General features: G+C 44.7%; 1 protein-coding gene across 3 annotated transcripts; it reads right to left on the bottom strand.

Annotated features, from left to right (window-relative positions):
* Window positions 1-10,572: 10,572 nt before the first annotated feature.
* LOC135897523 (zinc finger protein 277) lies at window positions 10,573-63,423 on the bottom strand. 3 transcript variants are annotated; one of them, XM_070539325.1, is made up of 13 exons: window positions 63,400-63,423; window positions 55,845-56,031; window positions 55,395-55,489; window positions 55,238-55,320; window positions 55,078-55,169; window positions 54,947-55,011; window positions 54,832-54,877; window positions 54,606-54,738; window positions 32,325-32,446; window positions 30,462-30,558; window positions 30,302-30,388; window positions 29,550-29,674; window positions 10,573-12,132 (listed from the first exon to the last, which is right to left on the bottom strand). In XM_070539325.1, exons 2-13 carry the CDS (start codon window positions 56,021-56,023, stop codon window positions 11,982-11,984), a joined length of 1,275 nt encoding a protein of 424 aa, XP_070395426.1. In that variant the 5' UTR covers window positions 56,024-56,031; window positions 63,400-63,423; the 3' UTR covers window positions 10,573-11,981. The 3 variants fall into 3 exon arrangements, with proteins under 3 accessions (XP_070395426.1, XP_065282232.1, XP_065282234.1); XM_065426160.2 differs by lacking the exon at window positions 63,400-63,423 and adding an exon at window positions 55,568-55,754; XM_065426162.2 differs by lacking the exon at window positions 63,400-63,423 and adding an exon at window positions 55,568-55,754 and having other exon boundaries at window positions 32,325-32,395.
* Window positions 63,424-71,034: the final 7,611 nt, after the last annotated feature.

Below are 71,034 nucleotides of genomic sequence, written 5' to 3'. Positions count from 1 at the left end.
ACGGCTCGAACGGCCACGGTCTCAAGGGCCGTTTGGAGCCTCAAATGCTGACACGCTACACTTCTATCAGCAATGATGGCTACACCGCCAGATGATGCGGCAGCACCCTCGCGGTCTTTCCGGAAAGTCATGTATTCTCGGAGGAAGTTAGTGTGCTTGGAAGTTAGGTGGGTTTCTTGCACACACAGCACTTTAGGTTTAAACTTACAGAGAATTTCTTGGACGTCTTGTAGGTTTCTTAATAATCCCCTAATATTCCACTGTATGATGTCATCCATGTTGAAAAAAAAAGTTGTGCTGTGTGTCTCAAGAGAGAGGACAAGGACATTACTTTACAGGGCCTTTGTTAGGCCCTGTAATTGGTGTTTTGTCTTTTTTGGAGCGGTCAAGAGAACCTCGCCGCTCCTTCGACGCTACTTGCGCCGTTTGGCTTGGACTGGTGTCCATAGCCTCTTGCGAGGCACTGGACACCCGCTCCAGAGAGCGATGTGTTCGTCGCGTAGACTTCGTCTCAAGCGACGGAGTCTTCGTCCCCACGGGGCCGGAGGTCGACAGGACCCCTGTGGCCTCTGCGGTGCCCTGGCTGCTCCCGGAGCCTGAAGAGGCCACTGGTGTGGACACTTTGAGAGATGGCAGGGCAGCGTTGGCTGCTCCTACCGTAGGGGCGGGTGGCGTTAGCCTCGGCACGCTAGGCGTGGTCCGGGCTGCCGCCAGAGGCCGTTGTGGTGCCACCCCCCGATGCACCACTTCAGCGAAAGATGTTTTCAGTGAAAATAACGAGGAAACCCTTTGTCGTGCTTCACGGAATGTTATCTTCTCCTTAAATTTAATAGTAATTATTTCCTTTTCTTTCTTCCAGGCTGGACAAGCTCTGGAGTATGCAGGGTGACTGCCGTCGCAGTTCGAACAATGTACCTCATTATTGCAGTCGTCAGCAGAGTGACCGGTTGTGGCACACTTTGCGCACATAATTTGTCCTCGGCAGCTCTGAGATGCGTGACGAAATCTCTGACATTTGAAGCAACGTCGCGGGTTCGGAATGTAGGGTCGAACATGAAATTTTACATAGCCGGTTTCAAGAGTCTCGGGTAGAGTAGTTGAGCTAAAAGTGAGTATTAAATGCTTTGTTGGAATTTCATTGTCATATCGTCTGATTTTAATGCGCTGCACATGGATTACGCCTCGGTCCTTTCATCTATCCAGGAGTTTTTCTTCATTCAATGTCATTAGGTCGCCTTTTACTGTGTTCATGGTTCGATGTGCGCTCACAGAAACAGGGATGTTACCAAAGGCTACGAGGTGTGCGAGTTTGTTGTACTGTTCCTTGTCTTTTAGCTCGAGGAGCAAATCCCCACTTGCCCTCTTTGTTACCTTATAGCCAGCTCCAATGGTCTCTTTTAGGCACTTGGCCACAAGAAATGGTGAAATTGTTCTAGCTTTTGTGGATAATTGTTCGCAGTGAAGGATGTGGAATTTCGGGAAAGTTTCTTTGTTCTTTGGAATGAATAGAGAGGTTGCGTCGGTGCGTACCCTTATCGAGGCACGATCGGGTGAAAACGGGTTCGAGGATCCCATAGAAAAAGTTATTTGTTCGGCAACGGCGTCTGCCACCCACCACGGAGTCCAACAAGGGGACGTGGCAGAACGTGGGGACGTGGCTATGTATCCCAGTCTGCATGTAAATAAGTCTGCACAGCGCCAGCAGTATGCCGTTACTATAACCCAATATGGTATACCCAAGGTAGGACAGCCACACCAGGTTAACCCTTGCCGCCAGGAAAAGTTGAAGTGAATGGAAAAGATGAGAAGACAGGAACGATCAAAAGCGGAAGAGAAAGACGAAGATGAGGGTAGAGATGAGCCTTGGTGAATGTATCTCACAAGCCGTTTCTAGTCACTTATCTCATTTGATGCAAACTACCTGCCCAGCTCCTGTACCAACGCAAACAGTTGATCTTGAGCACCAAACTAACCATGAAAGTTCAGACGCCAATCCTTGCAATAATGACATTGGACTTTCAACTCCCTCTTCCGCGGGCCCTACGACTTGTAATCTGATTAATACAGATTTGGAGATGACAGAGGTAGAACAAAATGCTCGAGCATATAAAAGAACCATGTCTTCTATTAGTGAAGACTCCTCCCCCGGTCCTAGCTCACTCAAAAGCTAAGAAAAGTCAGTCCAGTGTTGTGCTAAAGGATAACATTCTACAGAAGGCAGTTTCGACTGCAGCACTTTCCAAAAAATAGGATCACTAAAAGTGCTTCAGTGGAACTGCCGCTATTTATATTCTGCATCAGTAGATTTAACTTGTCTAACTTCTCAACTTAATCCTGATTTAATTATGTTACAAGAAACGTGGCTAAATCCTGAGAAATCTTTTCAACTGAAATTCTACAGGTCATTTCGATTAGACCGTCCTACAAGAGGTGGCGGATTAATTACACTTATCTCATCTAAAATTTGCCATAAGGCTAAAATTTCAAGTTTCTACTCCAGAGTGTGAAATCCTAGCGATATAACTGGTTCTCCCGGGATGTTGTCCTTTTACCGTAGTTAATGCATATTTTCCATCTGGCGTACAGGACACTAGCACATTGGATAGTGTTATTAACTCTTGTGGACGTGACATTGTAATCATAGGTGATTTCAATTCTCACCATATCTCATAGGGTTTAAGAACAGATTTGTGCGGCACCCGATTGTGGAACTGGTCATTGGACAATCGACTCACGTGTGTAAACTCCGGATCTATTACGTTTGTTAGAGGTCGATCTTACTCTTCACTAGATCTTACATTCTCTGGCTCGAGTCTATCCGTAAATTCTTGGTCGACTATTGATTGTTCGACAAGCAGTGATCACCTTCCAATAGTATTTGACGTTGCACGTCCGGTAACATTTATAAGTGACCAGGTTCGAACTTTCATAAATTACAACATTTTAAAAAAATGCTTACGAAATGTTCTTTCATCTCTGTCTGATGCGCCTACAGAACAAAAAACCACGATTATCTGGTCCGCTTTGGAAAGTTCTAAAAAAAAAAGGCTCAATTTGAGATTAGATTGAATAAAAAATTTTTACAGTCCTTGGTGGAATGAAGAATGCACTCGAGGCTACAGAAAGAGAAAAGCTGGTTGGAAAAAATTATTGCATAACCAGAGTCCCCAAAATTGGAGTGATTATAAATTTTTTCGAGCTGTATTTAAACATACAGTTTCTAAAGCCAAAGATGAATTCGACTGTAAGCATTTTGATTTCTTGTCTAACAATAAAAATAAGCGTGCATTGTTCGGATTTCTCCGCGGTAGAAAAGTTCTTCCGCGTCAAATTAATATTGACTCTATAATCTTAAGTAGCGATGAAATGAAACAATCACTAGAAGAAATCGCGAAGGGATTAGAAATTAGATTTTCTTCTGTCTTGCCAAGTTGTTCTCGCTTACGAAGGGCATCAGATGATTTTACAGAAATCTCCATGTTAGAATTGGCTGAAATCGTGGAGCGACTTCCAGATTCAGCTCCCGGTGTGGATGGGGTAACATCTACTATGATCAGAATTTTATTTAAGGATGCTCCTGATGACCTTTTAGCTATTGTAAATTACTCAATTCGCTTCTCATGGATTCCGTCTGCGTGGAAAATTGCTAAAATCATCTCTATTATTAAATATCATGGGGAAGGATATACAACAGATAACATTAGGCCAATTGCGCTAACGTCAAATTTGGTTAAATTAATTGAAAGAATTATATATGCCCGTATGATTAAATTTATACAGAACAAGGACTTGCTTCATCATCATCATCATCATCATCATCAGCCTGGTTACGCCCACTGCAGGGCAAAGGCCTCTCCCATATTTCTCCAACAACCCCGGTCATGTACTAATTGTGGCCATGCCGTCCCTGCAAACTTCTTAATCTCATCCGCCCACCTAACTTTCTGACGTCCCCTGCTACGCTTCCCTTCCCTTGGAATCCAGTCCGTAACCCTTAATGACCATCGGTTATCTTCCCTCCTCATTACATGTCCTGCCCATGCCCATTTCTTTTTCTTGATTTCAACTAAGATGTCATTAACTCGCGTTTGTTCCCTGACCCAATCTGCTCTTTTCTTATCCCTTAACGTTACACCTATCATTCTTCTTTCCATAGCTCGTTGCGTCGTCCTCAATTTGAGTAGAACCCTTTTCGTAAGCCTCCAGGTTTCTGCCCCGTAGGTGAGTACTGGTAAGACACAGCTATTATACACTTTTCTCTTGAGGGATAATGGCAACCTGCTGTTCATGATCTGAGAATGCCTGCCAAACTTGCTTAGCCCCTGCCTAATTGGATTCCGACCATCATGTTCAATTTGGCATGCTCACGCGGACCTAGAAAGTAGAATAAAATTAGCACGGCGACAGAGGCGAATAGGTGCTCTTGTGACATTAGACATTTCCAAAGTCTACGACAGTGTAGAACACTTAATTTTATTAAATATATTGCGAAATCTAGATTCCAAATTATTTTTCAAACTGGAGTGGTGAATTTTTAAATGGAAGAACATTTTACTGCAGTCTGAGAGGCGTTTCCTCGAGTATATATAATCAATCACGAGGTGTTCCTCAAGAAGCTGTCACTTCATTATTACTATTTAATATTCTGATGTGTTCCATTCCTCTTCATCAAAATGTACAAACATACGTATACGCTGATGACATTCCTAAAGCGCTGACAAATCATTCTATTCGGCTGTCAACATTTTGATGCCGTTTACAGTGAGAGCTGTATGACTAACCTTACATAGTTTTTTTCGTCATCCGTCAACAGAAAAAATCGTCCTGTGGGCCGATCCTGGTTATAGTCCAAAAAAGGTCGAAGCTCAATGGCACATACCCCTGTGGGCTTGGGAACCTGGAACGACAAAAAGCTGAGCTAGTTGGTAAGGATTCATTATGCAAAAAAGAAGTGAGGCGTTTTTTTTTTTTTTAGAGTGAGGCACCTCACTTCTTTTTTGCATAATGAATCCTTACCAACTAGCTCAGCTTTCTGTCTTTCTAAGCTTCATTTCTAGTACTCCGAGCCCTTTTCCATGTTCCCCTACTTATCTGCACAATCCTGCTTCGTTAGCTTCCTTAATTGCGATATGCATGTTCCGCGCTAGAACCTTGTCGTGGTTTAGTCGTAATCGTGTCGTCCCATTGGAAGTTCAAATGATGTGCGGCTTCCTTCAACCATCAACTGGGCATGCCAGGAGGATTGGGGCTATTCTTTCCGCTGAATCATGGCGCCAAGTTAGGTTCTACCAGGAGTGTCTAAGGGTCCGTTGCGAGGCCCTGGGAGACGGTCGCCATTGGAATCGCCTCTACGCCAATTGGAATAAGTTAGCCGTGCAACACGCGGACTTCCTATGGAGGATGAAACTTCCGGAGCTTCAACAAAGAGGAAACACCTTTCTAATAATTCACCGTCAAATAACGTACTGGTTCTTGGGGACGCCATCGTAAGAGATAACCATAGAACCCTTGCTTTAGGTCTTAAGCACTGTTTTAAGCCTAACATAAAACCCGTTGACGTTTTAAGCATACCGCGCTGCATAACCAGGTTAGTCCCGGAAGAAGAACGCTCACGCTGTGTTTCGGATTGCATTGCTAGCATTAAACAATCAAATTCTCATTTGAAGACGTCTGACCCTGTCCGACCGTTAGTTGATTACCTTGTGGAGCATAAACTTAGACCAGTAATATCTGACAAGGAAGGTTATTTCGTAATTATGCCAGATGACATGTTTTCAGAAAAAGCGATTTCAGCCATAGAAAAGAATTTACAGCCAGTAAAACTCAAGCCTTCGGTAGTTAAGCATGCAACGTGCGGTTGACCTATTGTCAAGACATAACCTTGATAGGGTTGTCTGTAATGTCAAGAAAGCTAAATCCCTCACCTTAGAACTGTTTTCCTCGGCCAAGACCCCCAAACAAGAAATTCCGTTTCGCGCTATTAGTGTCAGAGAAAGGGACGTGGCAGGTCTGCGTCGCTAGTTGCCTACAGAACTGCTTAGCTTCACTAGTTTTTTTCAGACCCCTTTTGCTTACGTAATTCTCCGGCACTAGTTCAGTATTTGAGAGAGGAAAATCCTGGTGATTGTACAGCTTTTAGTATGGATATCGAAGACCTGCATTATTCCTTTCCGCATGACGGGTTGCTAAATTCCGTAAATGAGTGCGTTAAAGAACAACTGCAAGAGTCTGCTTTTATTGACAGATGCGGAGATTAACTCTTGTGTCCTGTCTGCACACCTCACTTCTTTTTTGCACATTGGGAACCTGTAACGCATCCTTCGAAATCTTCGGGATGGGCCCACGTATGGGGAGTGCTAAACGCCTGCTTCAACTCCGCCGCCAGTGGGCCCAGTATTGCACTACCGTTGGGCCTACTCTTCTAGTACACTGTAGTCGGGCCGACCCGCGGCGCAGGTGAAGCAGGCATTAAGCACTCCCCATACGTGGGCCGATCCCGAATATTGTGCAATACTGGGCCCACCCACTGCGGAGGTGAAGCTGGCGCTGAGTGCTCAGCATACGTGGGTCCATCCAAAGGTAGTGCAATGCCGGGCCTACCCACGGCGGAGGTGAACCAGGCGTTAAGCACTCCCCATAAGTGGGTTAAGCACTTTGCTTTTCGTTTGAGAGCTTTGACTGTCGTCAGCTCTCGCTGCCATTCCATCTTCACAGAGTCGAATGGTTGTAAATTTTTTCACTCCTTTGGATGGCGGTAGTTATCGGCATCTCCAGCGGCGTACGTGAAGGCCAGTTTTCTCATCGATTCGGTGCCCGCGCGATTAACTCGAGACGAGTTCAGTTGTCACCATCTATTCAACGATCACGCGCATCGCTGCTCCTTTTGTTAGTTCAACCTTCCTTGTTTAGACTGATCCAGGGACTAGGAAAGGGATTCGGTTCGTAGACAGCTGGTCTGTATGCTCGAGGAACGAGTTGCGGTCGGAGAAAACGCCAGCTGCGTTGAACGTTTCCTTTTGCTTCATTATTTCCTCGAATCACGGCTCGCCGCGACGCTGGCAGATCCTTGGAAGCATATACGCGCGATATGGATTAGATAAAGTGGAAAATAAAATAATTCCAAACAGCGTCCATCATCAGGCCCTGCAATAACTGGCAAAACTATAAACAATATGATTGTCACCCGTTGCCTCGTCTGGCATTTCCCTAATTGTATAGCACTTTTCATGCAAAATTGGCAACTATAGAAAGAAGTGTCGCAAAGAGTTGAGAAATTAAGCGATCTTCGAAGGGAAAGAGCCAAGGTAACAGCCAAATAGGAAGGAAAAGTGAAAATTAACAAATTTACCTGTTGTTTGTGAAAATATTATGGATCAATTTCGTTTTATTTAAAAAGGAAGTAGAGAAAAGGCCGCCGCAAGTGGAGAATAATTCCGTGTCTTTTGAATCACGCTCAGTGGCGTAGCTAGGTCGTCTGGCAACCGGGTCCCATAGGTCTTCTGTCACCCCCCCCCCCCCCCTGATGTAGTCGAGGAAGGCGAGGATATCGACAATTTCCGGGTTTCAGCACCGGTACAGCCGCCTTGGATACCGCGCACGCTCCCCGGGTCCCCCTCTCCTTCGCTTTCTTTCCCAGAGATCGCGAATGCAGCGAATATACACGCCGTTTTTCCTGCTCCAAATAACACAGCGTGCTACACCAATAACGTGTGATAAGCCTATGTGCACATCTGCCAGACTGTAAGGCTTGGCAGCCAATACAAATGCGGCATCGTGGAAAATATGACTCACGTACAGGTAACAAAAATATCTTTATAATAAAGTTTTAATTACCAATTTTAGCGACAATATTGCATTTGAAAAATTGAAGCTCGACATTCATATCTTGCCCAACAACAACTTCACAAAAATCGTCGTAGGTACTATGGCACGCAGCCCTGAACGAAAACGAAAATTAAATTGTCAGTGACGCTGACGTTCCCACCCTATTAGAAAACGCTACCTGCCTCCCCGCTGCGCGGGCGCCAATGCTATCTTCATTCTGATCAATAAAGCCTTTATTTTTCATTTGCTGCTATACGGACAAACGTGGTTATCCGAGCTGCGGCACCACCGGAAGATCGGGAACAGAATAGAGCACGCTTCGCGTCGATTCTTGGCGTCACCATAAAAAAAAAGAAAGAAAAGGCCGCGATGAAGCCCGTGCCAGCGAAAGTTTGCACTACTGTTGGTTTGCACTCGCAATTGAGAGGAATAAGGGAACGTCACTGGTCCACTATTTCCTGAATTCTTGAATGAAGTGCTTCCTCTATAAGTACTAATTACGGGATTATTAAGGATATGGTTATTACTTATCTGCCATATTTTTCGCGCTACCGAGTTCCTAGTAGTCACAAAAAGACAACTTCATAGAATCTCGATCGGGAAATATCCTTACAAAATTCACCTTTTCTTTAAATAAAATTCTGCGCAGCTGATACAGACACTGCACTTGTGACATGAAGTCACACAACAACAACTTTTCTGAAACTTTCGAAGAAGGAAAGCGTCAAACATAACGGCAGGCTTCGCAGCGGCTTCTCGGAGCGAGCGGGAGAGGGGAAAAGCGAGCCGGACATCGCGGCGGGCCCGCGACTACAGCCTATCGAGTCATACGCCGCCAAACTCTTCGGCCGAACCGAGTCTGAAGACGATCCAGAGAATCCCATTCGCGACTTTTGACGCAACGTCGCCCTCAACGAACGCTTCGCCGTAAACGCGAGCGCCGGGCGCGCTGGTTGAACGCCCTCTTGCCGCTGTCATTGTTCGTCTTCGCTGCGCGTTCTGAACGGAAGAGCGACCCAAGAGCCCCAACGACTTACAACGCCTCACTATGTTTAGCGACTCCTGCTCCCAGCATGAACGCACAGCACGAGCGCACCCCACATGAAACGTTCCGCTAAAGCGAGTACTCGCTTTAGCGGAACATCGTATGATGTTAATGTTGCTTTCACTGCTCCCAATAAGCTAGGTAAGATATGCGCTGCCGTACAGAATAACAAGGAGCGGGTTAAAGGCAAAAAACGAACAGATACTTGTCCAGTGAAGCACAATAAGAACAACAGTTTTACTGAATGTCGTATGGGTGTGGTTTATCAAATTCCCCTTAGCTGTGGCCAGTTCTACGTAGGGCAAACGGGACGGTGTATCAATCAGAGGCTAATGGAACATAAAAGGTCGTTAACCGGTGGATCGCCTTCTAATCTTTCGCTACATTGCCGAGATTGTAACTGCAAGCCAGAGTTAGATGAATGCGCGATACTGTACAGGCATAAGAATGAAGATACGCGTCTTATGGTAGAGGCATGGCATATCTATAATGGTGGAAGTGCGTGCGTGAGTCAGCCTTCGATTACTTTACATAAGGAAGAGATTAAGTGCCTTAACAGTTATCTCTCACGTAGACCAGCACGTGTACCCGATTGACACGTGGTGTTACCATTCCTGAGCATGCGCAGATGAGTTTTGTGTCTTCCTTCATTTTTCGCCTCAGTGCTCCCTTCAGTTGATAGTCGGCGTTCGTGTTGTCCACTTCTCTACTCTTGTGTCCTGTCTGCACGCCTCACTTCTTTTTTGCATTATGAATCCTTACCAACTAGCTCAGCTTTCCGTCGTTCTAAGCTTCATTCAAGCTGCGTTAACACACGAATACTTGCTATTTCCCTCAGCAACCTCTTACTAGAGCATCTTGCCTAATGGCAAGCTTACCCAACAGTGCTGTGTTGTAGTAACCTTTCGTTATCCAAGTTCAAACCATTCATTTGTGTTCAGGATGGCTTTTTTTTTTTCCACCTCTGTAGCCACTTCTGCAACAGCCTTTAGGCCTGCTGTATGTTTAATAAAAATTCAGCAGACATGCTTAAGACTGCTTACATGTGGGAATGCGAAAGCACGATACTGTTTGTAGACCTCGGAACATCATGAACGCACTCATTTTATATACTCATGACGTGGCACCACCACCTCCCCATTGGCAGCGCTGTCACGTGCCCAATGACGCCACGCATAAGGCCACAAGCAGCCAGATGGCTGCAATGTAAAGCGTGCAGTGATGCATGCACTAGGCACACCTTTAGATCAACCAGAACCATAGAGTAGCCATGGTGTTGGGGAAGCATGCTCTTCTCACACCTCAGAGGTTCGAATCCCATCCAGGCCAAAATGTATCAAATTTTCTTTTCAAAGCCATTAATTTTTTGTTTACAGGAACCTCCCCAAGAAATTTGACATCAATCTGAACATTTTTTGGTGTGTTTTTACTCGTTGTTTCGTCAGCCATTTTGGGTACCATCTTTTGGCCATGCTGACTATGACAAATTTTTGCGTAATGGGGCATATGATGCTTTTGCAATAATAAAACACTAGGTATATGCAACTGGGCATGTGCGATAGGGTATGTGAACATTCTTGACTAATACCCCAGGCTAGGTATGCACCACTGACTATGTGCAGGAAAAGACAGGCAGAACAAGAGGCAAGAAGTGAAGTCAGCTATAGAGATGTGAAGGAGTCAACAACAGAAGCAGCCATGTGTGGAGAATGAAAAAAAAAAATAATTTAATTTTGGTGTTTTACATGAGAAAACCACAACATGACTGAGAGGCACTGTGAAGAAAAAAGTGAACGGAACAAAATGAGACCCAAGCATGCATTAAGCAAGGTGTGTTGGGCTACAAAGAAATGAAGAAGTCGGTTACAGAGAAGTCGGCAACAGAAGCAGCGAGGCATGGGGAAGTTGAGTGAAAAATATAGGACCAGTGCATGCATTGAGCAAGCGTTGAGATACATAAAAGTGATGGAGTGAAGACGTTTCAGTAAACATCAAGGGAAGCTTCACTTGTCACCAATTAACACATATGCATGGAATCTGCCAAACTTTTCAAGTTGGTGGGTGGGTGCTTTCCAAGTATGCTGGACACGAAACAGCTGATTTTCTCATGTTTGAAGTTTGAATAGCGAGTTGTCGTATGGCGTCTATATTTTGAAAACTTTTAATATGTTCTGCAACATGTACACTTTTTCATAATTCTGAAGATGCAAGAAATGTGGTGAAACTAAATTTTCAATTAACGAAATTGATTAGTGCCTGACGCGCATACATCAGTGCTCTACAGGTCAACACAACTAAGACGTCGGCCAATGTGTACAGTGGCAGCTTTTCTTGTTAAATTAAAGGATTAAGTTATACAACATTCCTGGTCTAATTATTATTGTAAAGATCACGTTTCACAGGGTACATCTGACCTGGAGAGAAAGTGAAGATCAAAAGGAAAGCCGAAGTGAAAACATGGGCTTTTCAATATGAGAAGTCACAGTTCTAGCAACTCTGACATCATAGTTTATCTAGACTTGGTGCCACAGATAACTGGCTACAATTTTCCTGAAATTCCGGAAACCACATGTTGCACCATACTGCAACTAGGCCTTTGCAAAGCACTTCTAGAGCCTACTGCCTAGGCTTAGGTCAAGAAGACATGTAAATAGTTTCCAAATAATTTGTGACCACAATTCATACAGACCAGTCAGCTTGGATATTTCAGACACCACAGGCTGCCTACAATATGCAGAGTTAGTGGTGCAAGGCTTGGATATATTAAAAAAAAAAAGCTAATGATATTTTTTTCTTCGTTTCTTGTTCCTTTTCTCATTCAAGTGCGCACAAGATTACATTTGTAGTAGTGCTCATTAAACCATTAATTCACTTGGCCAAAATTTAGTTCGAATGAGAAAATGATACTATGTTTTTCAAGATGTCTGATTCAACAGTTTTTAAGCTTTTTCCCATGTGCCCTGGTGTACTCTCTGCAAACCCAACACGGGTTCGGTTCTTTTCTGTCTGCACACATGTTTGTGTGCATGTATCTGTGTGCACAGCAATGTCTGCCAAGAAACGAAACAGTGCCAACCAGGTGCTGTTCACAAAGAAAGATGTGTACAGAGCTTCACTCTTTGCTCTCGAGTGCCTCAAGTACACAACTATCAGGCGGCGCACAGTCCTCTGGCACAATCACTTCATCTGCAGAGTCTTCCAGCAGGTTTTCATCTTCCAAAGTGCACAGCAGTTGGTCATTTTCATAGGTTGGAAAATAGAACCTGCAACGATAAAGTGCTTAAACTTTACAATGACAGCCTCCATACAGAACTAAAAAAGTTGCCTGCTACCAATTTTGTGCTGCTCCCTTTCCTGCGAACTTTATGTGGGCACAAGCAACAATATGAGACAGCATCAGATATGGCCAAAAGTGAAGAAACTTATGTTTAGTTTCACACAGAACATGCCAGACTGGAATTGTTTTAGGCTTGTAGCGCAGCTCTGAAGAGCAAAAAAGGAATAAGGTAAAGGTAATCAAAGAGAACGGGAAACAGAGTGAGCGCTAACTTCCAACTGACAGTTTATTTCGTGACACAAGACTACTTATACACTCGGCAATCCATATGACATCAGGAGATAACAAAGAAATGAAGCAACAAAACCGATAGTAACCAAGTGGTAACATATTCAGACAGCCTGTGGCTGCAGTCGGAGATACGCCAATTCATTGTTTGATAATGATAATGAAGGTGAGCTTACACATGCATGGCCCAGACCAATGATAGCCTTTGCTTCGATGATTTCTCTTGTGAGCTGATTACGACTGCGACCAAGAATGACGCATTCCTCTAAGACAGGTTCGCAACCACACGTTTTGCAGTGCTGCGCCAGAAACCCCCCAGCTGTAATACAATTCTTGGCATTGTAACGATGTTCGCGCAGCCTGTCATTCAGACATCAGCCAGTCTGACCAACGTAAAGTTTTCCGCACTTGAGTGGAAAACAATAAACGACACAATGTGTGCAATTAAACTTATTTTTGTGGTTCTTGTCACAGGAAAGAGGAGCTACCTTATTGGGATTAGTGAGTTTGCAAATCCTCATTAGCTTGTTAGGGGCAGAAAACACTACACGAACATTCGCTCGCTGGAGCAGCACTGCAAAACGTGTGGTTGCGAACCTGTCTTAGAGGAATGCGTCATTCTTGGTCGCAGTCGTAATCAGCTCACAAGAGAAATCATCGAAGCAAAGGCTATCATTGGTCTGGGTCATGCATGTGTAAGCTCACCTTCATTATCATTATCAAACAATGAATTGGCGTATCTCCGACTGCAGCCACAGGCTGTCTGAATATGTTACCACTTGGTTACTATCGGTTTTGTTGCTTCATTTCTTTGTTATCTCCTGATGTCATATGGTTTGCCGAGTGTATAAGTAGTCTTGTGTCACGAAATAAACTGTCAGTTGGAAGTTAGCGCTCACTCTGTTTCCCGTTCCCTTTGATTACCCCTACCTTATTCCTTTTTTGCTCTTCCGAGCTGCGCTACAAGCCTAAAACAGTCATGACATACCAACTCGCCCAAACTGCCACGCAGACTAGAATTGCTTGTTTTTTTATCTGACATTACATGAACAGAAATTTAAGTCCTACAAATATTTTGCAGTCAGCAACAATGGTTTCTACTGTCTTTCTGTAAGCTAATGTTGAGTCGTGTTTGACTCCTGGTGACACCATAAATAACCGATCCCCTGTGAGACCTATAAAGAATGCTTAAAGTCAGGGTGTTTGCCTGTGGCCTGATTGATGCTATTAATCTATTTTGTGCACTGGCAGCTAAGTGCTTTTTTTTTTATTCAAAGCTAGAAAGCAATAATTTATTTGACATTCAATTAGCAGCCAACATTCTGGGTCAATCACATTCAAGAATAGTTGGTAGGCATCTATACTCTCTTGTATACTTAGCAGGCAATCACGTGGCTTTTCATGATAACTACATTTACAACCAAAAGATAATGGGACACATGTTAAAAAAATATGGTAATGTATAACAAACTGAAGCCAACAGACATGAATGCTAAGGACAGCACAATAGGAACTAAACTTATAGATACGCTGCCTACAAATTGGAGATGAGGGTTAATTTTCATGTTCTTGTTTATCATTATCATAATCTGATGTTCTTTATCAAGGGAAAATGAAAGTGGAAGAAAAAAAATTGCCATAGGTGATCATACCTGCAATGTTCTACCAATTGAGCTATAGTAATAGCGGCCGACTGTCTCTCCACTTTTTTTATATTTCTATACATGTTAGGCTTGAAAGCCTCCTTCGGGGCTCTCTCTTTATAATGGCCAGTGCCATTCACAGTCACCAGTATAACAACAGCCTCAAAGATGGCAGTCTTTATGAATCATATAGCTTGCCAAATGGCTACATTAAAGGGCCCCTCACCAGGTCTGGCCATTTTGAACTGACAAGCACAGAGCATACACTGCTTGATAATGGTTGTGTTTGCAAAGTATTACATTGCTACGTGCCACAGAAATATCTGAAATTTCAAACCGAATGCTGTTTTTCCTTCTACTCATGGCCGCCACGCTCCAAGCCGGAGGATGACGTACTCGTGTCCCTGTGCTCACGTACTCGAGTCTGCAGTGTGATGTCACTCGTGGTGACATGCGACTTCGAGAATTATTCAAGGCACCATCTGTTATTTGTGTGATCTGTTGCTTGAATTGACAAATTAAGTTTAGAGAAATAATAAAACACACAAACGGAATGTCTGCATGTTTCTTGCTTTACTTCACACTGAAGCAAGAGAGATGTACTTTTGCTTCGTCTGCTTGTTTCCACCGTCTTGCAGTCACGTGCGCAGGTACCGAAACTATGCCATTTTCCACCGTGTTCCAGCGTGTGATCGTGCTCTGCGATCCGCTTGTTCTGCCTCAGTATTCGTGTAGCACTGAATTATACCGCTAGTCATGTGTCTTTGTGCATAGCGTGCAAAATCGTGCGTCGCTTGAAACGATGCCAGCTTGCGGGCAACACCGCCAGCAGAAATGCGCATCGGCGGAAAAAAAAAAGAGAGAGAGAAAAAAAGAAGTGAAGGCGGGGCTCGTGACATGTGTCATGCGATCCTTGAGGTCCGGCATGGGAGAACGCAGGGAAGGAATTTCGCTTGCGTAGGCTAGACAGGGCGAGCGGAGAGGAAGTCTTGCTATGCAGTGGAGCCCACCTGCTGAAATTATATGTTCGCGGCACTGAAATATTTCTATCTTGACTATTAATGAGGAGACTTGAAAAATTCTTGCGGCAGATCGTTTCCTAAAGGACACGTAACTTCCAGCATATAACCAAAATCTGCTATGGGGCCTGGTGAGGGGCCCTTTAAGAAACAGAGTGTAAAATCTAGAAAACGTATCAGTTCAGTTCGGGTCCAATTAGCCAATATTTCATTGTTCCAGTTCTGGATCGAAGGAATAAAAAACTATAACGCTCTGCCAACTGGTTTGGTGCATTGCACTTTATCACCTTATGAGTAGTTCTTGACACACAGGCTAAAGGTATGTCCTCACTTGCAGAAATAAGCAGTGCTTAAGAACGCGCCGCGTGAAAGGTGCTTTCGCGGCAAGAATTCGATGCCACGCAAGGATGGGTTGCGAACCCATTTTTTCGTGGCACCGCATTTCTGCAAACCCAAGTGAACCAATCACAGGTGCTGAGGTCGTCACGTGGGCAGTGAGGTCAATGCTCTCGCCGAGTCCCAGCAGCCAGGGACGAACGACTGAAACGCACTTTTGAGGCATCTCGAGAGAGGGCGAGAACTCTCGCTTACCCGCTGCTCTCTGTGAATGCGCAGTGGTGTGACCTTTAGAACGTGGCGTGCGCTTATTTCCGCAAGTGAGGACGTACCTTAAGACAACTTGCCCACACGAGAAAGTTCTGTCAACAGAAGGCAGATATCCTGTGGAACTTGGGAGACAACAGTTGAAGTTTTAATGAGATTAGCATTGTTTGGGTACCTCACACGGTTTGCGTTATGTATCTAACTTCTTCCACAGGCGAGAGACCCAGCCAGGGACAGCTCCTTCCCACCACTGCAGCCTCTGTCCACGAAGGGGCAGCAGCAACACAAGGGACAACAACAGATTAAGAAGACCCAAGACAACGCTAAGGTGAGCTGGGGACCACCCAAAACACCACCTCCGCACTCGGGGAAATCTAATAATAATGGAGAGGAACTTAAACATCTTAGAAAGGAAAACGAAGCATATCGCAAACGCATAGAAGAGCTAGAAAGATGGTTGGAGGAGCTAATTAAAGCCTCGCAGGATCAAAGGACCGGTAGTCCCTCTAGACCGCAGACTCCACCACAACAACCACAGCTACCAGAATCTTTCGAAGACCAAATGAGAAAATTTATGATGGTTATACAAGAGAAAACAAATGCAATAGAAAACAAAATGGCAATAATGGATCAGGAGATCCGAAACCAACGCAAACAACAAATCTCACAACAAGCTAAAGACCAATTCAACCTAAGAAGACAGGGCCTCGAAAACTACAACGCGTCTAACACCGAGGACTAATCATGGCCTGACACGAAACAATTGAAATTTGGCTATGGAATTGCAGGGGCTATCGCAAAAAACAAGGGCAACTCCTAGAATACATGAACACACAACTCACACCACCAGATATCATAGCACTACAGGAGAAAGGGAAAACCACACCAACCCTACAAGGCTACATGTGCTATGAAAAAGAACGCACAGCAATACTAATCAGTTAATCCCTCACCGCCATAGCACACGACAGCATAGCTGACACAGACATAGACCACGGTATTGTTGAAATCATTCCAAAAAATTGGCTGAAGGCTTAGCTTGGTTAAGCATGGAAGATTGCGAAAGCAATACCCTTGGCTGCGCCTTGGTTCGGCTGATGGTGTGGACATGTAGACATCAGCGAGCGCCCTCTCTCGGTAGCGCCGCAGCAGCGGCGCGCAAGGCTTCGCCTCCACCATCGTTGCCACGAGCTGGGGCCCCGTCTCTCAGTCTGGTGTGACGTTACACGGTCACGTGACGCGCAGCTGTGTAAGGAGGCGCCACGACCACCGATGGGCCGAAAGTGCGAGCAGTATTGCTTTCGCAATAAAAGAAAAGAAAAGACAGCAGTGTCTTTGTCATAAATCTCTATAGTCCTCCGAGCCAAAAAGAGACTTTTTGCAGGAGCGAGCAAATTAGCCAAAACAAACCCCCTAGTGATTGTAGGAGATTTCAAAGCCAAAGATCTGACCTGGGGTTACAAAAAACCAGACAAGAAAGGCATACAAGTTAAGGAAGCAGCAGATATATATGACTGCACCCTCATAACAGACGACAGTACGCCAACCAGACTAGGTAAGAGCATAAGCTCCGACACATGCCCCGACCTGACATACATCCGGGGAACAGACAAGGCGGTATGAGAAAACCTGCTGGAGAATCTGGGCAGCGATCACTACATCCTAAAAACGCAATTGGCAAACGGAAGAATAAAACGCAAAATTGGCACCACCAAGGTGACAGATTGGAATGCCTTCAGGAAGGAATGCAAAACTATAGAGGGAAACATCGAGTCCCTAGAAGGCTGGGGAAACAAGCTCAGGGAGGTGCTCGACAAGTACGCCAAAGAAATAGAAAGAACAGAGGAAACACCTGAGGTGGACTCGCGACTACTCAAGCTATGGGAGGCAAGACACGGGCTCACTAAAAGATGGAAAAAAGAAAGGCTAAATAGGAAGCTCAAAAAGAAAATCGCAGAGATAACCAAGGAGGTGGAGGAGTATGCGGCTCAGCTGACTAGGCAAAACTGGCAACAGTTTAGCGAGTCCCTAAACGGAACCCTTAGCACGGCAAAAACATGGCACATACTCAAGGTGCTCCTGGGCCCAACAAAAACAAAATCTGAAAACAATAAGGCCATACATTGCCTGGTACACCAATTCGAGGAACCGGACTCTGCTGCTAGAGCACGTCAGAGTCTAATGTTTTGGACATGACAACCCGGCCGCCTACACACAACAATACAAAGGGAAAGAAAACGAGCTGCTGGACAGGCCAATCACAAAAGAAGAGATGTACGCGGCCATAAGAAGCGTAAAAAAGAATACAGCAGTGGGCGCGGACAAAATCAGAAATTCACTTATTCGAAACCTAGGGGACGAACTGGTGGAACAACTCACCACCTTCCTCGACCAACACTGGGCTGCAGAAACAGTACCAGAGGAATGGAAACACGCAGAGATTGTAATGATACCCAAACCAGGCAAAAAGATACAGGTAACAAACTTAAGACCAATCTCCGTCACATCGTACTTAGGCAAATTATATGAGAGGATAGTAACAAAAAGACTACAACATTACACGGAGGAAAACGAGCTATACCCCCTTATTATGTTCGGTTTACAATCCAAGCTTTCGACACAGGATGTCCTTCTCCAAATTAAACATGAGGTTCTCAGCAACATACCATACAACGGAGAACACGTTTTAATGGCACTAGACATAAAAGGAGCTTTTGACAATGTCAGCCACGCGGCAATCCTGGAAGGCCTTAACAGCGTAGACTGCGGGAAGAAAGTACACTGATACGTCAAAGCCTTCCTCTCCAATAGAACAGCCACAATAGGTTTGGGAGAGATCCGATCGCAAAAATTCCCCAGACCAAACAAGGGGACACCCCAAAGTTGTAATTTCCCTGATACTCTTTAACATCGCAATGACTGGCCTAGGGCATAAACTGAGCGAAATCGAAGGCATACAACACGCCATGTATGCAGATGACATCACCATCTGGGCCACTAAACGCTCGCTGTGCCAAAAAGAAAGCTATCTGCAAGAAGCAGCCAATTGCGTGGAAGAATACGTCGGGGAAAGAGGCCTTGAGTGCTCAACGGAGAAATCCCAGCTTCTGAGAATTACACGGGGCAAGAAAAGCAAAGAAAGCCTTAACATGCGGCTAAAGGGGCAGCTGATACCGGAAAGCCAACAAATCAGGATCCTTGGAATGTGGGTGCAATCCAACCAGCGCTGCACCCACACTCTGAAAACACTCAAGCAGTCAACAACCCAAATAGCACTCATGATCACGCGGGTGTCACATAAGAGATATGGGATGAAAGAAGGAGACACACTTAAGCTGGTTGGCAACCTGGTGGTCAGCAGGGTTGCATACTCACTCCTGTACTTCAACTGCACCAAACAGGAAATACAAGAAGCAGACACCATTTTACGCAAAGCGTACAAAACAGCACTTCACCTGCCGAACAATACATCAACAGAGAAACTAATGGCACTTGGTTTAAGCAACACCTTCGAAGAACTAGAGGAAGCCCAAAGTATCGCACAGCTCATGAGACTCCAGCAGACCAAAACGGGAAGGGAACTGCTAATAAGGCTAGGCTTCGTGGAACCAATCAAAGAAACCCAAAGAACGGAGGGGATTCCTGATGAATATCAGAAAACATACACTGTTAGCCCCCTACCCAAAAACATGGACCCAAACCTCCACACGGCGCGAAGGGACGCAAGGGCGAAATACGTCGAAAAGTACCTGGCCACAAAAAACAACAGTATACACAGATGCTGCAGTATATGGCAAGCAAAGAGGCACAAACATAGTAAAGACAGCTGTGATAGTAATAAGCCAGGACTACAAAGAGATCAGCAGCGCGTCAATGAAAGACTGCTCGGTAACAGAAGCTGAGGAAATAGCCGTAGCTCTAGTGGCAGCGGAGGGCTACCGATCCGAAAGGTTTTTAACAATACTTGCAAGCTACGTGTCGGAATTACATGAATGGCAGAATAGGATGCAGAGCGCTTCACATCCTCCACTCCTGCAGGGCTAACAACAAAGTCAGCCGTACAATTTTCTGGGTACCGGGACACGCTGGAATAGAAGGGAACCTAAGGGCGGACAAGGCAGCTCGAGAGCACACAAACCGAGCGGCCACAAGCACCGACCCTGAGGAACCCATACCAGTCAACCCAAGCGACTCAGACATTCTGAATTACTATAAGGGGGTCCGAATCAAATACCCTCCACCCCATAACAGCCTGAATCAGCATGAAGCAACCTCTAGGAGGAGGCTGCAAACAGGAACATACCCAAATCTAAACACACTAAGCAAGATGTTTCCCACCCAGTATAGACACATTTGCCCCTGATGTGGCGCCAAGCCCACCTTATATCACATTACATGGGGATGCGTTCAGAATCAGTTCCTTCAAGTAAAAGACCCGAGTGCGGAGCAGTGGGAGAGGGTGCTCTCCAGCAGCGACCCGATAGTACAGCATGGACTAGTAAGGCCCGCTCACCGAGTAGCCACCCCCAGTGGTGCCCTGGAATAGGGGCGTCGACCCTGCGCAGATGGGGAAGACCGTGAAGATGGCCGACCACATCTGCCACCGCTAATTTCTAACCAATTAGAGCAAATAGTTTTTCCTCCTCCTCCTCCACATTACTACTGGCCAAAATTGCCTACTAGCTTGGGCCACTAGGTATGTGCTGGCCCACTTCATATGTGCCCAAACAAACAACTTGCCACTAATTGATGTCTGGCCCAGTAGACAACTTAGGTCACTGGGTATGTTCCCTAAAGAATGTGCCAAGTTAACAAGGGGTTAGCGCCCCATACTCGTTTAGTGTGGTCGCTTGAGGGATAACCATTTGCAATGAAGTTGAAATGGCTATCCATCAATGGACAAGAGGCTGCTGCTTAACCTGACAATGCAATGCCTTCAACCAATGCTGGTGCAGGTGAGCCAATGGACACTTCATCCTAAAGTGTGTATACACACGTGTATGTAGAGAAAATGTATATAGAACAATTAAAGGGACAGTACGTCAAGCTCTTGAATAAACACTCCAAACTTGTACATACCAAAACTCTGCCTGTCTATTTAGTTCCATTATTGTAATCATCAAATAATTGTCCCAATAATCATCATAACATACAACACACATCAATCACACCCCGATCTGTGATGAAGTACAGTGCAAAATTCAAAGCAGAAATGATAAAATACGACGGAGAAGCTGACACCAAGAGGAAGACGAAACAGAAACGAAGGTCTCGCGCAGCACTAGAAAAAAATCACCCATGGCAATGCAAGTGAACGCCAGTTGGACAAGATTGTTCAAACGCCGCTGGACCAAGTGGGCGTGACCAGGCCCACAGGGACAGCTGAACCCACATCTACATATGATGTTCTTAAGATCAAGTTCCTGTGTACAGGATGGGGAGTGCTTCGGGACGTAACCAGAAGTGCGACATCGGAGCGGTATGAGTTTGCTGCCATTCTCTCTTCAAGTTTGCTGCCTGCTGCCATCATTCATTGATAATTGCTGTTGGCTTCTGTTCATCAGCGGCCATCCAAATTTCCTGCCCGTTCTGCCATTCCTTCCTCCTGCATTGGCCACTAGCTCACCGGAGACAGTTCTACCGCATCGGGCACCACTAGCACTGCACCCAGCAAACTTTTGAGACTGACTCGCCTTATTTTGGAACCCCTCGTGTTTGACTGAGCTTTTCATGTGTAATGTCTGCGTGCAGATTTATTATAGTTTTTTCGTGTCGTAACAAAATGCCTTGTCAAATTCACCTACCGACAGTCACACACCTTGAAAAGTGCTTATCCTAACCTTTACACCATCATGAGATAGATTGCTAATTACATAAATGTTGCCCCCAAGATATGGATGTGCCACTAATTTTTTTTACACTTCTTATGTAGGACTGCGTTGCTAGTTGCATGTGTTTTAGGAATACTCCTCGCAGTAAATAGAAGTTAAATGTACAAGATATTCATAGTGCTAGTAAACCTACAAAATATTTAAGGTTTAACTTTGACACTACCGCATCACAGCTGCCATGGTAGCTTAACTCTTTTCTTATCACGAACAAAACAGCCCGTTTTTGAAGGCTTTAGCAATAATTTTTTATTGAATACAACACGAGTTACAATAAAATGATATGCATCAATAGTGCTTAGACCACTTATATTGTAGCCGTTTGCAGTGCAGAACTGGCTACAATGTGGCCTTTTCCAATTACTGTTTACACTCCCATAGAAATCCATATATACGCATACCACTTACAGTGCAGTTGCGCGAGATGAAATACCTGTCATAATGCTGCTTCCACAGGAAAATCCCGCCAACAAGCACAGTAGCAAGCACGCTTCTCAACGAGGGGTGCTGGCTGACGGAAGGGGAGAGCAATGAGGGCGACGCGAAGAAGGAGGAGCACGAGATGAAGAGCAAGCGGTATGGAAAATAATAATAATAATAATAATAATAATAGTAAAGCCGCGGTAGCACGATGCGGTGCTCAGTGGTTGCCTAGGCGATCGAGAAGCCTCATGATGGAGAAGGTTCAGCGCTCTGCACTGAACGTGGCTTCGGTTTCTATGCACCCTTCGCAGTGTGCATCATCGTGATGTGCAGATATTGAGTGTGCGACCCAGACTGCTGTCCCTTTAGGCAGTGTTCTGCAAATTTATTTTAGAGCTATTAGGCTTTATGTGCACTCATGAGCATAGGCGCCACGTCTTCAATCTGCCGGGGGAAGAGGGGGCTGGGCCCCAATTCGCAGCCTCTTTTTTGTTATTCGTTTACCTCCCATTACCCGCCTGCCCATGCTCCTTAGCAAGAGATGTACACAGGTGGAAAGGCAATACTGTATATGTAAACATTAGTGTTGTATGTTTCTGATGTTGAGTGAATATGCTAAAGAGAATGACCGCATGGTTCTTAAGATAGTAAATAAATAAATGAATAAACAAACTAAAAAGCACGTACTGTGTTTACTCGATTCTAACACATACTTTTTCCCGATATCATCATTATAAGCCTGTTTTACGCCCACTGCAGGATGAAGGCCTCTCTCCCTGCAATCTCCATTTACCCGTCATGTGCCAACCAAAAAAAAAAAAAAAGAAGCTTGCTGTGGAGCTCTAATACGATTCTGCTATTCAAAGATGGGTCTTAATATCAAAAATTAAAAAGGTGATAACTAAATTTATGTAATTTATCAGATAGATGCCCATATAACTAGTGTCCGCCATGCTGATGGGGCAATAGATGTGTACGAAACCATCTTGACATTGATTAAATCTTACATTAGAAAATTTCCTTCCAATAATATCACACCGTATTTTAACTGTAATGTGTGCTGCTGTCGCAGACATCTAAAGTATGTCCATGGTTCACACATCGTATATGTACATTAGACATCCAGAATGCGATGCCAAAGAACGTCTTTTGAATGGCCACATAGCATGAAGAACAAATAGGACATTCCGTAGATGTTCATAAAACATTGTTTTTAATCTTAGACGTTGCGACCTTACCAGTACATATTATGGACAATCATGGTTTACTAGGTAGACAGTTCGTATAAAGGGCCGCCAGTTTTTCAAGTATTATGTCTCCTCCCTCTTTGATTAAATCAACTGTTATTCCATCTTCTCCTGCCACTTTTCCCCATTTCATGTCTTGCAAGGCCCTTCTAACTTCATCGCTAGTTATAGAAGAAGCCTCTGTAACATGTTCATTACTACTTCAAATGGAGGTATTGTAGCTGCTCTGGCTACTGTACCGGTCAGTATAGAATTCTTCCACTGCTTTTACTATATCTTCGAGATTGTCAACATTACCCTGCTTATCTTTAATTGCATACATTTTGGTTTGTCCTATGCCAAGTTTACTTCTCGCCAATTTCATGCTGCATCAAGTCCGTACTGAACATGTGCAAGGCACAACAAAACAAAAACACGGTAACACCTAATCTATACATGTCTACACTTATCAAGAAATATGAGCTCTTTCTTGGTAAGGAACACAGATGGTGCACTTACACACTTCTCGGGGCCAAGTTTATAGATGCGATAGGCTTCAATCAGCTCCCTTTCCTGCTGAGTTTTAGCCTTCGCCAAGATCGAAACGTCACTGAACATAGGATTACAACCGCACTCCTTACAATGCAGCGGAAGATTACCTCCTGTGCCTGTGAATATTAGATTCGCATGCTCACGCATGCGATCATTCACAGAGCGACCTGTTTGTCCTATGTAATCTCTACCACATTTCAAAGGGATACTGTACACTACACATGTGTCGTACGTGCGGTGCATCACGACATGCTTGGTATTGCACATACTTTTTCGCGAACTGTGCTGCGGGAGCCTCATGCAATGTTTTGCTAGCTTACAAGGCGCAGAACAAACTAAACTGACGTCGTTTCTTGCCACAACCTTTTTCAATCTATGTGAAATGCCATGTACATACGGCATAACCACCAACTTCTTTTTTATTTTGTCTCGCACTTTGCGATTCCCCATTTTTTCCTTTTCAAACGCTTGTACATAGATTTAGTCATTGCAGTGATCAAATTCTTTGGGTAGCCTGCCACTAACAGTCTCCTTTCTTGCTGGGCAGCACTGTCTTGCATTAGATGCGTACAACTCTTTTCCACCGCATTCGACAAGCACAAAGAGGCTATTCCACACTTGACCAGTTTCGAGTGAGCGGATTGGTACGGTGGCAACGTCTTTTTAGTTCTTGCATTATAAGCCCAGCAAATTTGACCTTGAGTATGAAAGGTTAGTGTCAAATCTAAAAACCTGATGGAATTTTCTTGGGGTGCCTCGTGGGTGAAACTAAGATGTCGAGAGCAATGCCGAAAAGCTGATAAGATACTGCAAATGATATCAGTGAGACAATCACTTCATCCAATATTTAAGAGAACAAGGAAATCATCAACATACCTAAACACACAAGCAACACAGTAATCGGTAATGGTGTCTGAAAGAGACCTGTTGAATTTCGCTAAGAAAATACCACACAGTATCGACGCAACATTTAACCCTATACATATACTATTCTTCTGCAAAAACCCCTAGACATCTAATTTAACAAAAGTTGCCGACAAGTAAAAAGGTAACAGCTTCATAAAACTCCCAATCGAGAGGCCACAACTAACTTGAAAAGAAGTCCCTCCTTGGCATTCAATAGCTTCCCGCACTGCCACAAAAAGTTCTTCATGCAGAATAGAATAATACAGTTCTTCAATGTCCACAGAAAAGGCCGTGTTTGCTGTTAGCACTCCCGATCTCAACGTGTCGCTCACTACATTTGAACTGTCAATGCCGAAAGGCTCCTTAGTAGCAAAGGCATTCAAGGAACGTTGCAAGAACCTTCCAACAGGCTTCTGCCATGAGCCTTCTTCTGTCACTATGGTTCTCATAGGGCAGTCAGGCTTGTGCATTTTTACAGTGAAAAATGAGGAAAGCACATTACCATTGCTCTTCTTAACAGTCTTTCCTAAGAACTCCAGGTTAAGCCTCTTTCGCAGCTCCAAAGCCCTTTTTTTTTCACTTTTTCTGGCTATACACACGCAGCCTTGAAGTTTTCGTTCAAAGCTTCTTTGGCTTTCTTACTGAACGAAGTATTCAGGAGGACAACAAACCCACCTTCCTTATCGGACTGAAGAATTCCAACGTCATTGTGAATGAGGAAACGCGCAACCGGCCGCATGAGCTTTCCCGAGGGACCACGAGAAGGTTCTGAATTCTGGAGTTGTTCAATACCCTCCGATAGGCACCTTTCCTTCTCCTCGGCAGGTGCTTTTCCTGAAATCTCCCAGACAGTAGCTAGAAGCTAGTGACCACGCAAGTTCGGTGCTAAGGCAAACTTGGGTCCCTTGACCAGCAGGTCATGCACTCCAGCTGGAACCGAAGCGTCGTCGAGATAGACCATGTGTTCAGTATCTGGGTTTACCTAGCTCCGCTTCGGAACATGACGAATCACGTCACGCACCATCCGTGTTCCTTACCAAGAAAGAGCTCTTATTTCTTGATAAGTGTGGACATGTATAGATAAGGTGTTGACCGTATTTTTGTTTTGTTGTGCCTTGCACAAGTTCAGTACGGACTTGGGGGACGTCGTTTTCATGAATGAAGTTCAGTTGTTAGTCCAGCCACCTTCCGGTCTCTTTGTCCATGTCTGCTTCTTGATTTTTTCTACTTTCAAGTTTGCTGGCATTCTCCTAGTATAACCATGTACCAACTAGCCCAACAAGCCACTTTCATGATCACATTGCTTGGCGAGAAAAAGCTCTAAGATACTTTTGAAAACAACAATGTGACAAAATACGTTAACTGTGTTTTCGGTCTGTGTCATCAACCCATATTTTGAATAAGCTCGATTACTCTGGCTTATTCATGGTTCCACCACAGGTATCATAAAGCCATTGTAAAACAGCAACCAATACTTCGTGTGTTGAACGATGGTTTATTAAAACGTTTAGACTCGATCTGTGCAAGTCGCATCGTGAACATCGTTGCTGCGAATGCAAGTTCGGAGGCTTGTGGTTTCGCTGAATGTTTAATTACGACCACGATTTCACGGCGTTCGCCCGTTAATCAACGCAGATGTACCAATAGGGCACTATATCGAGTGCTAAAATGTATAACAAAGCTGATGAGCTACACACTGAGCAGACTGCACAACCTTATTCATTCAGCACAGCTTTCCTTTCTGACCGCCCCATGAAATGAGCGCCAGTTCAAATCATCTTTAGCTTATCTGCATATACGCAAACGTGTAACATTTTTGTAATACACTCGAAACGCATTGTTTAGCACGAAACAGTTTCCATTTTCTCGTGACCTAGTTACAGTTATGCCACCGAACACATCCACACTTTAAAGATATCGACACTGAAACGGATTGCTTAGGCTTGGATTACAGGGCTAAGTGCTAGCCAATGCATGTCTATGGGCTGTGTGGTTGCCACTGAACAAGCACATCCTTCTAAATCTGGCAACCTTATTTTGAATTAGTGTTTTGGCACAGGTTGGACTAGCTTGATGGTTGGGCACAGGATGGCGCAGGCGCGGCACTTCCATCCCTGACCATGATCGCAAAGCGAATCCCAGTCTTGGGTTGCATACTGAAGCAAAAGGCGGAGGCTTTCGCAATTAAAATGAACATCGAGATTAGCGATGGGTGGCTCAGAAATTTCAATAATCGCAATGACTTCAACTTCAAGATGATATACAGTGAAAGTGGCGCTGTCGACGATTCAGCTGTTGCACAGTATCGGAATGGAAAGCTAGTCTTTGTTTCAGCAGTTTGCAACTGAGAACATTTTCAACTGCGATGAAACTGGACAAAATGCTTCCAGAGAAAACGCTTGCATCTGCTGATGACCCCTACCATGGCGGAAACACAGCAAAGAGCAGCTGACTGTCCTCGTCAGCAGCAACATGTTAGGCAGCAAGAAGCTTCTGATGCTCGTTATAGGGAAATCGAATCCAAGGCACTTTAAGGGGGCAACCCCACCTGTTCAGTACGAGGCCAACAAGAAGGCCTGGATAACACAGCACTAATTTGAATTGTACATTTGCAAGTTTATTGTACGTTGTACAATAAACTTGACTGTTCATTCGCAAGGACAGAAGGTTTGTACAGCAGAATCGAAAAGTTACGCTGTTTGTGGACAACTATGTTGTGCATGGCTACATCAAAGACCTAAAAGCTATACAGATGGAATTTCTGCTGCCGAACACAATAGAAGTGCTGCAGCTAATGTACTAAGGTGTGATCTGGAAGCTGAAGCTTGCGTATAGGTCAAGCAAGCTCAGCCACATGGTGCTGTGCTCAGACAGTGGCAAAAGTTACCCCATTGACCATAGGTCTGTTGGTGGCATGCTTGTGGACTCGCGGAAGGCGATTACCCAAGAGATGCTTTGCAACTGCTTTCGCCACGCGGGCTTCACACTCAGCACCGAGACAGCTGTTTTGCTCGGGAAGAAGGACAGCGTATATGATCGATCTCCTTCCACGGGTTTGTGTTCGACAAGCTGTGCGCACTGGCATTCAGATTCCAACCGGGATAACTTTTGAAGGATTTGCCAAAAAAGATCTCAAACTCTGTGTGGAGTTAACTGATGATGAAATCATCTGTCAAGTGACGGTGGAATCGAACGGCTCCGACGCCGAGATTGAAGAGCCAGTGTCTGCACAGCCGACGAGCTCAGAGTTGATGCAAGCATTGATGACGCTGTCATCAGTCTACAGCAATGATATGACCTTGGCTGAAATTGAAGCAAACATCATCGCATGCAAATGGAACACCATGCAAAAGAGGATGAACAATTTTTTTTCATGCTGCTAAGGCAGTAACAGGCAGCATTGATTCAGCTAAACCTAGCGCTGGCTACATTAACAGCACTGTGTGTCAGATTTGAAAAACTTTTTATTAACAGCTCTTTTCAGAGCGACAATGCGTTGGCAACAATGCATTGGCAGAGTTGCGGAAGTCTGATACTTCGTCCTTGACCCTCTCTATCCGTGAAATACCTGTAAAACGGTGCATTTTCTGCATGCATTCGTTTTTTGGGACGGTTTTGCGGTCCCTTGGGAGTCTGAAAAATCGGACACTGACCTTATTCAAAACATTTCTACGGCTTACCAACAGGCCTAAATTGCCATGATGGTGAACCATTATTATCACTTATGTCTAAACATATTGTGCCTATACATACTGCGTATTTGTGATAAATCTAGCAATGAAGCAGATGGAATCATCTTGCTTGTGCCTATGAAACCAACTGCTCACTCATGTATTGTATGTTGTCTACACAAATTGCTATCATGGCTGAAATAATGTGTCGATGCTTTCAGTTTATTCTTCCTCGTAGAGAACTGTATTGGTGCTTCTGTTGGCAAAAGGGCAATTTTATGGCAGTTAGTGCAGTGGAGACAGTGGGTTTCTCACCCGTACTCTTGGGACAAAGGAACGACAGCACAGTAGTGCAAACAATCTTAAGGGCATTTATTGCACATTTCATAGACTAATGCCTGCTAGCCGAGTTGCTATCCACAAAACATGCCGATGGGCACGCGACAAATTGCGGAAGTCCAACTCACCACGACCGGATAACGAGCAGATATCTTCGCCCCATGCTGGACACCAACGCCTGGTCATTCACGCGTACGGTCACGCGAACGGTGGCGCGTTCGAACGCTCATGTTCATCCATTACGGGGTAGGCTTCACGAGACGGTCTCGCAGAAGCATAGATTGGCACGTGCAGAACGTCCGCACCACTTTCCAACCCCGAGCCAAAGAGGAAGAGCAGTCTCCTTTACACAAGCAAGTAACCCTGCTGTTAGGTGGCGTTAGCAGAGCCACGTGCGCGCCATCTCTCGCAATGCGCTTCAACCACACCGACTGCTGCAGGCACCAAGCCAAGTGGTGAAGCCGGATTACAGGAGACGGGAGCTATGCGAGAAAACATGTCAGGGGACGCGTGAGTTGCGCATCCCCACAACACCTAATACATACAATGATGCTGGTGTGTTCTTGCTGTTTCAAAATGTAGATAACTTGTAAATATTTACTGTAAATATACTTTCATGCTTGCTTTTCTTTTCTTACAACAGTATGATTACAAGTGCTATGTACCTGGTCACATATTCTAAACCTAATTTAGTGACTTGTAAACCGACATGTGCCAGCAAGTTTTGCTTTCAAAGCCAGACCAGACTCGGCTTCTATGTGCCCCCACCCCGCGCTTACTATCTCAACCAACAAAATACTTCAGTCTGAGTATATGGTTTGTTCTGCTTATGGCATCACACTTACTGTGGTTGATCCCAGCATGACTTGTCGATGGCATTGTTGTCATGCACATTGCTGGATAAGTGAGACAACAGTTGATAATGACAGCTGAACTTTTCTGAGCACACAAAACATGCGTTCAAATAAACCTGTTGAACAAAAAGAGAAAGCTTATAGCAATGAAGAGCCTATAAATATATGCTAGAACTAAGGACAGGACAGCTGTTCTATATTTCTCAAAGTACAGAATGCAATTGTTGGCTAGATACTAAGCAATGTGGACAAGCAGAAAATTCTGTCAAAAAAATACCTAGCTTGCAATGCTTCAAACACAATGATACATGACATGGCAAGAGCTACACATCACTCGCTGTCCATAGTAATTGTGTCATTACAAACTAAGCTGCAGAACCACTTCCTCTAAGCTTAATTGCACATCAATGCAGTTCAATCATATCATAGTCTTGTTTACTTTGTCCTTCACTAAAACAATGCTGCAAGTAACACTTCTGTATGGCCTGTAGTATGTACAGATTAAGTTGCCATTGTGTGCCCAATTACCAGCTATCCACTGCATTTGGATTCAAACACAAGAACAGACAGCATCTCCTCTTTTCATTCTGCAGACAAAAAACAGCAGCCATGGAATCAATGGCATGCAATGTCAATAGCGTAGTCATGAAATGTCATTGGCAACACATGTAGTTACCGTGACATGCCCAGGTTGCAAAACCACTTACAAGCATGTAATATCACTGATACTAACGATTACTTACCTGTTTCCGTAAATAGTTTATAACCTTTACTTGCTGGTAAAAGCCAAGGCTCTCTCTTATCTTAGTGAAATCGAATTTGTGAATGTCCTGGAATCCACAAAATGCCACAAATTCAGTGTGAGCAGCTGAAGTTTAAACAAGTGGGAACTACTGAACACACCTTCATGTGCCTTGTGATGGCAGGAATGCTGGCATAGGCTTCGCTGCACATCAGGCATATGAGGCTTGTTTCTTCACTTTCATCTTCCCAGTCCTCACTGTAATTACCAAAGTGCATGAGCATAAGCCTCACTTTCTGTATGTCCCAAATCTACTTTGAAATAAGAGGAACTTGAAGAACACATCTTTCATCTTATTATCTGGAAGTGAGATGTGTGATTGTTGGACAAGACTCTGCAAATGGATCACCCCAGTGTCATACCCAGCATATGGAAACAAAAGTTCACCTTCTAGTTCATTTTATTGTGTTCATGTTTCATTCCAGCATGACAGTACATCACTGGAATGATGATAATGTGCTTAATGGAACAACGGTATTCTAGGCCATGGGGCCTAAGGTGCCTCTGCGATTAAATGATCAGCATCATCATCTCAGCATGCATACATTTTGTAACATTATCTCCCTCCTCTGCAACCCCCCCCCCCCCTGCATATTGTATGTCATCGGGATAACAACAGGAAGTAACAGGAAGTATACAGTGGAAAAAGAAATGCAGTCTTGCAATCAAGAACATGACAGTCCATGAAATATAAGTGCTACCACTTAGTTCTTTTTCCCCCCATTTTTCATCATGGTGCCTCAGGCAAAAAGCAAAAGCACGATGAATAGCATTTAGGCACCAAGCAAGATGAACCTGAACCACAATGAGTCTATACCAACTAGCCCAAATTTCACTTAATCAACTTCATCATTTCATTTTTCCTTAGTTGTTCTTTTTTCCAACAAACTATTAGGAAAGAACCTACGACTTATGAAATCTTGCGGCAGAAAAACAGTTGCTTTTCTGTTAAAAGATTTTAATACCCATAGGGAAATAACATTTATTCTGGTGCCCATATTCTAACAAGCAGTATTTATTAAGGCAACAGCAGCTTTTTTTAGCAGTGCTTATACGGTGTCTGTACACCGAGTTGAGGCTGCATAAGAGTGCTGTGTGGTGAAGTGTCCTTAAAAGGGGGTCCTTGTGTTGACGAAGTGAGGTGTAGAACGTTCCTTTCAGCAGAAAGTGCTAACTGTTGTAGGAGGTTCGATGAAAAGGAGTTTGTTCAGCATTTCAAAAAGCAAAAATGCAGAATCAGCAGGAACAGAATGCATAAAAAAAATAAAACTCTTCACATTCTCTCTAAAATCCTCACTTTCATCAATAATCCCCCAACTCAAAGAGCATGAATCCACAACATTGTCAAGCACCCTGATGCAAGGTCCGATGTCATGGGTAACTACCGCTGTCTCATTACTTTTCTAATGCACCTCTTACTTTTATTACACAAAGAAAACGAATAAATTTTTTTTTTTTATTTCTCAGAACATTGGCAGGTAGGTGAAGAGTCAACAAAGTTCATGAATCTCCACCATTGTTCTCCTTGTACATTTTACTTTAGATTTTGCAATTCTCAAGCAGTACTTGCTCAGACCCCAGTAGGAATATGTTTAATTAAATCATGACCACAATTACCACAAAAGATATTTGCCTTTTTGTCAACTTGGGTTGACATTTCTGCAACTACAGACATCTGTCCTGCACACTGAAGCTATGCCTCTTAGTGTAGGAGGTTAATCATAGCTTATATGTAACACAGAAAGACCTAAATATAGCACAAGAATTGAGAACAGGGCGAGTTGGATTAGGCTTGTCAAGCAGCACGAAGAATAAACAAGGGCAAGTGCTTGTGTATTGCCATCTTTGTGCTGCTGCATGACAAGCCTAAATATTGCAATTCAATGTCATTTTTCATTAATGTGTGAGCGAAGCGCATAATCAGCACACATCAATCTTGACATGCATGCAAAATAGCTACATACAATTCGTCAGGTTTGTCATTCACTGGCTCCATGTCTTCATCTTGCTCAGTTAATTTCAGGCTTCCGTGTTCCTGCAAGGCACCACAGTAAGGTGCAGTAACTCCCCTCCTGTAATGAATGCACTTTACATGGCTTTTAACTTATCCAAAATTCTGCTGACCAGTGAGCATTTGTTTTATACCAGAGTTTAAAAATTCTGGCAGAAACCACCTCAGGATGACAGTCAACATTATCGCGATTTGCATTGAAGCAGTGAAATGGCACAACATGTTGCCACCACCAAAACATGTCATGTAGGAGGCTTCCAAATGCAGCCGAGCCCCTCTCTTGCGCTTCCCTCTGGACATGCTGTGCCATTTACCAGCGCCGCCAGAAGGCATGTGCATAGCACGTGTCTAAATTTATAATCAGGCAAGGTTGTCTGAATACATGTGATGCTGCTTCAATTCCAACCAGTATCACAAAAATTTTGAAGTTCTTTTTTTTTTCCTTATTCTTGAAGAGTGGCGCATGTCCAGTAGCACATACCAAGCGACCCTTGGTGCCACGAAGAAGGTTAATTGAATAGTGGCATATACTCAGTAGTACATACCCGGTGACCCAAGTTGGTATGAAAGAGGTTAGATACAAAAGAAAAAAACCTGACAGGGGGTAAAGTTATTAAATAAAGCTAATCACGTTGGAAATGCAATGATTAATTGGTTACTGTTTATTGGTGCACGGGTCAAATAGGGTCAAAGAGCACCACAAAGAATATTGATGAGTTGTCAATGGAAAAATGAATTGTAAATGATAGATTTAACGTGTGTAACAAGGGCTACAAATAAATTGTTGTAAAGCCAGTAAAATACATAAGTATTAAAATAATAACAATGACTATTGATGGGTGCATAATAATGAAAGTTCCATCACAAAGAGATGATCTAGTAAAACATGTCGGTGACAGTAGCACTAGTGCCTTACCAGAGCTCAACACAAGGGTTGGGAGGCACATGCTCTACAAGAATGCTACTGGAGCAGCAGCCTCCCCCCCCCCCCCAATTGAGGTTGTGCTACGAATCTATGGGGCTGATAACTGTGTACCGTCTTTTAATAACCTTAAAGGACCACTGACAGCCAAATTTTTGTTTGTGACTTTTACAATTTACTCAGTAGGTCTGCGCCTGATAACCACAGAATTCACTTACTCACTCAATCAATCAATTTTATTGATAACTAAATTAGTAAAGAAACAGTTGCATGCAGGAAGGGGTCCAAAAGTAAAAACTCCAGGCAGGACCCCTTACAATGAATTGTAAATTAAGAAATAAAGTGAACCTAACAATACATAGGTGAAATAATTAATAAGCAAGATGAAATTTTAAATAAGTACACTGATGTCATACGTTTATTTATTTATTTGTATTTATTTGAGTACCCTGAGGCCTGTTAGGGCATTATATGGGGGGGGGGGGAAAGGTCTAGCATAAGTGGAATGTGTACAATGTAAATAATATAGGAAAACTTCAGGTACAATAAAAAAAACTGATCTAAACATTGAACAGAAACAAACAAAAAGAAAAAGAAAAGAAAGAAAGAAAAGCGAAACGGAGTTTATACAATATCTGTTAATGTGAGAAACGCAAATGAACTCAAAATGTGATGGAGGGGACCAGTCTCCATCAGAACAAGAGTTTAAAAATGCAATCAAAGAATGAATTAGGTAAACAACCTACAGAAATACATATCAGATAAAACAGAAGGAATATTATACAATACTAAGCATACGAGAACACTGTTAAAGTAAATATTCAAGCATATGCTGGTTCAGACAGGTTGATACACTCCAAGAAGGTTAGCAGTGCTACGTGAAATGATGATTCCATAAGTGAGACAATACTTGAAGGTAGTGAGTTCCATTCGGCAATAGATAAAACCAGAGGTGAATTTTGATAAGCATTAGTCCTGGCAAATATAGGTTTTACTTTATGAACAGAGTAGCTATATCAATTTAAAAAGTTGTACATGTTGTAACTCCTCTCAAAGAGAGCTTAAAGCTGTAAACAGCCGCACTAAATTTGCAATATTAAAAGTCAATAAACACTGGTCACTTCCTATTTGTGTGTTGAAACAGTTTCTCCAGGACTCCTCACTTGAAATGATTGCTTAACCGACAATGAGTGGCATGCTTTCGGGAAACAAGCGAGGACAGTAGAATTTCAAAAACAATCGTTCAGTCCTCTAGCTGCTGTCTGATATTTCAGTTGGCAAATGCGAAAATATTATACATTATCAAAAATATGTCAGGCTATACTTTGGTCGACATTCCAGACCAGTAAATGCAGCGCAGTAATGAGAACGAAATGATGCTGGTGTGCTTGTCTATCGTTCATATCCTCATTGCTGTGCCACAATTCTGCTATGAAAGTAAAATGTGAGTGTTATATCAAAGTATATATGTATTGAATGCTTGTTGCAGTTGTGCTGCAACTCAGCAAAAATTACACTGGACTGTTATTGAACTTCTCTACTGTATTTATTTTATTATTATTGCAATAGCAATTTTATGGACACTAAGCGCCTTTCTGCCATCGCCGTTGCCATGAGCTTCCGTATAAAGTCTAAGGGCAACAAAATTGTCGCCGTGCGCTGTATGCTAATTGCAGTGGCGTAGCCAGATTTCGTTCAGGGGGGGGGCTCACAATGCAGCTCGGCCTCCTCCTAAGAGGAAACATTAGGTCGGATGCTACTATCTAAATACATGTAGAAGGAGAATTCGTTTTTCTCGGCAACCACTTCACCAAATTTGACGAGGTTTGTTGCATTTAAAAGAAAAACTTAAATTCCAGTGATTGCTTGTATCGAATTTTCAATTTAGATAGTCAAATTTTTATTGAAAAGTGGCAAAAACCGAAAATTTTCAGAAAACAAGACAATGAAGTTTACAACTCTGTAAATCAGCAATAAAAATTGATATCACAATTCTTTTAATTGAACATAATAGTACATCTACAGTGGACAAAATCGATGTGACACATGAGTCTCAAGAAATTAAGTATTACGGAAATACGGCTTTTGCAGAACCCTTGTACATAACATAACCAATTCACATAAGATACAAATAGACATACCGAATTTGTCCACTTTTATTGGTGTAATGGATGCCGTTTACAGAACCGCGATATCTGTTCTTGATGCAGAGCTATTCATTTGTAAACTTCGTGCTTCTATTTTTTTCGAAGTTTCGAATTTTTCAATTTATTTTAAACAAAGTTTGGGCCCTAAATCGAAATTCCGCTTCCAACAGACATTAGAATTTAACTTACTCTCTCAAATGCAACAAATTTCGATAAAAACTATTCAGGAGTTGTCTCAGAAAGGCGTGTCTACGTTTTACATGTATCTGAATAGGCCGCGTCGGTATTGGGCCCGAGTAAAGCTTCCTCTTAAACAATTTGCCTAGGGATCAAATACATGAATAATAACTGCATTGCCATTGCCAAAGATGCTGCAAACGAATTCTTGAATGCTACGCACTATCAATACAAGTAAAATATGTATTTTTTCATAAAATATTATACTCGTTTGTGCCAAAAATTGTGCCCAACATTAATTGATGTCAATGCTTCCATGTTTTTGTCTATCTAGTAAGTAAAGAAATCATCCCACGAAATTTAGAAATATATAATTTTGAAACCAGCAAAGCAGTGCATGCTGCTGATATAAAAAATGTAAAGGCCATGAAATGAACAAGTTGAGGACAAATATTTTAATGACCTTTGTCATTCAAGAGCCTTGTTTGCATTTTTGTACATATGCAACGACCAAGGAAAATCTCAATGTGCTGTCCTTTGTTACAATGTATTGCGCAGGATCAGCTCTCACCGGTCGTGTATCGTAATTGCACCGAAATTATAGTCGCAACAGAGAGCACGTGTAAAAAGCAGGAGTTCTGCAGAATATATGAGGGCGAGTCAAACGAAAGTGAGCCAATGCGAATATATGACAAACAAGGCACTTTATTTAAAAGTAGCGTCCATCAGCATTTAGACATTTGTCCCATTGACTAACGAGTCGTATAATTCCCGTCTCATAAATCTCTTTGGGTTGTTGCTTCAAAACGTCTGCAACTGACTTTCACATCATCGTCCAAGACGAATCTGGTTCCCTTGATCTGTTTTTTTGGTTGCCCCAAAATGTGCAAGTCGCAAGGCAACAGGTCTGAGCTGTATGGCGGATGTTGCCGTGTTTCCTGCTTGAACTTTGCCAATTTTGTATTAACCACATCAGCGACGTAGGGACGGGCATTGTCGTGGAACAAGATGACCCCATTCGTCAATTTTTCACGTAGTTTGTTCTTGATTGCAACACGCAGCCGATCTAGCGTTTCACAATATCGGAAACAATTGATGGTCTCTCAAGATTTAGCAAATTCTATCAGTAATGGCCCCTAACGTTCGAAAAATAAAAGTCAACAACACCTTTCCGGCGGAAATGACGGCCTTTGCTTTCTTTGAGGGTTGTGAATTCGAACGTTTCCATTGTAAGCTTTGCCGCCATGTTTCAGGTTTGTAGTAGTGGCATGATTGTTCGTCTCTGATCACAATTGCAGACAAGAAATCGTCACCCTTATTGTAATACCGGATCAGATGAGCAAAGGCAGCGCCGAACTTCTCCGTATTCTGGCGGTGGTTCAAAATCTTGGGCATCCATTGCGCACAAAAGTGCCGATAGCCAAGATGGTCATGAATTATGGCGTGAGCGGTGACGGTGAACCGAACGGTGACTGATGTTCACACGCTCTGCCAGTTCATCGATGCTTATCCTCCGTTCTTAAGTCATCAGCTCATCAACCTTTGCAATCTTGTTCGGGGTGATTGCACGATGGCTTTGGTCCAGTCTGGGATCGTCTTTGCAACTCTCACGTCCTTCTTTGAACCATTTTATTCTAACGCTTCACAGTGGCCAATGAAATGCAATGCTCAATGTGCACGGCAGCCATACGGTGACTAATTTCTTTTTGGGAAACACTTTCAGCTGTCAAAAACCTCACGGCACCACGCTGCTCAACTTCTGGAGCGTCCATTACGTCTCGCAACCATGTTCAACACAGTGTATGAGCGCATTAAAGAACATTTATCCTCACACCTGCGTGTCACTTTTGTAAATGAAAGATGCCTGTGTGCTAAGTGCAGGCCTTGCAGATAATGAACAGAACCATAATTGCGCAGGGCGGGTAGGCTCACTTTCATTTGACTCGTCCTCGGACATTAGAAATGCGAAGATACAATGGAATATACAAATGCGAAGATACAGCTTGGTAAAGGACAAAAAAGTGCCACTGGAAACAAAGTTCACTGCACGTATGCACAATGCCTCGCAACAAGATATCTAAACATACGTATAATTCTCCAATAAATCTACGTATCTAAGAAAAAGTCACGGTATGTAATGGGCCAAACAAGACAAATAAACATGTTGCACAATCACAGATTCACAGAATCCTAGATCCGTCCCCCATTCCATCCACTCCCCCTGATGTATCGCGAGCGATGGAAAGCGGCACGCTTGCTCCTCACTTTTTTCCCTCGCGCACACAAGACATCGACGGCTCACCGATGCCACTCCCCTCCCCCAAGGTTTCACTATCACATACGGCATGCGGCACGGGGTCCCGATGTTATCGCCCTTGGACTTTATGCGGAACATGAAGGCGACGGTGACGGCAGGAATGCGCCTAGAGTGTCCATGTAATTGCTATCACAGTAATATAATAAGAGTATCCGGCAGCTGAAGCGTCCCATGGCCCATTACTTTCTGCAAAAGAAGTAACAAAATAGAACTTTCACCATGCGACAATTCGCTGCGCCGTAACGTTTCTTTTTTCCTTTTGTGGGGCAGGGGCACCGTAAAGAAAAAAAAAAACACGAAGGAAAGTATGTTGGTGATAATTTAATGCCTACTTTGGGCAACTAATGTGGCTAATAAAGGAATATCGAAGAAAACACGAGACGCTTGGTCCACCAAGAACCATGCGAATACTGCTCGGTATCCTGTACCGGCGAGACAAGACTTTCTGGAGAGGTTGCGCTCGAGCAAACGCAGTGCAATCTGTCGAGTCCCCACACTGATGGCGGTGAGCGACCATTGTTTCTTTTTCACGTCTGCTAGCTAGAAAGCATCCAAAACTCTGCCAGGTGAAAATGCACTCAGCCAGAGTAAACCGAACGCGCACCGAAGTTCGCCGCGCGGTGGTCGGGGCAACACGAGAAAAACGCATGCGCTTTGGCTGGCTCTGGCAGCCCGCGGGTAGGGGAGCGAGAACAAAAAAATTGAAGAGGCTCAATGTGTCGTCGCAAATAAAAGTCGAAGTTTAAAAAATAGATAAGAACTTCGTTGCTTTTGCTGGCTTTAGTGTCATGACATTGACGCTTTGGCGGAGGTCAATGAAAATGTTGATATCCTTTTCTGTGACATGACGGCACAAGTGAACCGCCACAACACGTTGTCTCATTGGAGCTCGCTGCGTGCTTTGTCAACTTGTCTGATAGTGTGATTTGGCATGTCTCATTGTATGGCCCGATGTACGACTTTGGAAAAGTTCATGAACTTTTGGCGTCAAATATTTATGGGAACATTAAACTTACAAAGTTCTGAAATTGAAAATCTAAAGCACACGTTTGGAAATGTCAATGCACCTTTCACATCAAAAGTTTGTGAGAACTTTATACCCAAAAAGCTTCGGAATTGACATCCATGCGCTTCGCAGATTTCATGATAGAGTGTAGATTCCGCGGCCTCCGCGAGATGCCGCGGCGAGCCCGTTCGCCATCAAAACGTCCTTGAAACTTTGTGCACGAATGGGGCTGCTTGCATTTTGCAACTCCCGGTGCATGGGCGTTGCTGCGAAATCCAGCCTGAGTTCGCAATTCTTGCAGTGAAATGGCTTTTCGAGCGTGAAAAAGACGTTCTAGACAAAATCCAGAGCGATTTCCGGCGCCGGGGGTTGCTTTGATCGGCGGTGCATGGACAGCACGAAAAAATTTCCGGGGGGGGGGGGGGGGTCTGGAGCCCCATAAGCCCCCCCCTGGCTACACCACTGGCTACTTGGACAAGCGAGGAACACGAGGTGGAAGCACACCCTCTTCTGTCACGTGTGAGGCACGGGAGTTAGGCGAGCGAGGGGGGGCATTCTTCTCCGGCGGCTGCTGCATACGGCGCGGCCATGCAGGCACCGTATCTTGAAACTGATGTGCAATGTGGCCAAAGTCTGCGCCCGTATGAGCCTCCCTTTTACTGCGATCTGCAATGTTTGCAGTGTTCGTAATGCCGGTAGCTTTGTTTGTGTTGTGCTTTCAACGTTTCATTCACATTGAAGTGAGAGATGAACAAAGGTCAACCCACTCGTTGCTGCTGCCATCATTTCTCACTAGTGTTTTGACAGCGAGTTTGCATGGTCATCGGGCGAGATGTGTTCATGTTTACCTGTGCATACGTCACACTTTGCTTGTTAATTTAGGTAGTAAGTGAATGTTTACAAGTCTATATTTATGCAGCCCATAAATCTACTATCCTTACTTAGTACAGCTATCTACTAATTTGCTATCGCAATTGATACTTTGCCTTTCAGGCAAAACTTCGACTTCTTTATGCCTTCGTTACCAACGTGAACTACTGCTGCAGGGCGTACAAACACATATGAAAACTGAACATCACAGTGGATTGAGCTGCATCATCCAGAAATGCAGACCTCGCTCTTGAGAAAGGTTATTACTGTCTAGAAATGTGCTCCTTTGATATATTTAGACACACAAAAACATTGAAAAAGCAATATGAAAGGTTAAAGCATTGAGAATGAGAGCAAATTACTGAAAAGGTCCACCATGATGCCATGTGAGCAGCGGTCAGTGTAGGCCACATGAGGTTAATCAGTACAAGCAGCGGGGCTAGCTTCATGGCAGAATGCTCATATCATGAATCCAAGTTTAATACTTGGCCAGCTGGAAAACTTTTTTTCAGGGTTAGAATATTAAGTGAGGCGGGATACAAAGTAATTACAAAGTAATTACAAAAGAAAGAAGAGCACAACCTCCTACAGCAGTTAATGCAACAAGAAACAGAACAACTAACAAGCAAGGCTCTAGCAAACAGGAGTTATGTGAAACAAAAAATTACAAAAACAGAGGGCATAATGTTACACAATACTTAAAGAAACAAAAATCGAGAAAGAGAAACAAATGCATGAAAAACAAAAAACAATTGCAGTAGTCTGTTATTCATAAATAGTTGTTATTCATGTCTGCACTTCATATGGTCACGAATGCAAATGTCATCAGGTAAGTGGTTCCAAAGTTCAATGGTGTGCGGCAAGGCAGATAAGTTGAAGGCTATAGTACAGCTAAAAAGGCATGTGAAGCTGCAATGATTACATAAATGACGCAACGTGTGAGACAGTGTGGAAAGGGGAAGGAACTGTTGCTTGTCCGCTGGAAGATACCTTCTGAAAAAAGCAAAGGAGGGCTATGGTTCTGCACAATTCTAAGGAAGGGAAGGAGACAAAGAAGATTTGATGCGAGCAACACTGGAATTTCTGCTGTCCTATTTCTTGGCAATAAAATATGCGGTGTGGTTGCGAATGGATTCAAGTGATTGCATTAGATATTGTTGATGAGGGGACCAGATAGGAGAAGTAATTAATTCTTTAAACAAATTTTGTGTGCGAACAAACCGAGACGATGAAAAAGAGCAACACAAGGACGAGCACTTTCTAACAACTGGTTTTATTTTCGAAGAACCATCTGCGTAAATACCCACAGATCTGCGTGATCTAGTCAACAGAGCACACCTATCGCGCATATAACAACACTTGTGATAAAATGTCGTGGAACAACGCCACCCGGTCAACATATAACAGCAAGGCGCATAAACCAAGCACTTAAGATGAAAATGCGTTAGAGATATGATGACAGGAGCGAATTCTCTTTAACAATGAAACAGAAGGATGACCGATGCATTCTTCCTTTAGTTTTGCAATCCAGCGAGCTTCCACAATTTCTCTCGCGGTTCGATATCTATGCCTAAACAATATGTCAGTGCTTATAAGCTTATAAGACACAGTGCGCAAGCATGTTCTTGACAATGCATTGCCAAATGCATACTAGGGCGACCTTTCAGACTAGACAAGTGTTCCCTTAGTCTCGTGTTAATGCGTCTCGCAGTCTGCCCCACGTGCACATGACCACACGTCACAGGAATCTGATACACAATGTTCTTCACGAAATCGATAAATTGGTTCTAGCTCAGATGTTTAATGCTGCATTGTTTCTTTACATCATCCTTACTTTCGAACTTACTTGTTACCCTAGAACACACATGCCCTTTGTTTTTCGCCGAAAACACCACTTTTACTTCGTAACTCCCGGCCACCTTTTTAAGTCTTTGTGAAAGGCGTTGCACATACGGAATCACTGAAACCTTGGAAGCTACATCTTTTTGCCTTTGATTCTTTATGCATAGTTCCTTATCCTATTTAAGTTTTTTTGTTAGTCTAGCACGACGCCAGCATCACAGCGAGCGGGCACCCAGCCTTTCTCAACCGTTCAACTTGCTTAAGAAATGCAATGTTTACAGTGTGACATGACGTCACACTGTAATTCACCTGCCAAGGTACTTGTAAGCACTTCAACAACACTGACCGGAAACATGAAATGACTATACCATTCTTCACAAGCCTGGAATGGTTTGAGGCATAGTTCATTAGCGGTTTTCCAGCTCGGGGCGAGAATGACCAACACACGTTCCGGTATAAATTCTAACTTGACATCAAGAAACTGTAGCTTATTATCTACCAGTACTTCTGAAGTAAATATCAAGCCCTTGCCCAGAGAATTAAAGGCTTCTACTACCCTATTCCTGAAAGCATCCTTGTTTACATGACAGCCCAAAATCAAGTAGTCATCTACATATCTGAATACCTTATATACACCTTTTAAATCTTTTGCCAGCTCTCCGTCTATGCTTCCCAGAAAAATACTGCTAAGGATGGGAGCTACCTTTGACCTGATGCACACACCCCTTAATGACCATCGGAGGGTTAATGACCATCATTAAGGGTTACAGACTGGATTCCAAGGGAAGGGAAGCGTAGCAGGGGACGGCAGAAAGTTAGGTGGGCGGATGAGATTAAGAAGTTTGCAGGGACGGCATGGCCACAATTAGTACATGACCGGGGTTGTTGGAGAAATATGGGAGAGGCCTTTGCCCTGCAGTAGGCGTAACCAGGCTGATGATGACACGCCCCTTGCCTGTATATGCAGAATTTGCATATACTGTATATATACCTGTATATACCGTATATACTGTATATACTGTACTGCCTGTATATACTGTATTTCATCACAGAATCCTACGTGTGTGTTCGCTAAATAAAAATGAAGAAGTTCAAGAAAGGATTCAACAGCCATCCCGCACGTGTTGCGTAATGACACCTTGTCATTCTCATTTGTTATGCAATCCTTAACACTGCACATTAGGGGCCCTTGCGGCAAAGAATAGTAGAGATCTTGAACATCTATGCTGAATCCCCAGCTGCAACTTGTACTATCTGATGCGAGAAAATTCACAAGGTCTTCAGAGTTTTTCAATAAGTATGGATCCTTTACTTCTAAGGAATTGAACATCTTCTGCAGGAACCCCGCGACTAGAACCTGCCAACACCCTCGCTCAGACACAATTGGCCTAAACGGAATTCCTTGCTTGTATGTTTCTGCGCTAAAAAATATATCCAATATCATTACTTTTGAGTTCTTTACATATGACGCAAGCTTTTCTTGGTTACATTATTTCAATATCTCCACCGCCTTCTTTGTTAAGTTTTCTACATTGTTGTTAAGAAAGTAAATTCACTCTGAAATATATTGTTTCCAGGTCAATGCATAAGCTTTCAACTTTCTGTGTTAAGTTACATTTGCCATGGTGAGCACCAACTAGTTGTGCAGTCAAGGTCATTTTGAAGAGCAATGTGACTAGTTGACAAGTTAATTTTTTGGTAAAATATGCAATCCTCCGAAAATAATCAAACAGATAAGGCGATATCAAATGGCAGATTTTAGCCTTCTTTGGCAACTTCACCCAGTTTGCGGTATGTTCGTCAGTGTATAACAGTTTCCTGCCAGCTTGGGTCACTGGGTAGTCCATGGTTTAATGGGTAGTGCATTGGGCAGTTGTTCTGAGGAAACCGGCTTTGAAACCAACCATCATGCCAATTTGGGTAGCTCGGTACGCAACACTGCGTATGTGCTACTCTTCAAGGAAGCTCTTTCAGACAAGCTTCGGTCACAGGGTGCGTACCACTGGATTCATAGTAAGGTTCGTTGCAGCGCAATACAAGACTAGGACAAATGAAGGTACAAAACAACATGCTTCTTTGTCCTTGTCTTGTGTTGCACTGTAACGAACCTTACTGTGAATCCCAACCAACTGGCCCAACTTGCCGTCTTGATGTGTACTACAGGCCTGTTTTCAATAGCATAATTTTTCTTTTTATTTTAATCCTTTAGTACTTTTTCCAGTGCTGCACGAAACTGAACCAGCATCCTATATATTCAGACAATACTGTATAAATATTCATATGCAGATGTGCCACACACTGCTTTGCAGTGGTGCCGTGAGATGGCACAGCATGTCCAGAGGAAGTGCGAGAGATAAGCCTTGCTGCACACACGCCTCGTACATCACACAATAACATGGTGAAAATATTATGTGTCACTACATTGCTTTAATGGTAATTGCAGAATTCATTTTGCTGGCTGGACTTGATAAATGTCTGCAGCCAAGGGCATGCAAGCACCTTCTCATTACTTCTGTTCCAGATGCTATGCCAAAAATGCACTCAACTCACGTGCATGATCCTATAGTGTTTGTCACAAAGACATGAATCAAACAGATTACGAGGCCTGAGAAAGCACAGGGTAAATGTATTGCCATCATCATCATTATCCTACCTTTAAAATGTACACTGCATAACAAAGAATTTTCCCAGCGACATCCAATTACTCCTGCGTTGCGCCAGCCGATACCAAGTTATGCCTACAAGGTTCCTAATCTCATCACGCCACCTAATTCTCTGTTGTCAACTGCGCTTCCCTTCCCTTGACATCCATTCTATAACTCTAATAGACTGCTGGTTACCTGCCCTTAGGTCAGGTCAGGTCAGTTTATTTCCTTTAAGGCCCCTTTATCAGGGGTGTTACATAAGGGGTGGGGTACATCTTGCAACAACAATTCAACGTGATAACAAACGTAACATTTGAAAAGTGGTAGATACCCTGTATAAACAAGTATATACTTGTGACAAATTGTCAATTAGAAGAACAAAGCAACAGTTATTTTGGTCGAAGAGAAGAAACAGTGGCAATGGACAATTCACTTCAGTAACTAGTGGAACATTTGAAAATTGCATTGCATACAATCAGAAACGTACGGTAGATGATGAATTTGTACAAAAGGTAATTAATCTGACAAAATTGAAGCAACCTCAGCAACGAACACATGGTGATTACTTGTATATACAACATGGTGGGGAAGGCCATTCCAATCAGTTGCTATTCGAGAAAAAAAAGAAGCAGAGAAGGTAGTTGTGTGTGAGCGTGGTTTTAAAACTTGGAGCGGATGACGAGCGCGTTGCGATATTCTTGCGGGTGGAATGATGTATGGTACACGATGAAGTGAACTGTAGAAAAACTTATGAAAAAGACCAATGCTGGCTATCTTATGGCGGTGCGAGAGCGACTCTAACTCAGATTTCTCTTTTAAGGATGATATGCTTACGTCATATGAGTATCTTACTGCACGATTTTGGAAGCGCTGAAGTGCATTAACGAGATATTTTTTATATGGGTTCCAGATTGGCGATGCATATTCAACGTTAGGCCTAGCATTCCTTTGACTTAGCATTCCTTTGCCTCCCCAGCTTCATTTCTTCCTCTTAATATTGTTACGCGAACAAAGGATTAAGAAATGGAGACTATTTACAAAGTATATTTAAAAAGGATAACTACAGCGCTGGCCAGTTCAGCTGGCAGCTCAAGAGCCAGAGAGCGTTCGTCTTCATCGGGGCGCTCGCATGCATCGTCCACAAGGAACACGCAATATGCATGTATCATTATCCCCTGCAGCAGAAACACCGTTCCGGTGCATCTAAATATCGGTGATAACAGGAGAGTAATATGATTTGAGGTGTGCGACATGCACCACGTATGTGGAATTTGGGGTAGGTGAGGCACTGGTACTGACTGGGGCGATTTCGTACGTAACTGGAGTCACAGCACGCAGCACTCGATATGGGTCTGTGTACCAAGACAGGAGTTTTTCTGACAGCCCAATGTGATGAGTCGGGAACCACAGGAGTACCAGAGATCCAGGTGAAAAGTGTATGTCTCTGTGTTGGCGATTGTAAAAACAGTGTAGCTTCTCTTGGAAGGTCAGGAGGCGAGTGCGGGCAATTTTGCGTGCTTGGGCTGCCATGGTGACGGCGTCAAGTGCATACTCGCTGGTCTCTGCTGCGGTGGATGGAAGGGATGAATCCAGTGGCAATGTGGTTTCTCAGCTGAACAACAGAAAGAACGGGGAATAACCGGTAGTGTCGGGACACAAAGAATTATATGTAAAAATGACATAGCGCAGGGCAAGGTCCGAATCAGTATGGTCGGGCGAGATATACTTTGCAAACATGTCTGTTAGGATGCGATTCAGATGCTCCGCGAAACCATTAGTCTGTGGATGATAAGATGTAGTCAGCTTGTGCTTGGTTGAGCAGGACTGCAGGATGTCGGTGATGACTTTAGGAAGAAATGTCCGACCACGGTCAATAAGCAGTTGGTGTGGAGCACCATGCTGCAGAATCACGTCGCGTAAAAAAAAATCGGCAACGTCTATGGCGCAGCTTGATGGAAGTGCTCTGGCGATGGCATAGCACATGGCGCAATTTGTCGCTACAGCGACCCACTTGTTGCCAGACATGGATAGAGGGAAAGGGCCAAGTAAGTCCAAGCCAACGCGAAAGAATGGCTCCGAAGGAACGTCGAGCGGTTGAAGGCACCCGGCAGGGAGCTGCGATGGTGTTTTTCAGCGCTGCCATATCTCACACGCCACAACGTATTTCCAGACAGAGCGGGCATGGCCTGGCCAAAAGAAGCGTCGGCGAATCCAGTCGTAGGTAAGGGAGATGCCAAGGTGACCTGCCATTGGTAAATTGTGAAGTTCTTGGAGAAAAGCTGATCGAGGTGCTTAGGAATGACGAGGAGTAGAGCAGGACCATCGGGGTGTACATTGTGGTGGTATAATACACCATCCCGGAGAACAAACAGGTGAAGGGACGAATCAGAAGGCGAAGATTATAAGCCATCAATGATGGCGCACAAAGTGGCATCACGGCGTTGCTCATCGGCAATATGTAGCAGCTGAGAAACGGAGAAAACGCAAGCGTCGGCATCGGGGTCAGGGTCGGCAGGTGGTCCATCCACTGGACAGCATGATAAACAGTCTGCGTCTTGATGTATTCGACCCGACTTGTACTCTACTGCATAGGAATATTCTTGCAGCCACAGAGCCCAGCGACCAAGCCGGCCAGTAGGATCCTTGAGTGAGGAAACCCAGCAGAGCGTATGGTGGTCTGCAATTACAGAGAAGCACGTGCCATACAAGTACAGGCAGAATTTGGAAACCGCCCAGACGAGAGCCAGGCATTCACGATCTGCAATCGAATAGTTGTGCTCCGCTGCTGTGGGGAGGGGGCTAGCGCAGGCGATAACAAGATCGTGACCCTGTTGGCGCTGGGCTAAGACGGCTCCAATACTGTGACCACTGGCATCGGTACGTATCTGTGTAGGAGAGGACAGGTCAAAGTAGGCCAGTATAGGTGGCGTAGTATGTTGGTGAGGTGGGCAAATGCGGCAGTTTTGGCGGGGCTGCACGTAAACGGCATCTCCTTTTTCAGAAGACCAGTAAGTGGTTGGGCAATCACTGCGAAGTCTTTAACGAAGCGTCAGAAGTAGTAGCAGAGTCCTACAACACTTCGGACGTCTTTGACAGACTGAGTACAGGAAACGATGTGACAGCATGAATTTTCTCCGGGTCTGGTTGAATAGCGGAGGCATCGACAAGGTGGCCGAGCACTGTAATCTGCCGACGACCGAAGTGACACTTCAATGAATTTAGTTGGAGCCCAGCCTTGCAGAAGACTTGAAGAACAGTTGATAAGCACTCAAGGTGTGTCTCAAATGTAGGCGAAAATACGAGAATGTCGTCTAGGTAGCACAGGCATGTTGACCATTTGAACCCTTGAAGTAAAGAGTCCATCATACGTTCGAACGTTGCTGAGGCGTTGCATAGACCAAATGGCATAAATTTGAATTGGTATAGACCATCAGGGATGACGAACGCAGTCTTCTCTTCGTCCTTTTCATCCACAGAAATTTGCCAATAACTAGACCAAAGGTCTATTGATGAAAAGTAGTTGGCACCGTGGAGACAATCGAGGGCGTCGTCAATTCAAGGCAAGAGGTAGACATCTTTCTTGGTAATGCTGTTTAGATGACAGTAATCTATGCAGAAATGCCATGTGCCATCCTTCTTTTTAACAAGCACCACGGGTGACACCCAAGGGCTCAACGAAGGTTCAACAATGCCTTTGGTAAGCTTCTTGTTCACTTCATTTATTTATTTATTTATTCAAAATACCCCCAAAGGCCCTCATTACGAGGGTATTACATGGGGGGGGGGGGGTCAATCACAAGCACTGGTTGTAGTTTGTACATACTAAAAACAAGAGAGGTTAACAGAAGTAATAATACAGTGAAACATAGTTAACATACAAGATAATTAGGTCACAATTATTACAGAGAAAACATTAGTACATATTAGGAGAACATAAGGCAACTGCACTAAAAAACACCAACAAATATCGAAAAACACTGTAAAAGTCCCAAAAAAGAATAATAATACGGTTAGTCGACAAGTCGTGAGCGAATTAAATGTTGAAACTTAGTCAAGTCTGGTTCCGTGGCAATGACTGATGGTAAGGCGTTCCATTCAGTTATTGTGCGTGGTAAGAACGAAGATGCATAATGGGATGACTGGCAGTTAATGCGTTTGACTTTGTATGGATGGTCACGGCGTGGAAAAATAACTGTTGGTGACTGAAAGAAATCATCGTGAAGTGATGGATGGTGATAAAGCTTATGGAAAAGTGTTAGGCGAGAAATTTTACGGCGAAGTGCTAAGTTGTCCAAGTCAGCTTTATTCTTTAACGCGGTGACGCTGGTGTAACGTGAATAATCTGAAAATATAAATCGCGCAGCACGGTTCTGCAAGGCTTCGATGTTACTTATGATATACGTTTGTTCGGGATCCCAGATGGCAGACGCGTATTCTAGTTTAGGACGGATTAATGTTGTGTATGCTAGTTTTTTAACATGCATTGGGGCTTCTTTTAAGGTATGTTTAATAAGTCCGAGAGTACGATTTGAAGAGGCAAGGGTAAGGTTAATATGATTATTCCATGATAAGTTTGATTGAAGATTGATGCCAAGGTACTTGTAAGTAGTTGCGAGTTCCACAGGGTTGTTATCAAGGGAGTAGGTGGTTAGAATTCGTGGCCTATTGGTGAAAGACATGAGTTTAGTTTTGGAAATATTTAATGGCATTAACCAATTAGAACACCATGCACTTATTGCGTCCAGGTCAGTTTGTAGTAAGTGGCTATCGGTGTTACTTGTTACACATCGGTAAACTACACAATCGTCTGCAAATAGTCCGATTTTAGATGAAACGCAACTGGGTAAATCATTAATATAAATTAGAAAGAGTAAAGGACCAAGTACGCTGCCTTGTGGAACTCCAGACGTAACATCAGCATAACATGAGTTAGAATTGTTAACTGATGTAAACTGAATTCTAGATGAGAGAAAATAGGTGATCCATGCAATTATAGTAGGGTGAATGTTAAGCTGTGAAAGTTTAAGTACCAACCTATGGTGTGGAACACGGTCAAATGCCTTAGAAAAATCTAAAAATATTGCGTCAACTTGGAACCCGGCGTCTATTAGTGCGTGTATGTCGTTAATAAATCAGGCAAGTTGTGTGTCACATGAGTAGCCCTTGCGAAAGCCGTGCTGATGCTTAAAAATAATGTTATGGTCTTCAAGGAAGTTGATTACTTGACTGTGTATGATATGTTCGAGTAATTTACAAATAGTGCTGGTTAAGGAGATGGGACGATAATTAAGGGGAGAAGCGCGATCACCTGATTTGAAAATGGGTATTATTTTAGCAATGCGCCAGTCATTAGGAATACCACCAGTTGATAGTGACTGGGAAAATAGAGCTGTTAACAGAGGACAAATACTATGCGATGTATTCTTTAAAATTTTATTGTTGAAACCTAGATGGTCGGCACTAGATGACATTTTAAGATTGGTTAGTAGAGATAAAACACCAGCCTCACTGATGTCTACCTCATGCATTGTGATTCCCACTAATGTCTTTAAAGTTGGCAATGAGTTAATGTTTTCATGAGTGAAAATTGTTACAAACGTATCATTAAGAAGTTGAGCGCAATCTGAATCGCTGATGGGAACACCAAAAGAATCAGTAAGAATGATGTCAGTGCGAATTGCAGGGTTCACCACACGCCAAAAGTGACGAGTATTAGTTTTTAGCATGGATGGTAAATCATGAGAAAAAAAGTTTTTGCGAGTGGATTTTAGTAATGCCTTATAAGCCTTTTCACATGCTTTGTGTTTATCATGAGCACTCGCTACACCAGTCAGCTTAGCCTGCCTGTAAAGTCTTTTCTTTTTGTTATTAAGCCGCCGAAGCTTGTTAGTAAACCATGGAGAACTGCTTTTGTAGGAAATGGATAACACAGGAATGTAGGTGTCAATGAGTGAACTGAGGGTGGCCTTAAACAGGACCCAGTTCTGTTCAATAACCTTACGCTCTGAAGCAGAAACTCGATATGGCCGGTGGTGAATAGGACAGGCATCACCAGTATTTATGCATTGCTTAACTGAAGTCTGGCCCAATTGGCGATTGTTGAGGTCGAAGATGTCGTGGTAGGAAAGCAAAAGGCGACACAGAGCTGGTGCTTGTTCAGGCAATAGGTCCGAAGCAATCATGGGACAAAATGTGGCACCAGGGCAAATGCCATCCTGTGGCCATGGTGAAGAATCTGAGCAGACGTCTACTGAAAAACGTTGTGACATGGTCATCTCCTATAGCACACAGTGTTGCAACCATTGCCTTGGGGTAGAACTTCCTTTGTCAGGCCAAAATTGACGATGGGGAGGCATGTCCGGTTATTGGCGACGGCGACAACAGAGTGGGGCACAATGATATTGCACATCAAAAGGACATTAGGAACAGGTGTGGCGATGTAATCACCATCAGGCACAGGAAAAGATTACAGCAAATTGACGAAAGCCAAGGCTTTAGGCAGCAGGCGGACGAAGGCAGTCGTACTAAAGTTGTTCGGCAGCTCGGCACAAATATGCGCGAGTAGAGGAAGTTCGAGGCAAAGGGTTCCGGCAGAACAGTCAATCAAAGCTGACTGCACCATAAGAAAGTTGAGTACGAGGATTAGGTCACGGGGAAAATTGGTCAGCACTGTAAAAAGAACAGGAACATGGCGGTCGGCGATGTTTACACGGGGAGTAAACATTCCAGTAATGTCAACAAGCTGCCATAGGCCATGCGTACAGCTCGTGTAGTAGCAGGCTTGAAAACGTTCCTCAATCGACAACGGAGGTTACAACTCGTTATGGACACCTGGGCTCCAATATCTATTAACGACATCAAAGGGACACCGTTGACGTTAACATCAAGTAAGTTCTGGTTCATTGGGAGCGTCGATGGAGGATTTCGACACGACGAAGATAATGCAGCACTACCCCCAGTATAGCTGCATGGTCTAGCTTTCCATCCGGCAGTGTCCATAATTGGTCGGCGATGAACAGCGGCTTGGCTGGGGCAACGAAGACTGACGGCACTGAGGTTACGGCGAGTGAGCAGGACAACTGTCATCGACGGATACGTCAGAGGTAGGAGCCATATGGCAAGGTTAGTAACGGCGCGGGCCAGGGCGAGGAGACGAGGAAAAAGAAGCTCGGATACGGCAACACCCAGGAGATGCAGCAGTGGCAAGCAACGTGGCCAATGCAGAGGCAACGGAAGCAAATGGGCTTGCCGTCCGGAGTTCTCCACTCTGTAGGGTTGCGGTACCTCGGAGGGGAATACAGATCGCTATGAGACGTAGCTATGGGCACTGGTCGGGCGTCAGGTCGGGAGACGGAGTAGGCAGCAGGAAAACCTAGGTTTGATAATTCTTGCGCACAACTGCCTGAATGAGAGAGATTGCTGGGGCTGGTTGGTCAATGGTGGGGTCAAGCGGGCGAGGATGAAACAAACAGTGCAGGACTTCTAGCCTTGAGCTCGCGGCAAACAATACATGTGATGTGCTCATTTAAGGGCGGTGAAGCAGTAAGGTTGACGCAAGATGACGTTGCAGCCGTGTTAGGGAGCCGGGGAACTGTGGGATGACGTGGTGGCTTTTGGCGAGCTCAAAGCGGCAGCATTCTTTGACAATGACGTCAATGGTGGACACATTGTTCAAGACCAACAAGTTGAACACGTCATCCACAATCTCTTTGAGTATGTGCCCGACTTTGTCAACTACGGCCATTTTCTCATTGACTTTCCGGCAAAGAGCAAGTACGTCTTGTATGTACGAGACATACGATTCAGTAGAAGATTGAACACAGGTTGCAAGCTCTTTTCTAGAGCTACCTGCCGACCAGTGGGATTTCCAAAGTGGTCGCTGGGCTTCTCCTTGAAAGCATCCCAGCTAAAGATCTCGTCCTCGTGTGTCTGGAACCAGACACGAGGAGTTCCGCCCAAGTAGAATAGGACCTTCGCTAGCGTAATGGTAGGATCCCAGCAGTTGTTTCGGCTAACACGCTCATACAGGCTGAGCCAGCCCTCAACGTCGACATTATCTTGGCCGGAGAATATGCCAGGATCACGGGGATTGGTAACCGTAACGTACGTTGTTATCGGGGTCACGGGAGTAGAAGCAGATGAGGTGTCATCACCGGGAGCCATGGCAGAAAGCAGGACGGTGCGGCTGCTGCGGAGCACCGTGGCGAGGATAGGGAACAGCACCCTCCACCAAAATGTTATGTGAACGAAGGATTAAGAACTGGAGACTATTTACAACGTATATTTGCAAAGGATAACTGCAGCGCTGGCCAGTTCAGCTGATAGCTCAAGAGCCAGAGAGCATTCGTTGTCTTCGTCGGGGCACCCGTGTGCATCGTCCACAAGAAACACACAACATGCATGTATCTATCAACTAGAATATCAGCTACATCCATTTTCTCTCTTACCTATGCCGCTATCTTCTCGTCTCTTATAACATCTTTCACTCCATCGCTCTTAGCACAGTGCTTAATGTCTTCTCAAGCTTCTCTGTTAACCTCAACATTTCTGCCCCATGTGTTAGTACTGGTAGAATGCAATGATTGTATATACATTTCTTTTTAAGTATAGCCATAAGCTGCGAGTCGGGATTTGGTAATGCCTGCCACATGTGCCACAACCCATTTCTTGAAGACAAGGTCTTCTTTGGCGAGTTCATGCTGATTTGGGGTTCGTGGGATCTGAGTATCTAACCACTTTCATATTGTAAATTAGTCTATTTGAGGCATTATAGTGCACACAAGACAAGGAAAAAGGTGTCAAAATGAAGCTTGGAACAAACACGATGCATCAAGTTAGCGTAGAGCTATGCGCAGAGCAGTAATAATGCATAATTAGTGGGGAAAGGTGGGAATGAAACCTAGATGCGCTCGTTCCAACTGCACATGCCTAAAACCAGAATCAAAAGTGTGGTTTTACCGAACGAAAAATGTGGGCTGATCCTGAGGTAGTTAGTGCAGTCTAAAAACATGAGCCGATGCCAAAGGCAATACAGTGTAAGCAACAAACATGGCAGGCTAATGCACCTAAGGAGACCTTGCATTTATTCTATGTCAACCGCTGTTGATTTACACCTGGCGAACACCTGGTGATGGCACCTGGTGACTGGCCCAGCCCGGGGCCGGTCGGCGAGCCCATATCCGGAAAACTAAAAGCAGCACCCGATGGAGGTGCGGTTGCTGTCCGTCGAACTGACGAAGATCCTCCGCTGCCGCCGAAGACGCCGAAGAAACCACCTCGACGACATAATGACACGCTGCTGTCCCAGCGAAGTCTGGAAGCAAAGAATACGAGGACGAAAGACCACATGGCGACATCACATACCAGCCACAGGTCAACGCGACACAGCTGTGATCCGACGCCAAGACCGAACCGTAATGCAAGACAAAGAATCACCGACCTAGACGCGCTTCTCGACGGCCACGCAGTCCCCGCCTTAGTCGACACAGAGGCTGATTACTCCGTCATTAGTGGACACATCGCCGCCCAGATGAAGGAAGTTAAGACTACATGGGAAGGCCCTCAAATTTGAACCGCTGGAGGACACCTCATAACGCTGACTGGAATATGCACGGCAAGAATTACCATACATGACTGGACTTACCCTGCCACCTTCCTTATTCTCCAACAGTGTTCAGGAGACGTCATTCTCGGCATGGACTTCCTGAACCAACACGGCACAATCATCGACCTGAAGTAGAAGTCAATAATGCTGTCGGAAGATCAAGCGATACCGCCGGAGAGCCTTCCTAGTCCCCGCGCCTTGAGTGTACTTGAAGATCAAGTGAGCATCTCACCTCGCTCCAGCATTATTATTTCAGTCGGCACCGAAACACCTACTGACGTAGAAGGCGTCATCGAAGCCGACCAGCGTCTACTGCTTGACCGTGAAATTTGCGTCGCAAAAGGGATCGCTCGACTGCACGGAGGAAACAGGAAAGTGTTGTTGACAAAATTCAACCAGGAGTTCAAGCACATCAACAAGGGCATGACGATCGCATACATTGAGGAAATTCTGGAAACCAGCAATGCATTTGTTCTGTTGGATTCTGCCACATCTACCCCAACGACCGTAGTTCCCGAATCAGACTTCGGCATAAATCACAGTCTTCCCATGATTAAGCAACAACAGCTCAGCAGTCTATTTCGACGATACAAAAAGTGCTTTTCGACGTCATCAAGGATTCGACAAACACCAGTCGCAAAGCATCGCATAACCAGCATCGCTGAACCAGAAGCAATAAACTCAAAACATGCAGGAATACTCACGGTGTAATTGATGACATAGTATTTGTCATAAACTCTATTGTGAGGATTTATCTTCTTGTGCTGTTTTTTCCGCATGTGCTCTTTCAATGTCTGCCAGTCTTTGAACGTCTTCTCACAGTACAAGCACTGCAGTCTTCATGAAAAAAAAATTTAAAAAGTAACAGCATTGCTTAGTGAAAATACCTCCTAAATGACAGCATAAATATGGTTTTAAACTTCCACGCACTTGTTCAGTTTGTCTTCCAAGACGTCAAGAAAGTCTTCAACATAAACTAAAAAAGAAAGGGCAATTTAACAAGCTGTGCAGTACAACAATGCAATGGCACCAAGTTAAACTTTACCTAAATTATCAGGTCTTCCGACACTGAAGTTGTGGTCACGAGCCATGTGATTGAGAAGTGTGGCCCTGCAATGAAAATACCAATGCTCACAAGCCTCAAGCGTGATGCACAACACACGGTAATTATCGTACCTGTTTTCAGTGAAAATCTGCTTGCAAAACAAGCACGTTCTTCTGAAGGACGTGTCAGACCTTTCAAGTTCTTGGCTTGCAAGCACATCATCCTAAATGTTGGAAAACATAGCACCGTACTTTAGACACATATAAGCACCGTTTACTAAAAGTGCCGCACCAGCTTTGACTTGCGAAGTTTCCTGCGAATATCGTCGTCTTCAGGTAGCTTATCAGAAAGCAAAAAGTAGAATTCGCTCGTTCCTGCGCACACAAGCACCTCCCATGTATCAAGACATCTTTGTTCCAGACTTTAAACGCTAGAGAATTACGCTCACCGACATCACTCTGGCCACTGTTACTTTTCATTGCCACGCATACTTCTCTGATATCGGCAATCTCTCGAAACCGCTCTTTCCAATACGCAAAATATCTAGAAAGAAAGAAGTCGCTGTATGCACAGGAACTGGGTTCGAGAAGTCTCGTGGGTGCCTGTGCACACAGGTATTACCCTTGAGGATCAGCAACGCCACTGAAATTGGTGATGACAAACTTGTGCGCGTTTAGCAGGTGTGTCAACAAGTTTTGGAAGTTACTTGTCTTGTTGACATGAAACGCAATGTCACAGAAAATGCAGGCCACTTCATTGGTCTCTTTGTCTTTTTTACTTCGATTTCTAGATGGTAGAAACAGCGGTTCTAAAAGCGGACAAAAGAGCACTTTCGTCAACTCAAAATAGATCCACAGCAGTTTTCATGGGTGTTCACTGCGCTCTGCGCTTGGCTCACCGATCGAAGTAGCTGAAGCAGCCATTAGAAGGCGAGCATGAGCGCCTACGGAGGGTTAAACAACTGAACCTATTAATTCCCCTGTCACACGGGCAAAGACAAAGGTCCTTTAATGTTAAGGAGCATTGAGCTTGTAAAGGCACGTTAGTTAAACGGATATGTGCAGGTGCTACACGCATGCTACACCCACAGAACACCTATACAAACTTAGAGAAGGGAAACTGTACCTTCCACAGTGCTACGGAAATAAGCGTAGCGGTGGCGTCGTGAACTAAAGTATGTGACCACGGGTGGCGCTGTACAACAGGAAACGGAAACGGGGTTTTGCACACGCTTTACTAGCTGTTCTGTGGCTTTACTGGGTTTCTGGCTTCTGCGCCTCGATCGTGCTCCCGCCAGTTTAGTTGCTATGTAGCAAACGTAGCGCCTATATTAAAGGTCTGTTCGATTTACCTTGCACTGCATGAACTAGTTCCTGGCAGTTCAGAAAAAGTGTCACACTCATGCAGCGCCAGTTCAGCAGTGCAGGCATAGTGCGACACTAGCGCCAAACTGAAACGAATGCTGAAGTGCAGGTAGTGCAGGCCTTCTGCTGGTCTTGGCGCTTCGCCAGCTGCACGTCGACTTTTTTTCATGGATTGATCCAGCCTGCCCACGGTTAGGCGAAAGTGTATTGAAGGGTGTACTACAGCCTGGTTGATATATGGTGGAAACCGCTATGGATTGCGGCGCATCATCTGCAGCCATCGTTCAAACAGTTATTGAGCTGATGGACTCGGACAGTGAAGACGAGGATTTCGACGATGTTGTCACAATTCTAGCGCTGAAGCTAACTAGGTTGCAACGCAATAGAATTCCTAAGTACTGTGAAGAAGTCGTGAGTCGCTACTTTGATTTTGAATTTAAAAGACTTTTCCGCCTATCGCATGGTTCCCAAACACGGCTCCCAAACACGGCTATCGCCAAACACGGTTCCCATCTTCATTGACGATCGGCGTCAGCTTCGTTGCCACGCCGCCTATTGCAACGCAAATGCTGCCGTCGTCTGCTGCCATGGCTGTAGCGCCTGTGCACGACCGGCACCACCTCTCAACACGGTGCAGGGTCTGCCTGAACTAGCCCTGCACGACGCCTGCACTTGTTTAAAACGAACGCCGTAGTTTAGAGGGCGCCACGTTGCACTGCCAAAACGAATGGCCGAGTGTGGCACTACATGAACTAGTTCAGGTAGTGCAGATAAATCGAACGGACCTTAAGTAGGCGCTACGTTTGCCACACAGCAACCAAACTGGCGGGAGCACGATCGAGGCGCAGAATACATGTAGCGCTGAGTCATATCGAGTTAAGGCACACTCTGAACTGACTTTTAAGGGCATCCCGAGCTGTTTTTCGTTTATTACGCCGCCGTTACGCCGAGTTGTGCCGCCGCGCTCCAGCTTTTGCATTTCGTGTAGGGCTACTGACAAAATGCGGTTTCCAGGTGGCACGATGGCCTCGACTGGAATAAACGCACACGACACCAAAGATTGAGTAAGCCTGAAAATATTTTATTTGCATTTTACAAGTACAACAAAAAGCACACGTCTACGCATCCACACAAACGCGGTTACATAGTCAAGAACATAGGCAAGAAATGGCTCATTAATAAGGGTAGCACAAACGCACCAGAAAGAAGACCTAAGCTACAAAACGTACGGTCGGCTGCTAAGTATAATAATTTCCCTGTCACCGCGTGTCACTTTTATACAGCACTACCAGGCCGGGTAGTTTGGCGGAAAGAATGCAACAGCTTACGGCCGTCAGCTGCCTCTGTCATAATTATCCTAATCTCCGCATCAACGTCGTGCAAGTCCGCATACAGGCATCTGTATCTGAACCATATATGTGCCAGCATACATGTGTATTGAAATTATGACAACCACTGCGTCTTATCAAACGTATTGGTTTTGCAAATGCGCATTACAGCTGACGGAACGACATACTGTAAGTGAAGCACAAGAGAACAAGGACAAAAGGAGGATACAACACTTGAAGAAATGAAGAATTAGTAGGCGTACAGCAAACAAGCGATGACGGAGAACACACAATGATCGGGTGTTCTGTGACATCGCTTTGCGTATTTACGGTGTTATGGAGATCAACGGCATAAAAACGTACAGTCGCGGTCAAAAATACGCGGCCCACGGCTCCAGTCGGCGGAGCGGCCGCGAGCCGCACCGCGGCGCTCGCGTCGGCGCTGCGAGAGTTTGCGCTCTGACGACAGGTTTGCGCTCCGACGAGAGTTTGCGCTCTGAACGATGCACTTGAACTTTATCAACCGTGTTACGTATCCGCCCGAGAGCGAGGGAGATACCTGTCGTCAGAGCGCAAACTCTCGCAGCGCCGGCGCGAGCGCCGCGGTGCGGCTCGCGGCCGCTCCGCCGACTGGAGCCGTGGGCCGCGTATTTTTGACCGCGACTGTACCTTCAAGCGTACTCCCTCAACCTCCGCCGCATTCATCATGATAATCAACGCCTAAACAAAATGAGGCACTATTTTTTGCCAAGAGTAGACCTTTTTACAGCAAGTTTATGTAATGACTCGCAGACGAAACCAGCATGCTTTCGAAAAAGTTTTACCGCCGTAGTATTCGAACGCCAACGGCCAGGAAACACATCGATGCCAATAGGCTGTCGGCTGCCGGTGGTTAATCAAGTACAAAAACCTTGACGCTATGACTAAAAAGCAGCTTCAACAATCAAATTTAAAAAAAATCAACTGCCTATTTGCCTGAGGTAACAAAACATCTTTAGACACCTCGATTGTTTATGTCAATGGTTTGTGTAAAGTAAAAAATTCACCATGTTTAGCGCCCCTAGCAGAGAAAGCACAAATTAAAGTATTCGACCAAATTACAGTAACTCCACTTGCGCGCTTACGCTGAAACGCACCTCGATTGATTTTTCGCCCTCTGTGGCCATTTGTTGAACTTGAGAGTGTACGGGGCCTCTACACCATAGAGTTACTATACTGACTCTAGAGGACAAGCTACCCATAGGGCCCATGCATTAAAATCGGGAACCTCAAGAGCGCCGCCATGTTGCTACGCGCCGAGGTTGCCAGCTCCTGAGACGCTTGCTAGACTTGGTGACAGTAGTCAGTTTTAATCCGGCAACAGTAGCAGCGTAGCAGCATGGCGTCTCGCTTGAAGTGTTGTGATGTGTGCGTGCAGCCGTGTGTTTGGGCTTCATAAGTCGGTTCTTTATTCTATGTTGCGGGATGGTGTGGGTGTGGTCCATGTTGGCCGTAGAGCTGGCAGTTATGCAACCGAGGGATGATCCTGTTCAAGCTTCTGGCGGTATGCGGTTTTCAGCGGTCACGCCTGTTGCAGGAGTGTCACTCGACGACGTTACGAGCTCGAAGCTGTGGTCAGATTCCTCCTTGGCGTTCCGTAATTATCTTCGCACGGGCGCGGTATGTTGCAAAAGCCGCTTTCGCGATCTATCGTCGTGACGATAGATCGGGTTTTTTATTATTATAAGTAATGATCCAGCTGTAGGGCACATGTAACCGACAAACGGAAGTCTCAGGAGAGCACCTGAGATGGTAGTAGAGCAGGCGGCGCAGGAACTCCAGGGCACCCGAGGGACAGTGGGGGGATCAAAGCTCGAAGCAGAACGGTACGTAGGTTGGGGCCGCCGAGGCAGGTGTGTGCCAGGGAGTGTTCGCACGGACAGCTCCCCTGGCACGCGCAGCCGTGCCTCGCAAGGTCGAGATACTTTAAAGGCACCTGCGCCCATGGTCTTTCTTTTGCCTCGGCGCAGTGAGCACGATTAACGAGAATAATGTGGAGGGCATCCGGTGCAGTCGCGAATGCATCATGACAAATGTAGCTCGCGTCGCCTGGCGTCTGTAGTAATATCAGAGTTGGTTGTATGAACTTTATGCATAATACGTTTTGTTACGGTACCTCAACGGAATGGGTCTAGAGGACGGTGTTGGTGCATTTTTTCGTACCGCCCTAATCCTATACCCCCACTACAAACACACACATACCCCCCTTTTTTTATGTATACATACAATTCCTTGCCATGACGGATCATAGCCTCCTTTATTTTTGAAAAATAGAGGAGGCTATGGACCGATTGACCAGTTCAAGTTGTCAACTTGTCAGTAACTGTCGTAGGAATCACTGTAGTAAACATAATTCCACGATCGGATTGTTTACTTTCATTTTTTGTTGTAACACTGAGGACTACATAGAACTTTATTTTGTATATGTGAGAGAAGTATGTGGATATCACGAGCTTAAGCCAATGTGCGATACACAAAGCAGCTGCTACAACATGAACTGCATTGAGGGCCACACAACACATACGTAATTAAAGGTGCAAAATATAGGGGGAAGCTTCAAAATACGCTCTGTAGCACTGCAAAGTATAACATATATTGTATGTGTACAATAAATGTTCAAAAATACAATGCATCAATGTACCATTTGCCTTCAAGTTTATTATGAAGTTCAAGTTTACTGAAGTTTATTATGAGCATATGTACAACAGGGATCAACTAACACACCCGCAGTCGAGGTGGCTGTTCGAGGTGTGCTGGCTGCCTCAGTGTAAGAAAAAGAAATTGGGTAAATGTCGACACCAGTGCCACTGCTTCTTGCCTCTGACCTGCACGTGCCTCTGCGGCATCTTTGTGCACAAGTGTGCTGGCATGGTGAGGCGTAGGAGTCATCCGAGAGAAAGAGTATTGTTTACATGGAGGAGTGGCTGTTCACATTGCCTGTCACTTTCCCTCAAATGTTTCCTTGGCGACTAGGGTGACACACCCGCAGTCAAGGTGGCTGTTCGAGGTGTGCTGGCTGCCTAAACGAAATAAAAAGAAATTAGATGAATGTCGATACCAGTGCTATTGCTTATTGCCTCTTACCTGCATTTGCCTCCACGGCCTCTTGGTTTGCGGAGTCTGTATGAGGGAGCTGCTGTGGCTAGGCGTAGGCATTGTCTAAGCAAAAAGAAAAGGCCATTTAAATGGGGAATTATGGAAATAAATGCAGTTATGTCTGCTTCTTGCACTCTTCTTGCCTAAAAGTTTTCAAACATAGTGTCCAGAACACACCAGCACTTTGACTGCTTCTGCTTTTTACCTGCAGGTGTTGTTGCGAGATCCTTAGTATGGCTGCGTGCAGCATTGTAACACTTGGTGAAGGCATTTGAAGTGGTAGCCAAAAATATAAAGAATCATCCTTGTCTGCACGAATGCTTTCAATTTCTAAATGCAGGGGTAACTATCACTATTGGTGCAGGGCCCCCCCACATCTATGCGGCAAGTGCCATAGCTCGAAACTGAATTGTTCCTTTATGTTTCACAAGGCATCTGATATGTCCACATTAGATGTGATGTGTTTGTTTTTATTTATCCCAGTGTGGAGAGAGCATCATTAAATGGCTGAAGTACTATAGCACCAAACAGACGACACAAGAAGAGACACGGACGAGCGCTTATGTCCGTGTCTCTTCTTCTTGTGTCGTCTGTTTGGCACTATAGTACTTCAGTAATATGCACCAACTAGCCCAACAAAAAGTTCTGCTGAAATATCATTAAATGTTTTGTTTATTTTTGCGTGTCTTGTTTTTTGGTTTATTTCTGAATTTATCATGATGCTAAAGTGACTTATGTAATGGCAATCAGCTTTTGTTTTGCAGAAAAACAATGCATTTCCTGACCCATTGTTTGACATCCCCTCACTCGCATAATTTTGCAGAGTATTCTACCTATATTGACTTGCTTGACCTCCACTAAAGGGTCTTGCATTTTTAAATACGACTCTTTCCTTAAAATCATTCGACACTTCTCATAATTTCTGTACCTTGGGCTTCTGATACTCTGCATTCACTATTTTTGCTTGTTTCTGACTAGAAATGTCTTCTTTAATTTAGAGCTTAAATTTTACCTTTGGAACACACGGAAGAGCTTGCCATTGCATATCTGCATAAAAGGGAAACATGTTTCATTAAACATTTGCAAAATCCCATTGAAGATTGATGAATGCAACTTGCAGTGTGATATGACTGAATGAGCCATAAAAGTAACTCATCTCACTTGGTAAATGAAAGCACATATTAGTGTGATGCACAAGATACGTTACACTAACGTGGTGGGTTCTCTTGCTTATAAAGCAAAATAATCGGTGCGCGAGAAAAAAATTATTTTTGCATAACCCTTGTACACACTGACTTAAGGAAAATGAGCTGGAGCTGTCCACATGATGTACTTATTTTACCTGCGAGTATGGTCAACAAAAATGTGTCCCAGCTGCTTAGTGGTATTTCCGGATTATGTCAGTATTGCATATGTGCCTGTTGTCGAAAATAATTGAATTTTGAAAGTGCTCGCAGGGATCTGATGTGCATATCTGCAGTTTATGGGTACATGTAAAAGACTCAGCATCAAGTGCAAGTGAACGGTCCCACAGGCCCGGAGTCGATCATGCAAATAGATTCGCTGCACAAATTTGTGACCAGAAAAGATATGCCACATGAAATGGCATGCAAGGAAGTGTTGAAAATATTGCACAGTTAATAAAACGCCTAAGCTATTAATATGTGGCTTGATGCACTCGTTATGCAAAACGGAGGTGAGGCGTGCAGACAAGAAACAAGAGTAGAGTATTTACAAGCAAACAACACGCGCGCCGCCCACTTCTCTACTCTTGTGTCCTGTCTGCACGCCTCACCTCTGCTTTGCATGATGAATCATTACGAACTTCAGCTTTCTGTCGTTCTAAGTCTCGATGCACTCTATTTCGTCCGCATTAGGCACTCGCCTCTTGATTACTTCGTGGCACAGAAATACTCGGTCATCAGGCTGTTTTTCTGCTGTGGCCTTTGTAGAAGCATGATTGTTCAAAGTGCAACAATTAAACAGATTCTTTGAGTTGCTTGTGGCTTCGCCAGTACAATTCCGGTGCGCTGGTCCGCCTGTCCAGCAATTTCCTACTGAAGGGAAACCTGCAAATAAAAACACCGCTCCGAATGCAGAAAAATGCTCTACTGTGACGCTTCTCGAACGATTGTGATGTACCACAAGCGCTGCCTACTCGCGTGATATTCTCAACAAGGAGATAAATTCGTTTACTTACATGTGAAGGTATATGCCAGACCACTTCGGGGCTTCGGTGGCACATAAGGCACGAGTGTGTCATAGCGTCCGATGTCGACGCGCGATCGCATGTCAAACGAAACTACTACGCATCCAAAAAACAGATTCGAAACCGAAATTCGCGTCATCCTTTATTGCATGAATGCGTACATCGTGATTTACATAAGTCACGGACTTAGCGATCGCTTTCTGTAAACTTAATATTAACGTACCACCTTCATAAAGCCATCAGGTATGCGTTTTTAGGTGACAAAGCATAAGGTGACCTGTACTTGTTCTCAGCTCTTTCAATAGTAATTGCGCTGGCCACATTGACCAGTAGCAACAGGGCGGCGCCCTAGAGGTTCCCACTTTTCCGGCCCAGCTTTTCCTCTAGAGTTGTTCTACTAACTCTATGCTCTACACCATGCTACACGGCACCATAGTTTCCTACAAAAATTACTAGAGGGAACTCTGGCGCTAGTGTCTATGGGAGCTGCAATGGGAGCGGTTGTCCCAGCATGGGAATTATGGGAAGTACATGGATTTGCCTAAACTTCGTCTTTTTGGCTTCAAACGGCTTTGTGACTTCGTAAACGCGTCATTTCAACAGTATATTGCGCAATAAATAATTAAATATATATCATTAAAATTGCCCGACGGCAGGATTCGAACACAGGGACTCTAGCACAGACGCCTGATATTGAAACAATTAAGCCACGGACGCATGTATCGAGAAGCGAATGAAACGCCCTTATGCATTTATCGCAGGCATGCCAGTGCCTTGAGACGCTTGGCGCGTTTTGATTTGGCCACCTGGACAAGCTCAATCGTTGCAATTAATAGCAATTGTACGCGTTCCTGGCGTCTTCTGCACTTCGAAGAATATAGATTGCGCTGAAATATCCGACAATAGGATTTATGTGGCGTAATATACAGTGAAAGCTCGTTAATTCGAACTTCAATAATTCGAATTTATGGATAATTCGAACTGTACGATTTGGTCCGGCCAAGCTCCACAGAAGTCTATGTATAAAAAAGTCCGTTAATTCGAACGCGAGAAGGTTCGTGTTGGTTCGTTCGTGTTGGTTCGTGAACGGCGTTCGTGTTGTCCACTTCTCTTCTCTTCTGTCCTGTCTGCACGCCTCACTTCTAGTTTGCGAGAAGGTTCCCTCACGGATAATTCGAACTACGCTCACCTGGCACACGGCCAGAGAAAAGCGCCTACTGCCTACACACAAGGCTGTATTGCCTCTGAAACGGAGAGAACGGCGAGAGAAGTAACTGAGCATGTGTTGGTGGGCTAGTAATCGGCGAGAGAAGGCAAAATCGGAAAAAAATCTAACCGACGCGGGGTCAGCCAGAAGGCAGTGGCGGCTGCCGCCTCTCCGTTCTACGTAACCTCCAAGACTTCTTGCCCGTTGCGAATCTCGGAGGCTTTGCAAATCTTGTACAGCTGCTAATGTTGTGCGGAGATGGCACGGCAAGCGCCAAAACACAGCGAATCAAGTACGTCGCAGCTGCGCTTGCAATCAAGAACCAACGAATCAGGGCCTTCGCCACCTTCACATGTTCAGCGTCTTTGTCTCGGCAGTCTTCATCGGTTGTGCACCTCTGTTTTCAGCTTAGGAGGTATCGGATCGCGAATCATTGTGATAGTGTTAAGCCTCGGCTAACATTCGTTTCGGTGGACATCGGTGGTGTGGCACAGTCGGACCCAGAGCTTCGACTTGAAGATGGCGTGTGCCCGCGGCACACGCCATTACTTTCTGACACGCCAAATTTCTGACATGCCCGACTGCTTCCAAATCGCAGTGTACTGTTGCTCTCCTTCACTTTCGTTAGTTCGAACTTTCGTTAATTCGAACTGAAGCGGCTTCCCCTTGCGGTTCGAATTACGACCTACTGGAACTCCAGACCTGCACAGATATCCGGCTTCTATGGGAGCAGCTTGCGCCCACTTTCGTTCAACCGACGGCCGTAGGTGGCGCTTTTATAACCTGTTCGTCGTATAACCAAAGGTCAGTGGGTCGCCTCGCATTGGGCGCTCACGGGAAGACTACAAATGAAGCTGTGCAAGGGGATATGGGCTGGACTAGTTTTGAAGTGAGGGAAGCTCGCAGTAAAATTGAGTATGAAGAACGGCTGAGGAATATGGAGGAAAGTAAATGGGCTGGGAGAGTGTTCAGGTATCTGTACAGGCAAAACATTGATTCACAGTGGAGGAAAAGAACTAGGAAGCTTACCAGCAAGTATGCGGCCTGTGGGGTGGGCAACACAGCAACAAAGAAGGTCAAGCGGAAAGTCAGAGAGGCTGAATTATACTCATGGGTGGCGGCAATGGAAAAGAAACCTGCCATGAGTAAACTACTTAAGGGGAAAAAACGAAATTAGGAAAGAAACCATTTATGATAACTTAAAGGGAAGCTCATTACTTTTCGAAGCGAGATCGGGATGCCTTAGAACACGCACCTATAAAGCGAGATATAAGAAGGAAGAAGAAGCATGTGCTTGCTGCGGTAAAGCTAGGGAAACGACGGAGCATTTTATTAGAATGTGAAGACGTCTATCCAGCGGTCGATTTAGGCACCACTGGCCTCCTTGAAGCCCTTGGGTTCAGCGGGAGCAGTGGTAAAGCAAACAGGTCCGCAATAGACATCAGTAAGAGGCGATTGGAGGATTGGTACCTGAACGGAAGAAAAGTAGGGAAATGACAAAGGACGGAGACGTACAAAAGCACAGTTCGCAATAGGGTATCAGAAAATTTGGACGTGGTAGTTCATAGTGTTTTTTTTTTTTTTCATTGGTTAACCTAGGTAGGATATTAGACAGCACAGTAGCAAGAGCTTGGTGGCGCAAGCCACCGCCCCGTTCCAAAGGGGACACTCATAACATCCATCCATCCATCCATCCATCCGTCGAAATCATAGAGTTTCATATTAGTATACCTAGAGGCAAATCTGGCGCTGCGATCGTTCAACCATCATGGGAATGATGGGAAGTACAGGCTTCGGATTGGCATTCTATTGACTGGCGAACTAGTCAACAAGTATTTTTTTGGCAGTTTTGGTTTCGCTCCAAGCGCAATTGCTATAACCTGCAGTGGCACAGTGCAACGCAAAGCTTTTGTGCCTTTGTTATGTTGCTCGGAGTGGCGATAGCGCGCTGGGCCAGCGACTGGTACGATGCTTGTGTCGCGGTGTGGCGTCGAAGCCGTGATTAGAAAACGGCGGCATCGTAAACGTTGAAAGAACATGTTTTGAGCGTTTGGACCTTTGTTTGTTAAGTGTGTTAGGTTGGCACTGTAGCGTTGCGTGCTTTATGAAACTTCAGAATAGGACAAAGAAGGCACTACTGATACAAGACATATACAGTTGTACTTCTAGTGGCTTGACAATCAAATTTTATTGAGGGCTTCATTATGTGCTCGTTTATGTGCTCACTGAAATGCGTGTTTTAGGATTTTGAGAACACAAACTTACTTGTGGTAGAAAAGACAGCTGCTTCCTAGCTGTAGTCTAGTGTCGCACAATGGGTACCCGCAAAGCCACACTGTAACGCCTCGGAAGCGGTACGCCAATATAAAAAAAAATGGCTGTGGCTTAGGTAAGGTTAAGCCCAGGATGCGAAGCATACTAGCCTTTATTTTAGTTGTTGAACCACTGTTTAGCCTGGTGAACTGCTGTTGCTTGGCTATATTTGGTTCGGCTAGACGAAGAAACAACTCATGCATTACTGCTTCGCCTTCAGGAGTGGAACGCGACAGCGTTCCCGTCGACCCGCCAAGAGACAATGGGCTACAGGGCAGCGACTACGCGCCCCGCATTGGACGCGGTGAGCGTCGAGCAAAGCAGCGTTCGGCGCGGCAACGAAATGTGCGCCTGAGCAAGAGACGCACACCTTAGAAACAGCTCGTTTCTAAGGCAACACCGCATTCACTAGAGGCGCTTTTGTACCGCTTTGAAGCATCGTACTCGTGGCTCAGTGGTAGCGTCTCCGTCCCACACTCCGGAGACCCTGGTTCGATTCCCACCCAGCCCGTCTTGCAAGAGTTGAGCCAAAGCCACTTCTCCTCTGTCGTGACGTCACGGTGTCACGTGATTTCATGGCGACACCGCCGCGCCTGAGGAGCTGGGTTGAGCTCTCGTAATATGCTTCGCATAAATATGATGAAGCATACTCGTGGGAGGCCACTAGCGTCCTAACTAGCACTGCAGCAGATGTGCTTAAAAGTACTTGAAGACGTTCAGCAACCGTGACAGCCGACGCAACCTTTCGAAAGAGCGAGAGAGTTCGCAAGTGCCTGTCGTCTGCGAGAAAAGTCTCGCGTTTGCAGCGAGCAGGCGTCGTAGCAGACGACACTTTTAGCATTCCGCTCAAGGGCGCAACGCTTGTGTCACAATACAACATTTTTATTTCCAGAAATACTTTATGAGTATTTTTCTATAAGTACATGCACGGTTGTTTTGCTGTTGCAAAAATGAATAAATAATTATTCTTTGGCGTTAAATTGAGAACAGAATCGCACAAGTATGCATACCCTGGTATGTCCTGGTGACAAACCATAGTAAACCATACTTTCATCTCAAATTCATACAAAGTTTATGTAGCGTGTTGTACATTATATAACATACCGCAGAAATAGAATTAGATTTTACGCGATAATATTTGAGTATAGCTTTGTTTACTGCGCCAGAAGCAAACGCCACTAGTCTAAAGACCGAAGTCAATCTGAAGCCTGTACTTCCCATCATTCCCATGTAGGTTGAGGCAACGCTCATGAGAACCCCCGTAGACACTAGCGCCACATTTACCTCTAGGGTATTTATTTAGAAACTCTATGGTCGAAATCATAAGTTTTTGTGCATGCTTTGAGCTTGCTTCTGTTTTTATTTGCTGTTTTTTTTGTATTTGAATAGTAATTGGGCGTGCGGACGCTCCTGTGTCGAGGCTTCAGCGACTTCGTTCGTGGCTAGGTGGTCTTTTTTTCTTCTTGTTGGCTGATGTTTTTGAAGAGTTTTGTTTTGCATGGAGCGGGGGCGCAAATTTTGAATTCGTGGTAAGCGTGGTAAACGTGCCGGCTTTGTCTGGGTCTGGCGGTTTCCCTCGTTGGGCCTGGGTGCTAGGCGGGACCTGTTTGATAGGCCTATGTAACTATCTCAGCTAGCTCTTCGAAGTGATTTGGCGGACGCGCTCGTTGAGCCTGAGGAAGTAGGCCTAGCGATGAAACCAAACAAAGGGAAGGCCGCGGGGGATGCGGAGCAAGTGCAGTGCGACGAGTGCCTGCGCTGGTGCTCCCTCGACGAGACCAGTTTCCAGAGCTTAGCAGACGCGGAGGAGTCTAGCTTTACGTGCAGGCTGTGCGAAAAGGTCAGGGAAGCAGTCCAAAAACTGGAAGGAAATTGGACAGCCAAGTTCGAGGAGCTGAAAGCAGACCTGAAGGAGGAGCGGGAGAGGCGGTTAGCTTTGCAGGCGAAAGTCGCCGATTTGGTCAAGGTGGAAGCGGCGCAGGCCGCGCAATTAGAAAGAACCGTGGCCGAGCTTGGAGAAGAGAAGGAAAGGAGAGCAGAACTGCATAGGCGTCTCGATGCGCTTGAGACGCGCGCAGCGGTGAATGATGGGTCGGGACACCAAGCCGGGGGCAAAAGCACAGAAAGTAGGGTAGACCCTACATGCGAAGTCGGGGGCAGGGGGGCAGAGCAAGCGGTAGTCAGCTCGCCGCCGGCGAATCGGCGTAGTTTTAGCGAAGCAGCGCAACACGCCCCGCGGGAGGCGACGCTGCAGCCACAGGGGCGCCAGCGAGGAGAGGAGGGGAACAAGCTAACCCCAAGAAATGAGCTCATAGCCAATCATAAGCACAACCTGGAAGTTAGGAGGGAGGGAAAGAATGCCCTAGTACTTATCGGTGGTGATTCAAATATGAGGAGGTGCAAAAGAGCTATAATGGAGCGTGCAAAGGGTGATAAGCGGGTAGCAGTCGGGACGTTCCCAGGCAGGACAATGGACGCAGTACTGAAAGAAACAAAAAGCGAGCTTTCTGAGAATGTTGCAGAGCGCAATTTGGTAGTGGTAGCGGCGGGGCTAAATGATGTGTTGAATGGTGAAGCTGCAAAAGTAGTGGAAAGATTAGCGGAGGGAGTTGACGATTTAAGGGCGATAGCACAGCAAGTTCAGATCGTGGTATGCACAGTGCCGGAGGTGCAAGGAAGGAACGGAGCAATTGCCAAGGATGTTGTAGCTGTAAATTGTGAAATAAGAAAGCTAAGCCAGGAGAAAGGATTTGAAGTGGCAGACATAAACAGAGAAGTGCATAGAGCAGGCTTTGGCGGAGGCTTTACACGAGATGGCATCCACTTTAATGGAAGGCTAGGAGCAGAGATCGGCTGGCGCCTGGCAGGTCGGGCAGTAGCTTTTTTAGGGGGTCCACTGCGCCTCAGGGCGTAGGGGTAGGTAGAAACAGTGTAGAAAGTTCAACAATAGAGGCTGACGCCAATAAAATGGCCACTAGGAGGTCCAGGAAGAAAACTACAAATAAATTTAGCACCAGGATCAGGTACATAAACATGCAAGGCGGTAGAAAGAGAGCGAGGTGGTTAGAAATAGAACAGCAGTTAAAGGACGAAGAAGTAGGTGTATAGGCGCTATGCGAAACACACCTCAGGGATCTAGAAGACCCACCGCTGATTGAAGGCTACGTCTGGGAAGGGAGCAATAGAACAACAACGGAGAGGAAGGGAGGAGGAGTAGGTATACGCTCATACACCAAGGAACAAATTGGCAAAGAATAAAGTTAACTTGCAAAGAACATGTCTGGATATCAGGTACAATTGCCGGTAAAAAGGCATGGCTAGGAGTAGTTTATTTAGGGACAGGGGACAAATACAGGCAAGAGAACAAAGATCTAGTGAAGTGTCTCGATGACGATATAAAGCAGTTTGGAGAAGGTGCCGATATTTGTCTGCTGGGTGACATGAATGGCCACATCGAGGATCTGGATGGATACACAGATTGCAATGGGAAGTTGATGCTAGACTTCTGTGAACGACACAACCTAGTTATAGCAAATAGAGAAACTAAGTGTGAGGGACAAATCACGTGGGAGTCCCGTAACAGACAAACGACCATTGACTACTGCTTAATGTCGCAGGGATTGTATAGCAAGCTAGCAATAATAGAAATAGACGAAGAGGGGAAGTACAGCCTCGGAAGTGATCATAAACGTATTAGTCTACAGTTGGGAGCCCTACTCAAAAGAGAAATACGGGGAAGCCAAAAAGAGTACGCAAAATTAAATGACGCGCAAATAGCGCAAATAGCGGCTGGCATAGAGGAAGCAATAAAGAAAAATTCCATGGAAAGGTGGGATTATAATCAGTTAGAAATACTCATTAGTACAAAAATAAAAGAGGTAAAAGGAGTAAACCGCTGGAGAGGAAAGGGGAAGCCACGAAGTTGGTGGAATAAGGGAATTAGAGAGGCCATCGAACAACGACGGTGGGCATCTCGGAAACACAGAGAAGCAAAGAGGGCGCAGTTATCTGAAGAGGAAATAGGCCAAAAATGGGAATATTATCGACAAAAGAAACAACAAGTGCAGGTCCTCGTCCAGGCAAAAATAAAGCAGTCCTCTGATTGCTGGCTGGCTGAAGTTCGCGATACAACTAAAGGGGGGTCAAGAAAATTCTGGAACCATATAAGCTGGCTGGGTAAAGCTAATCACAGAAAAGAGGAACAGATTCACGATACCGAAGGAAATTGTTTAGAGGGAGATGACGCTGTGAACTACATTGGTTCAGTTATAGCAGAGTCTTTTAGGAAAGACGATAGGGTAATCGCCCCAAATGAGGGAGCAACACAGGATAGCATAATAGAAAACAGCTTAGAACTGACCAATCTTAACTGGAAAAAGGCGGAAGCAAATGTTCCAAAATGCACGTCCGCGGGGATAGACGAAATTCCAATCAAGTTAATTAATGAACTTGGCCCAAGAAGCAAGGAAACACTGATAAAAGCATTGGAGGCAGTCATAACGAATAAGCAAATTCCGCACAGCTGGAAACAG

The sequence above is a fragment of the Dermacentor albipictus genome, chromosome 5, assembly GCF_038994185.2.
Source record: "Dermacentor albipictus isolate Rhodes 1998 colony chromosome 5, USDA_Dalb.pri_finalv2, whole genome shotgun sequence".
Taxonomy (NCBI): domain Eukaryota; kingdom Metazoa; phylum Arthropoda; class Arachnida; order Ixodida; family Ixodidae; genus Dermacentor; species Dermacentor albipictus.
The sequence above is the reverse complement of the archived record's forward strand: the minus strand, read 5'-3'. Positions and strand labels throughout refer to the sequence as shown.

What these genes read in the sequence shown, in the direction of transcription:
- LOC135897523 (XM_065426160.2), bottom strand. Translation starts at nt 55,869, where the DNA reads ATGGCTGCTTCAGCTACTTCGATCG. An exon ending in AATGACAAACCTGACGAATT is followed by an intron (nt 30,559 to 32,324) that starts GTATGTAGCTAT and finishes TGGTAATTACAG; the next exon opens with TGAGGACTGGGAAGATGAAA. An exon ending in TAAACTATTTACGGAAACAG is followed by an intron (nt 29,675 to 30,301) that starts GTAAGTAATCGT and finishes TTTGTTCAACAG; the next exon opens with GTTTATTTGAACGCATGTTT.